The 72,089-nt window shown below is 34.3% G+C and overlaps 4 protein-coding genes across 4 annotated transcripts in view; all 4 read left to right on the forward strand.

Moving 5' to 3' along the window:
• The window catches only part of rnf213b (ring finger protein 213b), a 27,769-nt gene extending 27,371 nt beyond the window's left edge, over window positions 1–398 (forward strand). Inside the window, 1 exon segment of the mRNA XM_073827913.1 lies at window positions 1–398. This exon segment is cut by the window's left edge and continues 93 nt beyond it. Within this exon segment, the coding sequence (XP_073684014.1) occupies window positions 1–43 (43 nt within the window). The 3' untranslated portion in view covers window positions 44–398.
• A 1,042-nt stretch (window positions 399–1,440) lies between these two features.
• On the forward strand, window positions 1,441–38,021 carry cep131 (centrosomal protein 131). Its single transcript, XM_073827787.1, has 27 exons — window positions 1,441–1,559; window positions 2,316–2,510; window positions 3,090–3,184; window positions 6,954–7,065; window positions 7,281–7,408; window positions 8,777–8,881; window positions 9,027–9,212; window positions 9,326–9,443; window positions 9,676–9,792; window positions 11,118–11,271; window positions 12,200–12,297; window positions 12,387–12,566; window positions 13,032–13,223; window positions 13,313–13,450; window positions 14,077–14,202; window positions 14,333–14,449; window positions 14,784–14,813; window positions 17,090–17,192; window positions 18,365–18,566; window positions 21,666–21,773; window positions 26,037–26,154; window positions 29,049–29,123; window positions 29,846–29,988; window positions 30,471–30,648; window positions 33,050–33,246; window positions 33,367–33,427; window positions 33,522–38,021. Exons 2-27 carry the CDS (start codon window positions 2,322–2,324, stop codon window positions 33,591–33,593), a joined length of 3,342 nt encoding a protein of 1,113 aa, XP_073683888.1. The 5' UTR covers window positions 1,441–1,559; window positions 2,316–2,321; the 3' UTR covers window positions 33,594–38,021.
• Window positions 38,022–40,240: 2,219 nt separating this feature from the next.
• On the forward strand, window positions 40,241–56,941 carry st6galnac (ST6 (alpha-N-acetyl-neuraminyl-2,3-beta-galactosyl-1,3)-N-acetylgalactosaminide alpha-2,6-sialyltransferase). Its single transcript, XM_073827815.1, has 10 exons — window positions 40,241–40,364; window positions 43,546–43,918; window positions 48,374–48,620; window positions 49,252–49,417; window positions 50,372–50,546; window positions 50,758–50,896; window positions 51,181–51,284; window positions 51,486–51,569; window positions 52,485–52,584; window positions 55,755–56,941. Exons 2-10 carry the CDS (start codon window positions 43,767–43,769, stop codon window positions 55,923–55,925), a joined length of 1,338 nt encoding a protein of 445 aa, XP_073683916.1. The 5' UTR covers window positions 40,241–40,364; window positions 43,546–43,766; the 3' UTR covers window positions 55,926–56,941.
• Window positions 56,942–70,640: 13,699 nt separating this feature from the next.
• The window catches only part of aatkb (apoptosis-associated tyrosine kinase b), a 72,736-nt gene continuing 71,287 nt past the window's right edge, over window positions 70,641–72,089 (forward strand). Inside the window, exon 1 of the mRNA XM_073827780.1 lies at window positions 70,641–71,143. Coding sequence (XP_073683881.1) covers window positions 71,062–71,143 — 82 coding nt within the window. The 5' untranslated portion in view covers window positions 70,641–71,061. The remainder of the gene's footprint in view (window positions 71,144–72,089) is intronic.

Below are 72,089 nucleotides of genomic sequence, written 5' to 3' on the forward strand. Positions count from 1 at the left end.
AGCAGCAGAAATCTGGAAGCTTGCAGTGGCGTTCAGACACTGAAAAGATCTTTTGAATGAGCCAAACAAATGAATAATACAAATGTGAAAACATCTAGACTGCTTTGATTTTTTTGTCAGATGTTGCTGCCTTTGTCATGTCTGTTGTATAGGACAGATTTATGACTCATTCCAAAACTCTAAATCTTTGTTGTCTTTATATTGTTGATTAAAATAATCTATGTTTACTCTTTAGAACTTTGAATATTGTTGAGCATTTTATTGTTTAGAGATTTGTATACATACTTCTGGGAACAAAAATTAATTGAACAATACTGTATTGCTGTAACACATTTGTCTTATGTAATATGTTCCATGCTAATAAGGGCCAAATAAAGTTCTATTATTAATCAACAGTGCGTTTACATTGTGACAAATTTGTTTTGTATACAAAATACACTACCAGTCAAAAGTTTTTGAACAGTAAGATTTTAATGTTTTTTTAACAGTCTGCATTTATTTGATCCAAATTACAGCAAAAACAGTAAGATTTAGAAATATTTTTACTATTTAAAATAATTGTTTTCTATTTTAATATATTTTAAAATGTAATTTATTCCTGTGATTTCAAAGCTTATTTTTTTATCATTACTCCAGCCACATGATCCTTCAGAAATCATTCTAATATTCTGATTTGCTGCTCAAAAAAAACATTATTATTATTATGTTAAAAACAGCTGAGTAGAATTTTTCTTAGGTTTCTTTGATGAATAGAAAGCTCAGAACAGCAGCATATATCTGAAATTAACATTATACATGTCTTTATCGTCACTTTTAATCAATTTAAAGCATTCTTGCTAAATAAAAGTATTAATTTCTATAATTTATTTTCCAAAAAAAATGATACTGACTCCAAGCTTTTGAAATATTGAAAAGCTATAAATGCTGATCTTTGACTTTTTCTATTCATTAAAGAATCCTGAAAAAAATTAAATACTGATAATAATAATAATAATAAAAATGTTTCTGAATAACAAATTAGCATATTAGAATGACCTCTGAAGAATCATGTGATATTGAAGACAAAACGTTATTTTAAATAGTAAAATATTTCCAGTGTTAATTTTTTGCTGTCCTTTGGATTAACTAAATCGAGTAAATTAAAATGTTTGCCCAATTTAATAGTTATAATTATTTGTTTACTAAGTATGTCACCTTTAACGAACTCCTTACACAAGAAGTCATCTTAAATTATTTATCAGAGTAGCTCAAATTGACGCCACATCTGCCGCCGGTGCAGCACGCCTACCAACCTTGCCTTTTCACCACGCCTCTTTCAGCCATCACTCTGAACGACACACCCAAACAGCCAATCAGATCACTAGAACGCTCTGCGTTCCACTAATCAAAATTCCCAATGGGCGGAGTTCCTGTATGTTTTCTCGTTGCCAATGAGAAGATGTTGCCCTGTGGAGTTGGAGACAGATGAGAAATCACTGTCAAACGCTCCGAACGGGAATAACGACGCTCTTATTTGGATAAAGACAGTTTCTTCATCTGATGTGCACAATTTAGAGAAGGTAAGCAACGAATTGACAGTTTAATCCTGCTGTATTCATCGTGCTTGTCATGAGAAGTCAGCAAGAAGTGGTGCAAGAGAGACAGTTTCGCCATAGCTGAACCAACTCAATGCAATCCTGTGGTAGTAACTGTTCAGCTAAACATATTTGTTTATATTTTTGCATGTTTCTCAAAGGTATATTGTGTGTTGACCTTCATCAGGTTTGTGCTGAGGCCTTTGGTTTTGAATGTTTTTGTTTTGGTACTGTGGATTATCATGACCTAGAATGTTATATTATGATTCATTTATATCTTTCATATGTAGATTATTTTCAGTATACATTAAGAATAATGTAAACTATTAAGGTAACCCAGATAGTGTTTGTATATATGTTGTATGATAGATGCTTTGAATATGTTACCATAGAAACACACCTGTGGATGACTTTACATGTGCCTTTCAACAGCATCATTTACAGTACAGTAAATACTGACCTGCTATTATTATTAATGTTTTCCACCTGCTTCTGATCCATAGGATCAGTCGCTCATGGAAAACCTTGAAATATAATGGAAATACTGGAACAGTGAATTTTCCAGGTCTAAAAAACTGATGGAAATGTTAATAGTTATGCTGAGCTGTAAAATATTTCAGCAGGGTAGATATGGTGTTTATAAAAATGTATTACAATACTTATTTAGTAATGTCTAGAGATTCTTTCATTCATAGAAATCTATCTATCAGTCTTGACTGAATCTTCTTCTATGTCCATCAGTTTAAGATGCATACAACTCGCAGTCCATCCGCATCCATCCAGACAGGGGCAGTTGGAGACGTTCTGGACCTCAGTCTGTCCGGCTCTCAGCTCACAATGGGCCGCAGACCCAGCAGCGCTTCACCTGGAAAACACTTCTCTCGATCCATATCTGTATCCGTGGCAAGTGACGGCCGGGGGAAGCGAAACACTTTGGTGAGTCTGGCTAGAAGATGTAATGATCAACAAGATAGTAGTTGGTCCCTTGTATAACAGCATTGAATAAACAATGAAAGTTATGCTTTATTAGTGCACAACAGAGATAACCATGCAAATTAAAGCATAAAAATGACCTGTCTAAGCCACCATTTTCACTTGGACGCTTGAATTTGTCTTAAAGGTGACTTGCATGTTGTTGTCTTCGCTTTTTGAGATTTGGACAAATGCAAATCAGGATATTTTGTTATGCTAGCCTAATGTTTTTCTTTGTTTAAAGTAATTTATATTATGTAATTATTCTGTTATTATAAATTATTTACGCACCGTTTTTCGTGGAACACGAAAAGTGTAGTTTATGAAGCACTATATTTCAAGTCGTTTGAACCATATAATAAAATTTTAAAAATATACCATTTATTGTGAAGTTTGGACACTAATAACATTAAATATCATTGGTTGTCTCTTAACCAGATGTCATAAATCCACACTTATGTGAGAGCTGCTCCATTTCAAACCTGTTTTTTGTCTTCAGCAGGCAAAGTGTTATAACTGTTTTGCACTCTCTGTTGTTGGCAGACTGATGCTGGATTGGGAAGCTCACGAGCAATTAAGAATCTGCGTCGGTCCAACAGCACCACACAGGTGAACCAGCAGGCCAACACAAGCCCCAGGTACAGAACCATCTGTCATTCCCTTGCATGCCATTTTGAAAGTTTGTCTGTTCTCCTGCTGATGCTTGCGAATCGGTGAAACTTGTGAAAAACACATCCAGATGACCAAAAAAATCTAAATACATTTAATAAAATTAGTTTTAAGATATGTTTAGGATCTCTTGTGACATAATAATAAATTCAGTTATATTTATATTAAAATTGAATGCTTATACACTACTAGTCAAAAGTTTTTGAACAGTAAGGTTTTTTTTTTAAATGAAGTCTCTTTTGCTCGCCAAGCCTGCATTTGTTTGATCCAAAGTACAGCCAAAACAGTACAATTTCAAAATATTATTACTATATAAAAGAAGTGTTTTTTTATTTGAATATATTTTAAAATGTAATTTATTCCTGTGATCAAATCTACATTTTCAGCATCATTACTCCAGTCTTCAGTGTCACAAGATTCTTCATAAATATTATTATTATTTTTATGTATTCCAAACAGTTCCTTTGATGAATAGAAAGACCCAAAGATCAGCATTTATCTAAAATAAAAAGCTTTTGTAACATTATACACTACCATTCAAAAACTTAGAGTCAGTGTATGTTTAGGGAAAGAAATATAGAAATTAATACTGTTTCAACATAATAATAGTAATAATAAATAATGTTTTTTTTGAGCAGCAAATCAGAATGTTAGAATGACTTCTGATGGATCATGTGACTGGAGTAATGATGCCCAAAAGTTTGCTTTGAAATCACAGGATTAAATTACATTTTAAAATATATATTCAAATAAAAAACAGTTATTTTAAATGTACTTTTAAAATGTACTGTTTTTGCTGTACTTTATATCAAATAAATGCAGGCTTGGTGAGCAGAAGCGACTTAAAAAACATTTAAAAAAGTACTGTTCAAAAACTTTTGACTGGTAGTGTATGTAAATAATGGTTAACAATAATATATTTAGTTGTATGGAATTTGTACTTCATATTGTGTACTTTTTGTAGTTCAAAAAGTATTGTATTGCAATATTTATTTACTATAATACAGTTTTAAAATACTGTATTGCATTGGTGAGAAATCGAAGTCAAAATAAATTAAAAGAAGCACAATACATGCTATATATTATTATTATTATTGTTGTTATTATTATTTGTGTTATGGTAAAACAATGAGGGCTTTTTGCAATACAATTAAAAAAATCATTACAATAAAATATTGTCCCATTGGAAAAATCAAATCAAATAAATCTTGTTTCTAAATGGTACTAAAAATGGTCTTCATGTAAAATATAAATTCTAATTTCTTTCTTTTGATTTTGGGATGAAATAAATATGTTTTTGTGAGATTCATCCATCAGCATGTGCCAGCTGTCCTATTCAGCCCATGAGAATGGACTATCCCCAAGGGATGGGAGTGAAAGATTGGCTGACAACTTATTCAACATGTATGATTTTTTTAAAGTAATGATGGCATGTTTGTGCACGTACATGTCTGGTGCACATGCCTGCATGCACTCACTTCACCCAAGCTGTGGTATGTCTGGGTGATCACCTCTTAAAAACGTAGAGGTTGGGGGTTTATATACCCTTAAAGCAGCAACAGCTGGGGGTTGAGTGATTTTGGGTTTCCCCAGACAATAGCTATTGTGGCCTGGCGGCTGCAGCACAAGGCAAGCAAGAGGGGGCTGGGTTCAGCTTTGTCAAGAGGGGAGCCGGGGTCTCCGGTTTCACTCGAATGAGGACGCATTGAAAGGAGAAGTGTGCACGCTGAAATTCTTTTGTCCGGCAGCTGCCAGCCCTGCCCTCCCGGCCAACTGCATCCTGGGATGCCACAAGGGGGTTTAAATGAAAGAACGACCTAATACCCCTCCCCCTTTCCCTCTGGTGCTTAATAACTGTCATTCTGTGACCTCTCTTCCCGTCTGAATCGCTTAAAAAGAGGAAACGTGGAGGAATGTAGTTTCTTGAATTGCTTTTCATTGGACCAGCTGATGCTAGGCGCCCATTACACCCCCCAAACACTCACATATGCATAGTGAAGTTGCTAGCACAGATGCCTGTGGGTCAGACATAGGGGTGAGCATCGTGTTTAACATTTTATGCAATTTAAATGTAAAGGGATGCGATTGCCATATGCCTATGGACATCTGCCCCTTTAAAATCAGCCTCTGCTGAAGCATTCCTCTGCTGTGAGCCCAGTGCAGCTGTTGTCACCTCTGAAAGGAAACTTTTTTTTTTTATATATATGCTCATCTGATACATTTAGCCTAAATAGTCTGTTTGTTTTTACTGGAAGTAGATCTCAGGTCTAGCACTGGATTTGCCTCTATTTTAGTTTTAAAGAAGGGAAACACAGACTAGATATTCCTGATATTTCTAAAACGCTTCTTGGAAAAACGTCCCACAAGTATTTACTTGTTACTGGTTACTAGTTGTGCTATGGACACTATTTTTCCAGGTTTTACTTTTTTGTATACAAAAGTTTGAGATGAGTAGTTCTTTTTTTCCATTTGAGTTTTTTTTTTTTTTTTTTTTTAGCAATACAGTAATGAGTATTTAAGGAAAATCTGTTTAATTGTAATGAAAATGTTGTCCCATTGCAAAAATAAAATCAAATATGAAATAAAATTAAATAAAATAAATTACATGTTTTGGTTAACTATTGTTCAAAAGTTTGAGAGTAGTAAGATTTTTCTTTTATAAAAGAAATTAATACTTTTTTGTAATTTTGTAAAATACTTTATTAATACTTTTTTATTTTTTATTTTTTATTTTTGTTTTTTTGCAGTACAGTAATGAGAATTTAAGAGGAAATCCCATTGCAAAAATAGTTGCAAAAAAAGAGATAGTTTGAAGTTTGAGATGAGTAAGGTTTTTCCTTTTCTTTTCTTTTTTTTTTAAAGAAATTAATACTTAAAATGGTTTAAAATTAAAATAGGATTTTTGTATATATATTTTAATAAGAATAAATTAAAAGAAGTACAATAAATACAATATATTTTTATAACAAAGCGTTTTTTTGCAATGCAGTAATGAGAATTTGAGGAAAATCTGTTTAATTGTAATGAAAATATTGTCCCATTGCAAAAATATAATAAAATATGAAATAAAATATTTTTTGTATACTACTGTTTACAAGTTTGAGACGAGTAAGATTTTTCTTTTTTAAAGGAAATTAATACTTAAAATGCTTTTAAATTAAAATAGTGTTTTGTATATATATTTTAATCAGAATAAATTAAAAGTACAATAAATAAATATTTTTATAACAGTGAGATTTTTTTTGCAATACAGTAATGAGAATTTGAGAGGAAATTCTGTTTAACTGCAATGAAAATATTGTCCCATTGCTAAAATAAAATAAAATAATCTTGGTCTAATAAAAATTGTATTTTTGTAAAGTAAAAATCAGTTGAAAATAAATTAATATTTTATTCAACAAGGATGCATTAAATTGATCAAAAGTGACATTTTGTAATGTTACACAAAATATATTTTCAAATACACTGTAAAAATCTCAAAATACATATATTAAAATATATATATAAATATACTACACATATATTATATTATATCAACATTGCTAGTAAGAAGAAATATTACTTTTGGACCAAATCGACACGTTGAAATGATATCTGAGGGATCATGTGACAAGCTTTTGAATGGTAGCTTAGGTATTATTGGTGGAGTGTTGTGTTTATATGTGTGTTTAGTGTGTAATACCTGACCTTTCTGTCTTTCCTTCCTTCCTGTTGTTCTCTCTTTGCATTGGATTGCAGTGAAGGCCACACAGAAGACTTCCTGGCTCTGTTCAACAGCAGCACTGATGGACGTAGAAAACTGGCCAGCCTCTCCAAGACATCCAAAGACCGTACTACTTGGAACATCCTGGTAATGTCCAACTCATCTTCGACCGTTGTTAGATTTAATTATACTTGGAAATTCTATGTAGGACACCATGGTAACTTTCTGTAAGGGTACTTTGCCCGTTTTATTGTTATGCTGTGAAAATAACTTAAACTCATAAGCTCCGGAGGCCCTAAATAGTAGCAAGAGGTCATTGGGGTTTTGCTTGCTATTGGTTTAAACTGATGTCTTGCTTTCAGGACGACCAGCCACGAGCATTTCTTGTACCGAGCAGCTCTCACAGTACCTGCAGTATGGATTCTCCTACAGGCCTAAAGAAGAGGGAGGCTGGCGTCTCTCTGGCTGCCAACTTCACTGCCAACAACAGGTGGGAAGCCATTTTCTCCTACGGCTTAGGCACTACTGTGTCCTAATGGGTAGCTTTCAAACTCTCTTGTTGCCATGACTACAGTTTCATAGACAACGGATTCACTTTTACGGCTTTTTTGTCCTTGTCAATCAAAGCATTAATATGCCGTAGGGAGAAGAGCACTAGATTCCTTTCAATTTTATGGTTTTAAAATATACAGCACCAGTCAAACATTTAGAGACGCTTGACTAAAGTTATGTGTCTTGTGCATTTAAGAAAGTTAAAAGTTCATGCTTGATTTCTTAAATTTTTTTTCTAAATTGTGAGTTTCTTTTGTTATGTTTTTACAAAGAAAATTATTATTTTGTTCAGCTAGAATGCATTAAATTGATTAAGTTACAGTAAATAGTCTTTTTTTCTTAAATTCCAATTTATTTATAATTTTTTTCAAAATTATTATTTTTTTTCCATTTCTGGATTTTGTTCTTTGGTTAAATGTAAAAATAATAATCAAAAAGTACATCTGATAAATTTAAATCATGAAACGTATATAATTTAACAATTTATTAAAAGTTTTTTTTTTTTTTTTTTTTTTTTCCCAATTTCATATTTCTGGATTCAGGTAATTTTTATGTTTTTGTAGACTCTGTTTTAATGGTTAAATTAAAAAAAAAAAATTAATCAAAAGCATGAAATTAATTTAAATTATTTTTCTCAAAATTAGTTTTTTTTCCGTTTTAATTTTTCTGTTTTCAGTTCATTTAATTTTTTTCTAGACTCTGTTTTAATGGTTAAATTAAAAAAATATTAATCAAAAAGCACATCTAATTAATTGAAATCATGAAACACACAATTTAACAGCAATTTATTACAAGTTTTATTAAAATAATTTTTTTTACTTTATTTTTTCATTTTCATTTTTTTGGATTCAGTTAATTTTTACATTTTTCCATTAATCAAAAAACATGTATAATTATTTAAAATCAAGAAACGTACACAATTTTGCATACAAAATTAAAATTTTCTTTAAATTCAATTATATATATCTTACCAAATTCTGTGTTTTCCATTCTTTTTCTGGACTCCATTTGAATGTTTTATTAATTTTTATTAATCAAAAATGTCTCTAATTAATTGATTTTATTAAAAATTATTATTATTACTATTTATTTATTAAATTTTTTTTTTCAGAAATACTTTGTATTTATATTTTTGTGGTAAATATTCCTTAAAAAAAATAATGTTTTAATAAATCGGTTTTATTAGTAGTAGTAGTACTGTCATTATATTAAGTAATATATTTGTCACAGTTTCTTTAAGTTAAACCAAACTTTTGTTTTGACGGATGCTGTGAAGACCTTTAAGTTTCTTTGCTTTGACTTTTAGGAGCAATAAAGCAGCTGTGGGCAACTCTGTGACCCCCATCCTCCATAATAACCACTCAGAGAAACCCCTCACTCCCAAGAGCTCCAATCAGAAACCCTCCTTCAAGTAGGTTCATTATGACGTTGTATGATAATGATTGCACTTCTGTGTGAGCTAATCTTAGAAATAAGTCCTCTAAATATGACTCTCTTTTGCTGAGTATGCTGTTTCCAGGCCTACACACTTATTTCCCCTTTCTTTGTATTAACAGTAACATAATCAAAGCCACCGTGAATGATGATGTGACTCTGGACGTGAGCTGTTCTCTTACTAAGTCTCAGAAGAACTTCTCCTCTGCATCATCAAGCTCCAACAACAACGCTCCTCGTAGCCCCAGAAGCCCCCGAAGCCCAGGTCAGCCACGCAGGCGAGAGGTGACCGAGGAGGAGGCAGAAAGGTCAGCAGTGTTTTCCTGCCCCCAGTTGTTTCCACTCTAGTTGTGATCATCTCCATGTAAATGTTTAGTTGACCTCTGAGACATTTTAAACTGTTTATAAATGGCCTTTACAGGTATATTCAGCAGGTGAACCATGCTGCTATTACCATCCAGCGTTGGTATCGTCGTCATGTGAATAAAAAGAGAGCCAATGAAAATACAATCAAACACCTCCTCACATCCAAAAAGAAGGTAATGTATTTCCATCAAGGAGGCCTATAAAACCTTGACTTAAATTCATAAATGTTGAAAAATGTTTTTAAAGAGAATACATGACTACTTGTAAATGTAGAAAGATAATTTTTGCTTCCAGTAGAGGCTATATCAGACATTGTTCAAACGAATGGTTAAGCTTTGTGGTATCTAGCCTATTTTAAAGGTATTGCTCCTATTTCTAGTGGTTGATTTGGTGTATTTTCCATAGGAGAGAGAGCAAAGAGCAGAGGAGGAGAAAACTGCTGAATCACTGAAGAAGAAAGAAGATGATCGAAAACGCATCAGGGAGGAAAAAGCTCGCCTGGCTCGACTTACCGCCATACAGGTACAGCAATCCTCAGAAATTATATACATGAATTATATATATATATATATATGGGGGTCAGTAATGTTAGGTTTTTCAAGAGAATCCTGGGTATTAAGAATTGTATGGCTTAATATAATGTAAATTATGTCTCTTACTGAAATATGTAGTGGAAAACCAATGAAAGATTTGCGTTATTTAAAAAAATATCATTTTATACATATTTTGTATAAAAATACATACTATGGGGCGCTATTATTTCTGTTACATTAAATAGTTGCACTACCTGTTGCTATTTTTTCCGCAACATAATTTTGAAAATAAAATACTGTTACGATGCCACATTGTGTGGGTTTTGGTTGTAATTTTCAGTCGAAGGGCAACTAGAGAAGCGATGTAAGTCTTCTACTTTTCTACCGATAAGAAGAGGAGAAAAGAATGGGAAGATGACTGTGGATGAATAAAACTCCCTAAAGACCTGCGTATTTGCTCTCTCAACTTTAGCCCTGATGCCTTTAAAGCTTTTAGTACATCACAGCTCCTGAAAGAGCATACAAACGGCAGAGACAAGAAATGCTAGATGCCATTCTGGCAGGATGTAAACATGGCAATGCTTGTCATGATGCCACAGCCACTACAGGAGTTTCAAAGCATGGATTTCACTTGCTATCTGAGGGCGTTTAGACTCTTTGTGTGGAAAAATGATGGTACAGCATTTGGTTTAAGCCAAATTTGTTTGGTAAAAAATAGCAACAGGTAATGTGCCAGTAACTTACCGAGTGCAACCATATCACGTCAACTAAATAATGCCTCCCCCGTAGTCCAAAATATGTATAAAATGATGTGGAATTTTTTTAAATAACCAAAATCTTTTATTGGTTTTTCACTACTTATTTCAGTAAGAGACATCATTTACATAATATTAAGCCATTCAAGTCTTAATACCCAGGGTTCCCTTTAAGAAAGGGTGCATTAAATTGACAGTAAATTACATTTAGAATGTTACAAAACATTTCAGTTTTTATTCCTCAAAGAATCCTAAAAAAAAATCCACAAAAGTGTTAAAATAACTCTTTTCAACATTTATAATAATTTTGTTGATCTTATGAGCACTATATTCAAAATATTAGAGGAATAAATTAAATTAATTCACAATATTACTGTTTTTGATCAAATGAATGCAGCCTTGGTAAGCATAAAAAACATTAGAGAACAAAAAACTTTGAAAAAGTCTTACTGACCCCAAAGTTTTAAATGGTAGTGTAATTTGCACTGCTTTTATAGTTTGTGTTTGCTAAGACATTGTTTTATGATATATTGGTGTATTATTTGTGCATCCAAAACAGGAACTTCAGCAGAAAAGAGCCCAGCGTGCTGCAGAGGTACAGCAGATTGCAGAGGTGGAGTTAGAGGCACTAAGACAAGCTGGGAAAGTGGGGCGTAAAAAACTCACCAAGAGTTCACCCACTTCTCCCACTGACATCAAGGCTAAGAACACAGGTGTGCACTACTCTGTCTGATCAAACTCAACTTCCTGTATCTAGTTCTGTATTTTTTTTTTTTACACTCTGCAGGTGAATATCATGAAAACATATTGTGTTCACATTTCTCTCTTCGGTCATAGAAAATCAATCTTGAGTAGTCACAAGTAGGGCTGTCACTTAATGATTTTATTTTGGTAATTGAGTAATCAGTTGATTATTCTGTCGATTAATCGAGTAATCGGATGATTTTTAGGGTAATGGAAATAGACCTAAGCATACAATAGACTTTAAAATGACTTATACATATGTGACCCTGGACCACAAAACCAGTCTTAAGTCGCTGGGGTATATTTGTAGCAATAGCCAAAAATACATTGCATGGGTCAAAATTTTTTTTTTTCTTTTATGCCAAAAATCATTAAGAAATTAAGTAAAGTTCATGTTCCATGAAGATTTTTTGTAAAATTCCTACTGTAAACATATCAAAATGTAATTTTTGATTTGTAATATGAATTGTTAAGAACCTAATTTGGAGAACTTTAAAGGTGATTTTCTCAGTCTTTTTGATTTTTTTGCATCCTCAGATTTCTGATTTCAAATAGATGTATCTCGGCCAAATATTGTCCTATCCTAACAAACCATACATCAATAGAAAGCTTATTTATTGAGCTTTCATATGATGTATAAATCTCAGTTTTGTCAAATTTAACCTTATGACTGGTTTTGTGGTCCAGGGTCACATATATACTATATAATAATACTATATAATACATATATAATAGCAATAAGGCAATAATAATGGGTTCAAATAAAATATCAAAAGTGTTTTGCCCGTAAATTGACACAGGCAAAATTCAATCAAAGATTTTTTTGTAATCGACTACTAGAATTTAATTGAGGAATCGTGAAAGCCTTGTTTACAAGGTTTGGTGTGTATTCTTTAGATTCTATTATGAACGTGGTGCCTGATCTGGATGATGTGACGAATCTGAGGGCTGCATCACCTGCTGGTTCTGTATGCAGAGGATCTCAGTGTTCTCAGGTATCCTCTCGCAAGAAACTGGTCCCGATTCCATCAGTTGTAAAGGAAAAAAAAAACACTTTGCTTATCACATCCCTTCATTCTCTCAGGAGATCCTCCAGAGGTCTGTGAGCATGGAGGACCAGCGGCAGGGGGCGCCATCAAGCAGGACTCAGTCAAAAACCACACTGAATGACTTGCTGGACACACTAAAGCTCTTAGAAGAGGAGCCAGAGAGACTGTCAGAGCCTAAGAGCTACAGGAAGGACAAGTATTCGTGGATTGACGAGGTGAGTTGACACTTTCTAATCTTAGTCTATATGCTTCTATAAATACACTACCGTTTCATATGCTCACTAAAGCTGCATTTATTTGATCAAAAATACATTGAATATTGTATATTGTAAAACAGTAATATTGTCAAATATTACAATGTAAAATAACTATTTCCTATTTTAATATATTTTAAAATGTAATGTATTCCTGTGATGGCAAAGCTGAATTTTTAGCAGCTGTTACTTCAGTCTTCAGTGTCACATGATCTTTCAGAAATCATTCTAACATGCTGATTTGGTGCGCATTGCTTATTATTATCACTGTTGGGTATTTTTGTGGAAACTGTGATACATTTTCTGTTGGGATTCTTTAATGAATAGAATAAAATTATTACTGTTTTTTTCCCCTGCTTTTCAATGTTAGAGTATATGCCTTTTTTTTTAATGGTTGGCTAACCTCATGCATTTTTTTTTTTCCAGGATGGAGACTCCAACTCCCTGACAACGGATAATGTGGAACGGCACAGGCAGCTGAGTCAGACTCCAGCCCTACCAGATGGGGGTGCTCTGCTTTCTGAAGCAAAACTACAGAGCATTATGAGCTTTCTAGATGAGATGGAGAAATCAGAGCAGGAGAGACCACGCTCAGTCACCTCTGGATCACATAGAGAGGTATGTTAGCATATATGAACTGAGCATATGAAGTTATGTTTTATGCTGTATCAGCACTGAATTTTATATTCTTCTGTATGTGAGTGTAGGTGGTGTTGTCAGAGGAAGATCTAGCAGTTGTGGAACAAGCCTCAGCCACAGCTGCTGAGGTCACTGGCTCTATGATGAGACTTAAACTGGAGCTGGATGAGAAAAAACGCACAGTCAATATGCTACAGACCGCACTGGTAAAACACACACACACACACACACACACACACACACACACACACACACACACACACACACACACACACATATTTGTGACCATGGACCACAAAACAAAACCAGTCTTAAGTAGCATGTGTATATTTGTAGCAATAGCCAAAAATACATTGTATGGGTCGAAATGATCAATTTTGTTTTGATGCCAAAAATCATTAGGATATTAAGTAAAGATAAAGTTCAATGAAGATATTTTGTAAATGTCCTACTGTATTCCTACTGCATTGCTAAGAGCTTAATTTGGACAACTTTAAAGGTGATTTTTCTCAGTATTTAGATTTTTTTGCACCCTCAGATTCCAGATTTTCAAATAGGTGTATCTCAGCCAATTATTGTCCTATCCTAATAAACCATACATCAGTGGAAAGAGTATTTATTCAGCTTTCAGATGTATACATTTCTTTTTTTTTTTTTTTTAAAAAAGACTGGTTTTGTGGTCCAGGGTCACATTTGCATGTGTTATCATCTGTATGGTTCAATACACTGCACAGCTTCCAATGATGTTACATACGTTTATGTTTAATATGCAACAGATGATCTATGATTCAAGTTATCTGAGACTAATATGAAGGTGAATGTGTGTCTGTAGGCCCAGCAGAGGGAGCTGACGATCCGGCATGTGAAGGAGACTGAGAAAGAGCTAAATCATACATTCCAGTTACAGAAGCAGCAGTATGAAGCTACAATACAGAGACACTTGACATTTATAGACCAGGTATTAATCTCTGCAAGACACCAGACATCAGCAGACAACCTATATAGACCAGTGCTTCCTGTAGATTGCAGTAAAATATTAATATAATTATTAATATAATATAATCTATTAATGTGCCTTTCTTTCTCAGCTGATTGACGATAAAAAGGCCCTGAGTGAGCGCTGCGAGGAAGTAGTGGGAGAACTAAAGCAGGTGGATCAGAAATACACTAAGAAGATCGCTCAGATGCAGGAGCAGCATGAGATGGTGAGTTCAGTGCCTCTAAGCAGAGTTTTTGCATCAACTTTGGCCACAAGGGGCGATTGAGCTTTAAATGTCTACTCAAGTGAGTTTAGACTATGTAACGCATCATTGTTGCACTCATGTGTTGTTTCTGCAGCTATCATTTTCACTGGTTTGTGGTTCTCTCTGCTGCTGTCAATAGCTGTATCTGTGCACATCTTAATTATGTGCATATGAACTTGTGCACACTATCGAGTGCATGTTTGCTTGCTGTGTTTCTTTGCCACTGCTAACTATTTCTCTCTTTCTGCATTTGTTGTGTGTTTCTTTCTTTATCTTTCCTTCCGTCTGTCTGTAGGTGTGGCAAATTCTGGGTCCCATGTGTGAGGTAACTCTTGTTTTTCAATCTAACCTCTCATCAGTCCCTTGTTCTGTCATTTCCATTCTTTTATTCAACTCTTATCTAACAGACTTGCAGACTTTTCGTTTTGCTTGGAGCCATTAACCTTGCATACTTTTTTAACCTCAAGGAAGTAGGTCTTGAGACCTTGCTTCTTTTTCTGCATTCCACAGACTGTGATTGTTCAAATGAAGTGTGCTATAATGGTTGTCAGGTACATTTTACTTGCTGAACATTCCATTAGTGTATTTTGGAGTTAAGCCCACATTACATTGATTTATTCATGCATTTAAAGGGATAGTTTACCCAAAAAAAGTCTGATGATGTGTCTGAAGCTGGACAAAAATTGCAGGTCATCCTCTCTGTCGAAATCTTCAGACATGTTTACAAAGACTGTTTTATGTACAGCGTGCACCTTATTCTGCTTGTAAAGAAACAAGTTCTATGTCAGAACGCCGGCTCCTGCATCAGCAGCGCCACACGCATGCAGCAGAGACTGACACGGATGAGAAGAAATTGTTGAATAAAATCGTAATTTTGGTTTTCTCTGTGCACAAGAAGTATTCTTGTAGCTTCATAACATTATAGTTGAACCACTGATGTTATATGGACTATCGATGTCCTAGATTTCTGGGCCAGTCAGTTTATGCAACCAGTCACATTATTAAAATAATTTCATGACTTTCTTGTAAGACTAGTCTAAGCAGGTATTTAATTTCATTTTCGATGCAAGTTGCAACAGTGAAAGAGAATTTCCCCATAGTTATCGCTTGAGTTCTCATGCAATAAATGAATATACTGTGTTATCAAACTTACCCTATCAAATACTCACTGTGGACCAAAAAAGGAGAAATTTTAAATAATAAAAGCTAATGATTTTGAGTAAATGACAACAGAATTTCCACTTTTATGTAATATATTTCTTTACAGTGACCCAGTAGCCATAGTGGCCTGTTTTCTCCTTCTGTTTAACCCTCCTTCCATCTTACCACGCTGTTTTAGTGCCACGTAAAAAAAAAAAAATTATAAGGCATAGTGTTTTTTGAGAACAAAGTCCAATGTTTCAAGAATTAAATCGTAGCAATTAAAGTTATAATGTTTTGAGAGTATAGACTGCGCATGCAAATGGCCTGGATTGGGAGCAACGGGAGAAGTTGCCAGGCCAGCGGCATTTATTTGAATATATGTGGGATTATTAGCAGAAATCATACCATGTGTTATACACGCAGAGACAGTATGCTTGGAAATAATATTTAACTTCTTCAATTGCATTCATTAGGTGTATTTATAGTGCGCCAGCTACCCAATAATAGCAATAAGCTTTGTGCTTTTGGTACTTTTAATGCAAAACAAAGATCAGCTTCCAAAATCTGTCAGTTTTATAGCGAAATACAAACAATGTGTCTTGCAATAATGTGTTTTTCACACTCTTTAATGTGTCGGGACAGATCGCTGTATTTGTGTGAATCAGTCATCTTTTCGATTACAATGAGACATTCGTTTTAATTAAATTATTCTGTTTTCTTTGGAAAATTCCACTACCTACTCTGTAAAAATGTTCTCACATCTATTCACAAGCGGTTTTATTCACAATATAATACAGTAAATGATTGAAAATAATATTTAACGTCTTCCATTCATTATTTGTAGCGTGCCAGCCACCCAGTAATCGCAATAATTTTGTGCTTTGTTGCTTTTAATATAACACAGCTTTAAAAATTCTGTTAGATTTTTCATGAAATACAAATTATAAATGTGTTTTTTCTCTTTATTTCAAGTTTATAGCACAATATAAACGTGAGGGAATGAAAAAACAGTATAACCTAATGTAATTTAGTGAATGTCGAATTCCGTGATCTGTCACGTCATATTAAAGAGCGTGAAAAACACATTATTATAATAGACATATTGTTTGTATTTCGCTATAAAACTTAACTGACACATTTTGAAAACTGAGACATTGGAATATTTCCCAGTTCTCCCAATCTGGGCAATTTGCATGTGAAAATATACTCTCAAAATTTTATAACTTTAATCTCATAATTGCTACAAATTAATTCTCATAATTTTGAATTTATTCTCAAAACACTTTGACTTTATTCTCATAATTTTGACTTTATTCTCGAAATATTATGACTTTCTACTCAAAATATTTCAACTTTATTCTCGGAATATTGCAACTTTAATCTTGTAATCTTAGATTTTTATTTTTTTAAACATGCCACTAAAACGCTGTTGTACCGTCTCTCTCTTTTTCCACATAGGAGATTAAGAAGCTGAAGGAGTTAATGAGTGCCACAGAAAAGATCCGCCGGGAGAAATGGATTGATGAGAAGACCAAAAAGATTAAAGAGATCACTGTAAAAGGTCAGCAGAGTTCAACAACAAGTGCCTGTTCACACCAGTGCCACATTTCTTTGATTGGAATCAGATCACCGCACCCTTCAACCATATCATTTACAGCCCAGTTTGTGTGTTTCTTTAAACCCAGCTTTCAAAATGTATCACACTTTTATGATTTACATCGATGGCATTAGGAAAAACTTAAATGGCTTATAGATGCCACACCTGGGGAAAAAATGTTGCATGTTCTCAATGTTTTATTGTTACAGTAAATTGTGCAACCTTGTTTACAAAAAGATCAAACTGCCATTTGGTGGCTTACTGTATTAACAAATATTTGTTCTGGAATTTCCAAACTAGTCAAACTGCATATCACTCGCATTAGGCCGTGTTCACACTTGGCGTCCTTTTCCAAACTGCCAGCGTAAACCGGAGTAAACCGTCTTTTCAAAACAGCCCTGAGCGCTTTTTTAAACGCCACCGCCGGCGTCTTTTTCTGCAGCTCAGAGCGTCTTTTTAAGTTGAAAAAAGTTGAACTTTTTTGAAGAAAACGCCCTACGTCAAGCGCTTTTTTGACAGCTGACCAATGACAAGCGAGTAGCGGGACCTATCGTTTCCATAACAACAAAAACAACAAGAAAAAAAACGGAGAAGTTGCCGGTAGATCAACTTATCGTACTAGTATCGGAGCACAGGGAGTTGTATGATATGAGTAAACAACTCTATCATAATATACATCACAAAGAGGCTCTTTCTCGACATTTCTTCACCACACAGCACTAGCTACTGTTGCAGCTGTTGTTATAGCAACAAAAGACGCTTTCGGCTGCTTTTTGTAACAGAACGCTGCAAGCTTTTTTTTTTTTACTAAAAAAACGCCCTGGTCAACTTTCTCTTGTCAAAAAAGACGCCAAGTGTGAACGCGGCCTTACACCTGTTTTGTTTGATCATATTCCAAAAAAGCAAAAAGCCGAAAGCCAAATTTTCTTTCAGCTTTAGGCTAAAGTGCCTCTGCACATCACTCCCAAAACGTCAGTGAATAAACTTGCGTTACTTTGTAATCTGAGTTACTTTTTGCGTTATGTAAAAAGTGACTCAGATATTTGCTTGTCAATTAAAAAGTAATTATTTCAATGCTATTACAAACATTTATGTTAGTTTTGAGTGCATAACAGTCTCTTTCTGTATGCTTTCAGGCCTGGAGCCAGAGATTCAGAAGCTCATCTCCAAACACAAGCAGGAGCTGAAGAAGCTCAGAGTTCTCCACGAGGCAGAGCTGCTTCAGGCAGACGAAAGGGCTGCTCAACGTTACGTCAGGCAGACCGAGGAATTACGACAGCAGTTGGAGAGAGAAAGAGATGAACAGTGCCAGAGAGAGAGAGAACTGGCCAAGCAGAGGTACGCACACCAGTACATACTCACATGTGTCCAGTGCACAGAATCATCTGCTCACAGAATGCACATCTGTTCATCAGAGATCAAACCGGTGACAGAGATGGGCAGCCAAGACTATGTGTTCACAGATGTTAGAAAACACAAACATATTCAAACTCTGAAAAAAGAAAGGCAGACTGGAAACGAACGACAGAGGAAACTGACTAGACATGACCTCAAAGCTAAATACTGCTTTTGACGGACACATATATTTACTTGGTTATCACAATAAGGACTAAAGAGTCTGCTGTTTATAAAGAGTCTAAGGACTCTTTTCTTATTATTATGTGTGTGTGTGACCCTGGACCACAAAACCAGTCATGAGTAGCACAGGTATGTTTGTAGCAATTGTTAAAAATACATTGTATGGACCAAATGATCAATTTTAATTTTATGTCAAAAAACATTGTGATATTAAGTAAAGATCTTGTTCCATGAAGATATTTTATACATTTCCTACCGTAAATATATCAAAACTTAATTTCTGATTAGTAGTATGCATTGCTAAGAACTTAATTTGGACACCTTTAAAGGTGATTTTCCTCAATGTTTTGGTTTTTTTGCACCCTCAGATTTCTGATATTCAAATAGTTGTGTCTCGGCCAAATATTTTCCTATCCTAACAAAGCTTTCAGCTTTCAGATGATTGTTTTTTTTTTTTTAATCATTTATTAAAGACTAACCCTGTTGTACTTTAAACTTGGTGTTTTATGTTGAAAGATGAAGTTGAAGTACAGTAGGACATACTGTATTAAAGGCCTCATCCTTTTTTTTAATTTTTTTATTAACCAAACCTTTTTTATAATTGTGAACCATGATATGCTACAAAGATTTTGTCAGATACTCTTCATGCATCTATTTCCTGACAAAAACATAATAAAAACACATAAAACACCATATGTGACCCTGGACCACAAAACCAGTCTTAAGTCGCTGGGGTATATTTGTAGCAATAGCCAAAAATACATTGCATGGGTCAAAATTTTAGATTTTTCTTTTATGCCAAAAATCATTAGGAAATTAAGTAAAGATCATGTTCCATGAAGATTTTTTGTAAAATTCCTACTGTAAATATATCAAAATGTAATTTTTGATTTGTAAAATGCATTGTTAAGAACCTAATTCGGAGAACTTTAAAGGTGATTTTCTCAGTATTTTGATTTTTTTGCACCCTCAGATTCCTGATTTTCAAATAGATGTATCTCGGTCAAATATTGTTCTATCCTAACAAACTATGCATCAATAGAAAGCTTATTTATTGAGCTTCCATATGATGTATAAATCTCAGTTTTGTAAAATTTTATCTTATGACTGGTTTTGTGGTCCAGGGTCACATATAAAAAAGGAAAATACACAATAAAAGCACTATAAACATGGTTTATAAATCTGAAACCACATGATTGCTTTTCAGAATGAATTTTTTACAACTGTTCAAAGGTTTGCTTATAAGGGCTGCATTTATTTTTTTAAATACTATTTATTAAAAACTAATATTGCGAAATGTTATTTCAATTGTTTTACTATTTTATTTTAAAAATGCAATTTATTTCGGTGATGGAAAACAGTTTTCAGCAGCCATTACCCCAGTCTTCAGTGTCAACATGATCTTTCAGAAATCATTCTGATCTTTCGAAAGAACAGCATTTATTTTGAAATAGTAATCTTTCATAACATTACACATGTCTAGACAGCATCCTTCCTGTAACGATTTCTTTAAAAAAATAAATAATATTTTTGATCCCAAACCTTTGAACGGCCAGTTCAAGTAGTTTTTTTTACTGAGAATTTTCCATACTTTGTGTCCAGCCTGAATTTATGCCCAGATTTCAAAATAGGCACACGTCACACACTATTTTTCCAACTATTTTTGAAACAATTTTCCATTTTTGTGTGTATATTATTGAACTTGCACATATAGAGGCACATATGTGACCCTGGACCACAAAACCAGTCATAAGGTTAAATTTTACAAAACTGAGATGTATACATCATATGAAAGCTCAATAAATAAGCTTTCTGTTGATATATGGTTTGCTAGGATAGGACAATATTTGGCCGAGATACATCTATTTGAAAACCTGGAATCTGAGGGTGCAATAAAATCAAAATACTGAGAAAATCACCTTTAAAGTTGTCCAAATTAAGTTCTTAACAATGCATATTACTAATCAAAAATTACATTTTGATATATTTATAGTAGGAATTTTACAAAAAATTGCATGGAACATGATCTTTACTTAATTTCCTAATGATTTTTGGCATAAAAGAAAAATCAATAATTTTGACCCATACAATGTATTTTTGGCTATTGCTACAAATATACCCCAGCGACTTAAGACTGGTTTTGTGGTCCAGGGTCACATACAGGAATAGAGGCTTTTGTATAACCGCCAGTCTAATCAAGTAAGCTTAAATGTGTTTGGCTTTTATTAGGAGGCTTATGGTAAGGCATCCCATGAATTTTTCCATTCTGCCCAGAAAAGTAGACTCACTATCTAATTGATTTCTATAAGTATTATGGATTATTCACATGGTATAATTAAATCAGCATGAGTATGTGTGTTCAGTAGGTTATGTGTGTATAAGAGAAAGGGAGGCAGATGAGAAAGAATGACTGTGTTTTGAGTGTGTGGAAAAAAATGTAGCATAAACTCTGGAATTTGAACATGCCTTCTGCATTGTTCATTAACACACTCCCAAAATGAGTTCTGATTACATATTTTCATGGTGTGGTTGTGTCGTATTTATGGCTGAATGATAATTTCAGGCCGTAAACACAAGGTAAACATTCCCAAAAATCCACTCTTGCCAAGATCAGTAGAAAATGTACACAAACGCACCTCTTAAATAAACCTGAGCTTCTCCAGGTGTTGATTGCTCATTGTTTATTGTGGGTATTATGTGAATAAGGGTTTTGCATGAGTGGCACAACTAAATTCATCCTTCTAATCCTTGTATATAAAACAAGAATGAAGTCTTAATTTCCCACGCATTGAATTTTAATAACACATTTATTGAAAGTCTATGTACAACTGACAAAATAAATGTGCGTTTGTGTCTTAGGTTTGAGAAACAGCTGCAGGAAGAGGAGAATGCGCTGCAGCAGCAGAGGAGACGTCTGTATAAAGAAGTGTCAGAGGAGAAAGAGCGAATCACACAGCTGGCAGCCAGGTCAGGTTCAAAGGTTGTTTAAGGTCAAATTGCTGAACCATTGGGGGCCAAATGTTTCTAGCCATCACTGTAATATTCTGATTTAATGCTCAAAACATTTCTTACTATAACTATGTTGAAAACAGCTGAGTAGATTTTTTTTTCAGGAGTAGAACGTTCAGAAGAACAGCATTTGTCTGAAAAAAATAAAAAATAAAAAAATAAAAATATATATATATATTAGTGGTGGGCCGTTATCGGCGTTAACGTGCTGTGTTAACGTGAGACTCTTATCGCGCGATAAAAAAAATATCGCCGTTAATCTATTCTCAAAGTTGGGTTGGGAGCTGGGTCTAAACTACGCAAGATATGATGACTTTCACCTTGATATTTTAGCACGGATGACGTATAGCTGGTCGAATTGCACTGTAGGAGGCGAGAACGAGTCTCAACTTCTGTGAAATGACCACATCAAATAAGACGTGCAAACATGGATGCAGTTATGAAGCCGCTTCAGGGCAGGTGCGTGCGTTGCTAGACCCTTTTTACTGGGGCACGCGTGTCCCAGTGAAAATCTGCTGTGCCCCAGTAAAATCTCAAGTTTGAGTTATAATTTACTTTGATAATCCCGAAATAAAGACATTAAACTATATGCAACAACTGAATTGATGCTTCTAAAAGCAACGCAGTTTAATCAAAGCACGGAGAAATCCATGCCCGTGCGCGTCTGTGTATTTACCGGCAACGTTGGTACTTGGTTACACAAGTTTGTATAGGTAATTATGTTGTAAATGCAATTGTCAAGCAGTTTGTGATGCATTTTGGAAACAGGGGATGAGCGCCTGATCTAATGCGCCACCTGGCCCGTTCTCGAAGACTCACTTTTAATCATTATTTGGGTAGCACACATATTCTGAAAATGCCTTCAGCAGAATTCAAATTAGCCATTTTAATCTAGATTAATCTAGATTAATTCCAAGATTTAATCTAGATTAAAAAAATTAATCTATGCCCACCCCTAATATAAATATATATATATATATATATATATTTATACTACAGGGCCGTTGAATGCTTGAATCTGATTGGCTGACGAACGTTCTAGAGGTGTGCATTATATTCAGGGAAACGCACGGCGAACGTAGTTCCAGGCAGCTTTAGACCGCAGTGCATGTCTATATCACTTCGCCATACGATTTCAGTTATTTCAAAGGTCCTTACAGCCCAAAACAGCAAAATAACTAAAACCCACAATGACACTGGCCAAACTTATAAATACAGTAAACATCAGGATAAAAACGACAGATTATTTCCATGTTTTTTCCACAATATATTACGTTTTATTATGTACGGAAAGCACAAACTCTATTTCTCTCGCCCTCTTCTCACTCACCTCACAGACGCACACACATAACAGTACAGTTTGCACTCGCGTTAGCATTCGCGCTAATGTTGTTAGCGCTGCTCTACTTAAAAACGACATGACAGCTCTCACACGCAAGGTAACAACGGCGTGGTCTTGAAGAAAATGAGCTTTAACTGTTAGAGACGATGCTGCCAGTCACCCTTGAGAGACACAGAGGTGAGAGGGGTAAAGTCATACACTTAGTTTCTCTCCCTCACTCTTTCCGTCTGTCTGCTTGTCTTTCGGTCTGTCTAAACTTCATTATTAACGGCATTATTTTGCTATTAACAGCCCGAGCGTCGTTAGTTCTAAAATGACGTTTTGGAACTAGCAACGAAGCTGTTGAATGAGCTGCGTAAGAAATTAATCCTACTCACAATAGCATTTTAAGGATAAAAACCGGACGAATGTCTTGAAATATATCACTTGATCGATGTCTTGAGGTGTGGTAACTGTAGTATAAGCGGAATAATTGACTTCGGGCCGTAGAATTCTACGAAAATAATGCACACCCGAGGTGTAACGGCCACTCCGCTTCGCGTCGTGACCGCATCACCACCTCTGGTGTGCATTATTTTCTAAGAATTCTACGGCCCGTCGTCAATTATTCCTTACATATACTGACTCAAATCTTTTGAATGGTATAGTGTATAAAAAAAGCTTTTTGTTTCAGATAAATGCTGAACTTTGGATCTTTCTATTCATCAAAGAATCCTGAAAACAATTTACTCAACAGTTTTAAATATTGATAATAATTATAATAATAAAAAAAAATATGTTTCTTGAACAGCAAATCAGCATATTACAATGATTTCTGAAGGATCATGTGACTGAAGACTGGAGTAATGATGCTGAAAATGTAGCTTTGATCACAGTTATAAATTACGTTTTTAAATATATTCAAATAGAAAGCAGTTATTTTAAATAGTAAAAATATTTCACAATATTACTGCTTTTGCTGTATTCTGGATCAAAAAATAAGTGCAGGCCTGGTGAGCAGAAGACATTCAGAAGACTGGTAGTATATCTAAAAAATGTTTGTAGAAAACATTATGGCAAACATCACAGTTATTCAGATTTAGTTTAAAGTAAAAGGAAAGGACGTGACTTATGGCCAAGTATGGTGACCCATACTTGGAATTTGTGCCCTGCATTTAACCCATCCAGTTATTACTACTACAATAACTAAACATACTTACACTGTTTTTAATTTGTCCTGCTACTGGTGTCTCTATTAAATGCATGTTTCCTCAGTTTTACCTGTTAATTATAGCCATTCAACATTACAGTATAATTGAAAGCTGTTATTACATATTTTAGGTGATTTTAAAACAATCTTTACCTAACCTATAAATTGTATATGCATAAATTCTACAGATTAACCTTTATTCAAGCTACAAAAGGTAATCAGCAACTAGAGCAGTAGAGTGATTATCTTTTTCTTTTGTTCTTTGATTTACATCAATGACAGACTTTAGCAGGTTTCACTTTAAAAGCAGCGCAGCCTCTTTAAAACCTGATGCACATGACGCATATCTGACAAACATCTGATTATCTTCATTTAAGACTACATTTTAACCTATATGTGACCCTGGACAACAAAACCAGTCTTAAGTCGCTGGGGTATATTTGTAGCAATAGCCAAAAATACATTGTATGGGTCAAAATTATTTATTTTTCTTTTATGTCAAAAATCATTAGGAAATTAAGTAAAGATCATGTTCCATGAAGATTTTTTGTAAAATTCCTACTGTAAACATATCAAAATGTAATTTTTGATTTGTAATATGCATTAAGAACCTAATTTGGACAACTTTAAAGGTGATTTTCTCAGTCTTTTTGATTTTTTTGCATCCTCAGATTTCTCATTTCAAATAGATGTATCTCAGCCAAATATTGTCCTATCCTAACAAACCATACATCAATAGAAAGCTTATTTATTGAGCTTTCATATGATGTATAAATCTCAGTTTTGTCAAATTTCACCTTATGACTGGTTTTGTGGTCCAGGGTCACATATAAGACTACGTTTACGAGGTAACTCACCAAAACCATGCATTTTGAAGGATAAAGAAGGGAAATGTTATTCTTCCCAAATGAAGCAGCAATATCTTCACAGGTAAAAGTTATTAGAATCTCAGGAACAAGCTGGCCATCACACTGCTCTGACCTTATCAGCCCGTTTGTATTCCATTATTGGATTCGCTTTTGACGTTGATGACCGAACAGCTAATCATGATGATCTTATGTTCGGAAAAGATTATTTTATTCTAAATGGCTACATTGCATTGTTAAATTTCCTTACATATACATATATAATTTTAGGCCCTGGCTACGGCAGTTAAGTGCATGTTCTTTTTGCAGTGAGTGTACAAAAGAGAGGGACTAGACGAAAGTTAAAGGAGTAAAAAAAATTACAGATAATGTACTCACCCCCTTGTCATCAAGATGTTCATGTCTTTCTTTCTTCAGTCGTAAAGAAATTGTTTTTTGAGGAAAACGTTTCAGGATTTCTCTCCATATAATTGACTTCTATGGTGCCCCCAAGTTTGAACTTCCAAAATGCAGTTTAAATGCAGCTTCAAAGGGCTCTAAATGATCCCAGCCGAGGAAGAAGATAGTTTTGCTAGAGAAGACCCTTCTTTCCTCGGCTGTGATCATTTAGAGCCCTCTGAAGCTGCATTTTGGAAGTTCAAACTCGGGGGCTCCATAGAAGTCCATTATATGGAGAGAAATCCTGAAATGTTTTCTTCAAAAAACATATGACATGAACATCTTAGATGACAAGGGGGTGAGTACATTATTTATAAGTTTTGGTCTGAAAGTGAACTACTCCTTTAAGTTATAACTAAATGGGAATATGTTTGTGTGTCAAATAGGCAGCATGCTGAGCTGGAGGACTTAAGGAAGCAGTTGGAAGGCAACAGCTCTTTGGCATCAAGAGCGCTGAGAGAAGAGCTGGAGAAAAGCAGAGAAGACCAGGAGAGACGACACCAGGTAAAGATCTGCACTTCTTCTCATACACAAACAGATGTATTAAAACATTTTTCTCACCCTCTTTCACTTTAACATAAAAGGATATGTGTAGCAAATAACTTTTATAGCATTCACTTTTATTGTATAGAATAAAGCTTGTATTTTTTTTAGTGTGTCTTCCACACAAAAAAGGAAGTTATCCACGTTTGGTGACACATGAGGTTGTTAACTACGCATTTGAGGCTTTGTGAATCACTTTTAATTGTTACACATCAAATCACATGCTTTTGTTGTATAACTAATACTTTATGTGAGTAATGCCCAGTTAAACAGCATTAAAACGTGATGCAGTCATTCGGTCTGAATCAGCAAACAACTGGAAGCCAGCAGTAAATGTGTGTCAACTTTCAGTTTTAGTGATACCAACCGGTTTTTACGTTTCAGGAAATGTCTTCTGAATATTTGTTATACTATGCAACACTTATCTCCTTCCTCCATTCTCCTATATGCATCATCCCTTTTCTAAACCTAGCCTTAAAGGGATAGTTCGAGCATTTAAGACATGAAGTTGTATTCAGTCCTTATCAGCACTATAGTGTATACACACTGACCCACACTGCGTTCACCTCCCTGGTCAGAGTTCTGGCCGCTGGAAGTTTTTCAAGAAAGTAGTCACGGTTAGTTTCCGGGGCCTCAAAACTGTGCGTTTTTACGTGAAAAAAATATATGCGTTTCAAAGCTTGATTAATTTACATCACAAAAAACACTCCTGACAAAAATCATACCTCAGTTTTAATCGGCACTATATTCTTTCCGTTTCCATCAATCCGCGCTGCTGTCAGTTCGCACGTTCCGATCAGCTGTTGATAGCGCGACTCGCTGACAACATGTCTGACTACGAAACTTCTGATGATGAAACCAATTTTAGCACAATGTCAGACGGAACAGACGATATATATATATTTTTATATCAGACCTCGTTTCACGTGATTTCCACAGGAGTCTAAACATCAGATTGTTTACTGTACAGTTTAGACATGGGATCTCCAGTCCTCGTGAGCTACTGTCTTGCTGGTTTTAGTCTTTCTCTGATGCAACACACCTGACTCAAATCAACGTGTACTTAGCAGGCTTGTACAGAATGTCTCATTTGAGAAAGGTGTCCTGTCATAGGAAAACATCGAGCTGCAGGAATGTAGCTCACGATGACCGGAGTTGGAGATACCTGGTTTTTGACCTACCTGTATGTAGGATACAGGATAACACGATGATACCGACACACGTTCCGCATAGTTACAGACAATAACAAATATAGCAAAGCATCATATTTTGTTGTGTTTTAAAGATTCAATTAAATTCATTAGTTATGACATTTGCCGATTTTCTCACCACATAGACAGTCGATTATTGTCGATGCTATCACTGCCCCGGTTAGAATATTCTCAGTGTAACGTTAGCCTAAAAACCGACGTTAGCTTCAAAATAAACCTGTCGTATGCGACATAAAGTTAGTAAATAGAGCTTACCCGTGGTACTGGTACAGCAGAACTCTTTAAAATCCGTTTTTTTTATTTTTCCTCCTTGGTTGGGGATGTAATCGTCTTCGCTGAAGTGAGCATTGCACACACGAAAATCCTTGATACTGGATATTTTAGCTCCCGCAGAGTAGCCGATGGCAACCAGCCAAAGCTGTCTCATAACTATATCAGAAACAGGAAAACGATGGAATCTGAACGGCGATCCCTGCACGTTCTTGTGGTCACAACCTGGGAATTTACAAGTTCGCACCATTGTTAATTTTCTACTTTTTACGTCGTTGTCATTCGAGTGTGTAATGGAACAGCTGATCGGAACGTGCGAACTGACAGCAGCGCGGATTGATGGAAACGGAAAGAAAATAGTGCCGATTAAAACTGAGGTATGATTTTTGTCAGGAGTGTTTTTTGTGATGTAAATTAATCAAGCTTTGAAACGCATATATTTTTTTCACGTAAAAACGCACAGTTTTGAGGCCCCGGAAACTAACCGTGACTACTTTCTTGAAAAACTTCCAGCGGCCAGAACTCTGACCAGGGAGGTGAACGCAGTGTGGGTCAGTGTGTATACACTATAGTGCTGATAAGGATTGCATACAACTTCATGTCTTAAATGCTCGAACTATCCCTTTAAAGTCCCCCTGAAATCAAAATTAAAGTTTTTTGGCTTTTAGTAGGAATATATTAGCCTTAAGGTTATCTATAAGTTAGTGTGCTTCAAAACAAAGACAAAATTCACGTTTACAAGATATGAGCATTCAAAACTTACAGTCTCGTCACTTCCGCTAATATGAATCAAGGATTTTGATGATATCACCGTGCACTTCAGTTTCTCATCAAACGTTCTGTCCAATCAAATGCTCTCTAGAGTCCGTATTGTCCCGCCCCCTACACAGAGACGCAATACACGGAGCAGATCATATGCGCTCATATGTGCGATCGGCATGTATTAAACTACACAGCCTCAGCATGATTATGATCACTAATTCGTTTTAACAAGAGTTTCATATTGAATCTGTGGGGTAATTTATTAGTCTGTGGCTGTCATAAGCTTATAAATGCGGCTTTACCGAGCTCAACGGCTGTGGCCCGAGCAGATATTAATGGAACGCTATTGGCTATTCAAAATTAGTGGGCGGGGCTTGGTGATATGTTTTTGTTTCAGTTAAAAGTACGTCACCACATAGAATAACGCTGCGTGTTTCAAGGCACTTCAGTGGACCTTTAAGGCTTTCAGGCACAGAACACAAATTACCTGTTTGTTTAGAAATGTGAACATATGTTTGCAGAGGTTGAAAGCACCTTTGTTGTGGTGATATTGAATAATATCCTATTCTTTTGGTTCTGTTTAATTGCGTTTTTGTCTGTATTTCTCATTAGGTTGAAATAAAGGCCCTGAAGGAAAGACTTGAGATTGAGAAACAGACATGGGAAGAAAATTACATGAAAAAAGAGGTATGTGTTTTTGACCTCACATATATTATCTTGTATATTTTATCTTATTCTGTGCATATTTTGCATGTTTACAGTGAGAAAATGCATATTTGAGAAGTATCTGTTTCCACAGAAATATTAGGCTGCACAACTGTTTTCAATATGTTCTTGAGCACCGATTCATCATATTAGAATGATTGGTGATGATAAAGGATCATGTGACAATGAAGACTGGAGTAATGGCTGCTAAAAATTCAGCTTTGCATCGCAAAAATAAATTACATTTTAAAATATATGAAAATAGAAAAGGTTTTTTTTTAAATTGTAATAATATTTTACAATATTATCATTTGTACTGTATTTTTGATCAAATAAATGCAATCTTGGTGAGCATAAAAGACTTTCAAAACTAAATAATAAAATAAAACACTCCAAACTTTTGAATGGTAGGTTATTGTTATATTTTATTGCTCTAACCTAGTCAGAATTTCTTAGCAAATGCTTTCCAAATGTAAATGACCTCCATTATAATCCATCTTATGTCAACAAAAGTTGAAGGTATTAACAAAGTACTTGGCTGTGTTGTAATTTCTCAGGCTTAGTGTGTTTACACACCCCTAGTTCAAACAAATGCTGTCAAATATCTCTGTATTAACAAGGCCACAGATGGTTTACAACTGCAAATTAACGTGAGGTTAAAAAGTCTCCGTGTTGATCTAAGAACACTGTGTTTCCTTTCACAGGAAGCATGGCTGCTAACCAGAGAAAGGGAGCTTAAAGAGGAAGTGCGTCGTGGGAGAGACAAAGAGATCGAGCTGGCCATTCATAGACTAGAGGAGGAGACCAGAGGGGCAAGAGAGGAGTGCGAGAGAGCTGCCGACAACCGGTGTGTTTCCTCTTCCTGTTTGTGTGAGCCTAAATGTCACTGGAGATCTGGATAGCACAGGATGTTACAGTTCAACCCACATGCATTTCAGTAGAAGTAAATGTGCATCTGTTTAATTAGCAAAGATTGTAAGTTTTCCTGCTGACTAATTTGCTTGTAAACCAGTACAAAAGCAATTATTTATTGTAATAATTAGCATATTAGAATGATTTCTGAAGGATGATTGGAAGACAGGATGACACTGAAGACTGGCATTTTATTCAAATTTCACTTTTGCATCCTGCTTGCTCCCTCCAATTCAAATTATCATCATAGATTGATAGTTTCAGCAGGTTTTGAATAAAACTAAATACTTGTGGGTCTAGACAATTTGCACTTTCCCATTTACATTTAAGCCCATCCTTTTAACATATGACAGAAGAGCTGTGGTTTTTTTCCAAACTGAATGTAAATTTGTATGGTATGTATACTTGTGTGTCCAGGATAAAGCGCGTGAGGGAGAAATACGAGGCCGAGCTCAGAGACCTTGAGCGTTCGGAGAGAACAGCCCTGCAGAAACAGCAGGAGATTAGAGAGAAACACAATGAGATGGAGGCAGAGCTCCTCCGGCTGCAGTCGCTTTTACGACAACGCGAGCAGGAGATAAGCGACCTCACCCAGGTAACAGTCAATATGGTGACACTGCTTTGCTAGTCCACACTCATTAACGCATATAGGTTACTTATAAATCGACAGACTCTTTGTTGAGATGGTAACCAAAGGGATTCAGTTTTCAAGTAACTATTCTGGGTCTCTAATGATTGTATTATTAATAAGTGGTCTTAAATGAACAAACAGTAATTAGAATTTATTTAGACTAATTTAAGTCTAACACCAAATAACACCAAAACAAAGCATCACTTTGAGTCAGTGAGTTAGTCATTCAGGACAAAAGCTAGGCATCGCGTGATATGCTGAATGACTTTGGACCCTTTCTGTTTAACGTCACACCTGAGTGTCACTGCCACTGTGTGAAACGACTGAAAATAGATTGTGGTCTAACCGATTGTTGTTATATAAGATGTCAAGCCTCATAGAGTTAGCACGTGACACACCAGGCCAGTTGCTTCACTCGCATAGATACAGGGGTGAATGTCATACTCTACCAGTCAAAAGTTTTTGCACAGTAAGATTTTTTTATGTCTTTTTAAAGAAGTCTCTTCTGCTCACCAGGCCTGCCTTTATTTGATTCTAAGTACAGTAAAAACAGTCAAATTTTAAAATATTTTTACCATTTAAAATAACTGTTTTCTATTTGAATATATTTAAAAAAGTAATTTATTCCTGTGATCAAAGCTAAATTTTCAGCATCATTACTCCAGTCTTCAGTGTCACATGATCATTCAGAAATCATTCTAATATGCTGGTTTGCTGTTCAAGAAACTGTTTTTTTTTATTATTATTATTATTATTATTATTATTATTATTATTATTATTATTATTATCAATATTTAAAACCATTAAGTACATTTTTTCAGCATTTTTTGATAAAGATAAAGAAATTAATATTTTTGTTTAGCAAGGATGCTGTAAGTCGATCAAAAGTGATGATAAAGATATTTATAATGTTACAAAAGATTTCTATTTCAGATAAATGCTGTTCTCCTGAACTTTCTATTCATCAAAGACACCTGAAAAAATCTACTTGGCTGTTTTCAACATAATAATAATAATTGTTTTTTGAGCAGCAAATCAGAATATTAGAATTATTTCTGACGGATCATGTCACTGGAGTAATGATGCTAAAAATTCAGCTTTGAAATCACAGGAATAAATCCATTTTTTAATATATTCAAATGTAAAACAGTTATTTTAAATATTAAAAATATTTCAAAATTTCACAGTTTCTGCTGTGCTTTGGATCACATAAATGCAGGCTCTATTAGCAGAAGAGTCTTCTAAAAAAACATAAAAAATCTTGCTGTTCAAAAACTTTTGACTGGTAGTGTAAAATTAATTAAATTTATCCCTAAAATTATAATAATTTCATATAATAAATAAAGCCTATTTCACCCAAAAATCAAAATTTGCTTGAAATATACTCTCCCTTAGTTCATCCAAGATGTGGATGAGTTTATTTCTTTATCACAACAGAACAGAAGTTTAGCATAACATTACATTACACTTGCTCACCAGTGAGTCCTCTGCAGTGAATGAGTGCTATAAGAATGTCCAAACAACTGATAAAAACATCACAAATCCAATCCATCAATGAATGTTTTATGAAGTGAAAAGCTGCATGTTTGTGATAAATGAATCCATCATTAAGACATTTTAAACTTTAAACCGTTGCGAGTCTATAATCCATAATAATGCTGCCTTCAGTGAAAAAGTTGTCTTGTATGAATCAGGAGAGAAATATGCACTGATCGTGCAGCTTTTATAAGCCAAAACTGTTCTAAAAATAGGTTATGTTATAGGTAAAAATAGTGTTATTATGGATTATGATTTTTTTTTAATTATAATGGATTATGAAATTTTTTTTGAAGCAAAGTTAAAAGTTTCTTACAAAAATGCAGCTTTTCACTTTGTAAGACATTTACAGATTGACTGGAGTCGGGTGGATTACTTGTCAGTTATTGTGATGTTTTTATCAGTCGTTTGGACTTTTTTTTTTTTTTTTTTTGACGGCACCCATTCTCTGCTACAATTGCTGGTAACACTTTAGAATAGTGAACACTTATTCACTATTAACTACGACTTTTCCCTCAATAAATTCCTAATTTTCTACTTCTTATTAGTTAGTAAGGTAGTTGTTAAGTTTAGGTATTGGGTAGAATTAGAGATGTAGAATAAGGCATTAATATGTGCTTAATTAGTACTAATAAATGGATAATATTCTAGTAATATGCATGCTAATAAGCAACCAGTTAAGAGACTGTAAAATAAAGTGTTACCCATTTGCTTTATAAGATTTGCTCTCCTAAGAATCACTTATTTTGTTTTGTTTGTTTTTCATGGTTTTCACTCAGCTTCCTTCCTCATGCTTTGTTTTGCACTCTTTTTATGTTGTGGCTCACAGGCCCGTGACAAGTTATCAGATGAGCGCCGTAGTCTAGCAGAAGTGATCAGACAGGAGTTTGCAGAACGGCTGGTCGAGACGGAGGAAGAGAATAGGAGGATGAAAATGGAGGTCTCTGAGGCCAAGGCACGACTGCGCTTAGAAGTAGAAAAAGTGACCAGAGAGAAAGAAGAGGAACTTGCAGAAGTGCATCAAAGGTCAGAGGCGAAGAGTATTTTTCTATTAGTTCCTTGTTTGGAAGATGAAATGTTCCCTATATGCTTGGTTTAAGTTTTTGGTCTCATACACAATGAAAATACTCTCTCTTTCTATTATAGAGTGAAGTCAGCTATTTTGAAGAAGGAAGAGACTGTTAATAACCTGCGGAAGCAGCATGAGGTAAATAGTAACACATCTGATTCAGTGTATTTGCCTGTTGCCTGTGTATGTTTTGATTTACAACTATTTTCTTTGCTTCTCCTTTGTCTTTCAGGCTGCAGTGAAGAGAGCAGATCATCTTGAGTCTTTGTTGGAACAGCAGAGAAAACTGCTGTTAGGGAAATGATTGACAAGGGTATTGATCCCCAAGAGATCCCCCACAGCCCTTTCCTTCTGTCATACCGTCCATCTTCCTGCACAAAGAAACTTTCTTTTAGTTTTTTAGTTTTCGGTTTTATTTGTTTTGATGGATTCTGGATGAACGTTTTGGTTCCACCAGACTTCTCATCCAGAAAGGCAGCCGTTGGCATTCCCATGGGAACAAGGCAAGAAATAAGAGAGGAATTTAATCTTCTCCAGGATTCCTGGAGAGGCTTTTGTGGGTCTCTCTTGCACGGATATGACCAAATTACAGACTCCTTTCAGCCACCGGTTTGACACAGCCAAATGAATTTAAGCATAGAAAAAAACACACACACACACAATTTCCTCACTGAAGTTTAGATCTAGTTTGTTGTTGAAACTTATAAAACCTTGCCTCATAAACTTGTGGACATTTCACCCCAGAATCAAAATATATAAGTAAGAAATGTCTTTTGTCTAAGCAAAACTAAACAGTTTCTGTGTTAAATATATTATTTAAGTTGTAAAGTATTTATACTTTTTTTTTTTTTTGTTTACTTTTAATTTATGGTTGTATAATACTCACTTTAGTCATGGAAATCTAATGAAAATCACAATTGAGATTAATAGGAGTTACAAAGCCCTCAAATGTAAAACAGTGTCATGAAAATTTACACAATGCAAAATGGTCCTAAAGTAAGCTTTATTTTCTTTATGCAAAATAGCATTTTTTACATTTGATATTTTGATTAAGGGGTTAAATCTGCATGCTTTAGTGAGTTCACCCAAGAAGTGGAAAGCCCCTTTTACTGGGCACAAAGGCATTCACAGTAAAATGTTCCAGATGTTTCTGTAACTGCATACCCGTCTCTCTCCAGCACTGGAATAAGGAAAATGGGTGGAGATTACAGTGGACAGGCAAAGGCTATGAAATCGAGTAGACAAGTTAACCCTTTACATTAAAGAGGAGAAGCTTAACCCCCCCACCAACACAAACATCCCCACTCCCCTTGCCTTTTGTGCATTGCATACAGATGCCTTTTGTCCTAATGCCCCTCTGAGCTATCTCTAAATTACAGGAGATGTCCCAAAAGCCCTTAGGACACCTAAACATGCTCACACAGAGCTCTCGGTGAGGCCCAGTTCTAGTGTAGACATCAGAGAAATGATGGCAGCACAGTTAGACGATAGAGATTTTAGAAGGTATGTTGACAGCAGAGCAGTAGATGGTGAAGAGAAGTATGGAGTGTCTCTTTAGATTGATAGGGACTTGACAGTAGGTTGCACAGCTCTCACAGTAATAAGATGTCATAAACTGAGGTGAGAGACCTGGTTGAGGTTCAGTTGAGATGGATGTAGAAAGTTGGGTAGATAAAAATATCAGATGGATAGTAAATTAAAAGGATGACAGTGTTTATGGTTAGGAAAAGTAGAGCTGGGTTTAACAAAACGTGGTACACAGATTTGCCAAGTTGGAGGTTTCTGAATCAACATACACGGTTGTCGCGGTCATTGAAGTTTCAGGAAATTTTAAAATCGAGTGGAAATGAAATAGTAAATATATACATAGAAATAATAAATATATACTATAGGTAAAAGTGGCTAAAAATTGTTTTCACTAACTGAAATAAAAATGAAATCTAAATATTAAATGGAAAACCTAAATTTTAAAAATCTAAACGAAAATTAGAAATAAAATTGAAATAAGTTGGATATAAAGCATTAAAACTACTAAAATGATTAGTAATTAGTATTAGTATATTTTAATATTATTAGTTTAATTTAATATTAGAATACTTTATTTCTAGCAATTGAGTTTTTATCTCACAATTCTGATTTTGTTTCTCGCAGTTGCAAGTTTTTATCTTGCAATTCTGACTTTATTTCTCGCAATTGAGTTTTTATCTCACAATTCTGAATTTATTTCTGGCTATTGAAAGTTTTTATCTTGCAATTCTGACTTATTTCTCACCATTGAGAGTTTTTATCTCATAATTCTGACTTTATTTCCCGCAATTGAGTTTCTATCTCGCAATTTGGACTTTAATTCTCGCAATTGAGTTTATATCTGGAATTGAAGCACTACAATTACTAAAGCTAAACTAAATAAATTAAAAAATAAATTGAATAACAAAAGTGACACTACTAAAACTTAAAATGAAAATGAAAATTGAAAATATATAAAAAATAATTAATTTTAATTAGTACAAATATTAATAATTCAAGATTCAAAGATTCAATTAAAAATATTAATAAATACTATAATAGTATATAATTGTTACTAAAATAACATTAAATAGCAGCCATAGAAATGTCTGATTTGTGAGCAAATTAATGTTATTATTATTAATATTATCATCAGTCATAATTCGGATATATAGTCGTAAAAGTCGCAATTCTAAGAAATAAAGTCACAATTCTGAGAAATAAAGTTGCAATTTTGAGAAATAAATTCTTAATTCTGAGAAATAAAGTTGCAAATCTGAGAAAAAAGTTTTTCACTTAACTCACAATTGAGTTTATATCATACAATTATGACTATATTTCTCAGAATTAAGTGATATAAACTTGCAGTAGTGAGAAAAAAAGTTACAATTGCAAGATATAAACTCACAATTGCGAGAAATAATTTCGCAATTCTGACTTTATCTCACAATTCTGACTTTATTTCTCACAAATGTGAGTTTATACCATGCAATTCTGAAAAAAAAGTCAGAATTTTAAAATAACAAGTTGCAATAAACTTTTTTTTTTTCGTTTTAATATTCAGTGGCGGATATGGGCTTCCATAGAATTGCTCCAATTCACACATTGGTCTGAATGATTAATTAATGGCTTATTACTCTGAATATAAATGATTAAAAAAAATCCCAATCCAAGAATCCCAAACGACTGGAAAGATCATTGAAAAACCATGGGAATTCACTAGGAGGTGAAAACTCAGAATATCCTGCAACAGTTGCCAATTGGATTTTAGGGTTTACTCTTTTCACATTAAATTTAGGTGTAGTCCATTGTTTGGAAATTACTTTTACTTCACATGATTGTTGTTCTAGCATTAACACCAAGATGTTAATGAGGAAACCTCCTTCTTGGTAAAATGACTGTGAGCCTGGGGAGATGTAGCATGACTGGTATTCGCTCTGTGGTTTCAAGCACAACTAAAAGCCCTCCAATCTCTCATTCTCTCTCTTCTCAGTATAGCAAGAGAGCGGCCTACCCAAGAGAGCAACAGAGACAAATGCAATTCAGCAGGAGTTGGGGTGGCAGGGTGGGGGAGGTGCTTCAAAACTCACAAGTCTCCATTGTTTCCTGTTATGAAATCCCTACATTGATTTTTGACACAACTTTTAGATTATTAGCAGACTTTTTTAAAGCTTTCAAGTGAACAATAATAACACAGGCCAGAAAAGCAGTGAATGTTAACACTGTTATCTTGGGAAGGTTTGAGCCAGATGTTTAATCTGATTAGGCAACTTCAGTTCTTGTATCCAAAGCGAATTTCCTCTTTATCTACAAAAAAAAAATACTCTTTTGTTAGGGAAGTTGATTTCTGTGCCAAACTAAATTGTGCTTAACTACGTGAGCAAGCCGTAACCAACTTCCCAATGTAAAACTCCTTCCTTGTACCATTTTTTGATGGATTTTGTATATCAGATTCTTCCTGATGTGTGAGCTGTTTGCTGAACGCAGCCACATTAGAAAAGGTCAGAATGAAAAGTGCCTCATTCCTGTTCTCTAATGAGAGGATCAGGTGTCTCATTTCAGGACAGAGAGGGATCGCCAGACTGAGCTCAAACTGTCCTCGCTGGAGACCAATTGCAGTATCCAGCAGACTCGAGCGTAAAGAGATTTCTCTGAGGCATAATTTCATGAGTCACCTGTTGACATCACACTTTAATGTGTGTGTGTGTGTGTATCCAAGGTCAGTTGGATGCATTTTATCAGAACCCCAGTGTGAGGTTCAAGCCGTTAAAACATTCTGAGAATGTTTCAGATGCGTTTCGTGAAGGTTAGAAGTCCATTTTGGCAGCAGATGCAGGTCCTTGGCTGTCTTTCTGCCTTCGGATGGCAGCGTGGTTGGCATGGCCGGTGTTTTTCAGTCCCGCTTGTGCCAATGAACCATTCTTTTGTGAGCGTAGTGTTTAATAGCCAAGCGCCGGACGCCATTTTACTGGCCTTTTGTAACTGTGGTCTGAGAAACACTACTTTTATTATCTTAATTAATGTCTGAGATCATTTTACCCTTCCCTCTTCGAGTTTTGTTTTTGCATGTCAAAAGTTTTTAAGTAATTTAAATGTGCCCTTTAACACGTAGCTCTTAATTTGATTCTTTTACCCACATTCTGTATTTTGGTCGAGTTTAATAGCTATGTTTTCAAGAAATAAAAAATAATAATCTTGTCAGTACGAAAATAAATCTTTAAATGAGTTTGTTGATGACTTCTTTTTTTTTTTTTTTTTCTTTCTCCCCCTCTTGCAATACCCAATAATTATAATCACTCCCATTCTCCAAAGTCCACTCCCTGAAATGACATTCAGATCTGGTGCATTTTGTTTGGCTTTTAGTCCCTATTCTATTCAAGTTGTTCCACTATCACTGGTGGAATGAATTTCCAAGTTTCATCTGAAGTGCAATCCATTGCAATCTTATTTTGGAGCACTTATCTAACTAGATTACCACATTAATTTTGCACTTTAAAATCCTTTTTCTACTGTTTTCTATTTGGATAGATGACTAAAGATTAATGATTGCAATATTTTTCCTATCTATAATGTGCAGTTTCAAGATTCCCATCAGCATCAGGAATATTTATACTTAGAAAAATAAATTTGTTACACCACAAGTCCATTTTAAAATGATCGAACGGTAAATGGTAAATAACTAAAATAAAATAAAATAATTATATAAAATAAAAAATATATATTTATTTATTGGCAACCATCTACACAACCTAAAATATGCATTTTATATATTTAAATATTTATATTTATATTTAAATAATATATAAATATACTGTAATATAATATAACAAGAAAAATACTTAGAAAATAATAAATAATAAATTTGATAAAGTCCAATTTAAAATGATCAAACAGTAGAAGGCAAATGGAAAATAAAATATATAAAAAATTTGGCAAAAAAATGTGTTTTCCCTTTTATAAATATGTTTATATATATATATATATATATATAGATAGATAGATAGATAGATAGATAGATAGATAGATTGATTATACATATAAATATACTTACATAAAATATAATGTAATATATAAAAGAAAAGAAAATAACAAGAAAAATACTTAACTATACTAAAAATAAATATAAAATTAAATAAAAATATATATAAAATATGCATATAATTTAATATAATGTAACATTAAAAAAGAAAATAACAAGTCCATTTTAAAATGATCAAATAGTAATGGTAAATAAAATAAAATAAAATATAAAATACAATAACAAAATAAAATTATTTATTTATTTATTTATTTATTGGCAACCATATACATTAGCATTCAAGTTTGTAAAGTCATTAAAATACTTTTATGCTCATCAAGGCTGTTTATTTGACCAAAAATACAGTAAACAAGTTAAAATTAAGTATTTTTACAAATGAAATTTACTTATTTTCATTTGAATATATTTTAAAATGTAATTTATTCCTGTGATGCAAAGTTGAATTTTCAGCATCATTACTCAATTCTTCAGTGTCACATGATCCTTCAGAAGCATTCTAATATGTTGATTTACAGTTTAAGAAATATTTCACATCATAATCAATGTTATAAACAGTTGCACTTCTTAACATTTTGTAGAAACGTTTCTGGGATTAAAAGAAAGTTTAAAAGAACAGCATTTGCTTAAAACAGAAATAATTTATACCCTTAGAAAGGTTTTTCTGCCACTTTTAATCAATTTAATGCATCCTTTTGAATTAAAGTATTTAAAAAAAAAAAAAAGAAAAAGGCGTGTTATCATGTTGCAGGCATGTTATCTCACCTAAACCACTTCCACTTCCTCACTAAAACTGTACTTTTTTTTGCTCCCCAGTTCGAATTGCTTCTGTTTTCTCATTCGCAAGCTACTTTGGATACAGGTGTCTGTCCAATAAATAACAAATCCTAATCTGTGAGTCATATCCATCTTTCTTCTGACCCACATCTCTGACTAGTTTGTCTCTCACTTTCTGCAGCTAACCACAAGTTGCATGCAGCCTATCTACTTCTCAACAAGTCTAAGTCCCCATGTGACTGTTTAGCCCCCCTGACCACGGCCAGGAAGAGGAGGGGCCATTCTGTGGAAAAGTGTGAAGATAACTGCTTTATCACAGCTGCCTTATTTACATACTAGGCAAACTATCAGGCTCTTTGAACCCAGAGTGTCTTTAGCATGTCGCTGCATGTCATTTTGGGCACTGTGAGTACGTGTGCATCCTTAACGGCTGTCGTTTTTTGCCTGAATGCATACATTTGCACATTCCAGAATCTGGCTTTAAATGTCAGCTGACTATTGTTTATCACTGTCGTTGCTCCGGTCTGTTATCACCCAGCCCTGAGTTGTAAGTAACCATCTCTCTGTTCTCGTATTTTATGTCTTCCTTTGGGGGGAGGGAGCAAGGGAGTTGACCAATTGCTAGCAGCTGTTACTCATTTCACAATAGGGCCGCCTCTCCAGCCCAGTGTGTGTGACTGTGAGCTGTGTTGATCAAACCGAGGCTCACTGCTGCTCGACTTCACTCCTCATCGCTTGACAGGAGTTTCCCTTCAGGTACGAGACTTTTTTTTTTTTGACTAGTTCTTTTCTGTCAGTTCTCATTGAGTTTTAAGGGCTGCTGCAAGTTGGCTGTTTCATTTGGGGGCAGTTACTTTGTCTGAATTGATGTGAAGCTGGTTCTTTTTGTTTTGTTTAACTTTCTTATATTTCTTGAGATTTGATTGTACTTCTGAGGAGAAACTCTGAGCAGTTTCATAGAAGAGATGAACTTTGGTTTATGGTTTAAGTTTCAGACATTACTCAGAGTTTGTGAAAGTTACTGGAACATTTCCACGTACTGTAACAGTGTTTCACACAAATAGCATTCTTGTCATTCCACAAATGACAGAAAAAGATTAGCAGGAATTCTGAAGACAAAAAAGTCATAATGTAAGCCTTTGTGCCTCTGAATTTAGCTTTTTTCTACGGTATTCGAGGCGGTTAAGAATGAAATGTAATTACACAACTATTAGAGCATTTTTCCGTTCCATAATCAGATTTTTCCCTGGTAACTGTGCCTTTTAAATCTTCAGGGTATGCTATTGACTCATGAATGCTGAATGGCATACCTAAGGCCATTTTGAAGGATTGTCAACTTGTATTTCCAGTTCTGCTTAAATGGCTTTCAAATAGTGGTTAATGTCACTAATGTCAAATATTGTTTGTTTATCAAACCTTCAGACCTGATTTTTTTTTCTCCACTGAGTAATATACACTGCTTTTCAAAAGTTTCAGTACGTTTTTAATGTTTTTTCAAAGAAGTTTGTATTTGATCAAAAACAGAAAAAATGCAATTTTGTGAAATATTATTGCAGTCAACAAAACAGTTTTCTGTTTTTAATATAACTTATTTCTGCTAAGCAAAGATGAATTTTCAGCATCGTTACACCAGTCTTCATTGTCATGTAATCCTTCAGAAATCATTTTAATATGCTGATTTATTATCAATGTTGGAAACCGATGTGCTGCTTAATATTTTTTTGGACCTGTGATACTTTTTTAGGATTATTTGATGAATAAAAAGTAAAAAAAAAATAGAAATAGAAATTTTGTTACAATATACACACTCATATTCAAAAATTTAGGGTCGTTTTTTTAATAAAGCTGCTGAAAATTCAGCGTTGCATCACCAAAATAAATAAAAATAAATAATAAAATAAAATAACAGGAAAAATACTTAATATTAATTAATAACAATAATAATTCATTAATTTGTTACACCACAAGTCCATTTTAAAATAATCAAATGGTAGAAGGCAAATGGTAAATAATAAAATAAAACATTATAATAAAATACAATAACAAAAAATAATAATCATTTTAATATGCTGATTTATTATCAGTGTTGGAAACAGTTGCACTGCTTAATATTTTTTGGGACCTGTGGTACTTTTTCAGGATTCTTTGATAAATAAAAAGAACAGTGTAATATATACTACTATTCAAAAGTTTGGGGTATTTAAAAAAAAAAAAAAAAAAAAAAAAAAGATGCTGAAAATTCAGCGCTGCATCACAGAAAATTAAAATAAATAATAAAATAACATGAAAAATACTTAGAAAAATTAATTTGTTACACCACAAGTCTATTTTAAAATGATCAAACGGTAGAAGGCAAACGCCAAATAAAAGAAAACAACTAAAATAAAAATAAATAAAATAAAACATTTTTCATGATTCTTTGATAAATAAAAAGGTAAAAAGAACAGTGTTTATTCAAAATAGAAATTTTGTGATACAACTACAATTCAAGTTTTTTGTTGTTGTTTTTAAGAAAGCTGATGAAATTTCATCATAGAAATAATTGTATTTTAAATTTGATTAAAATAGGAAACTAATATTAGAAATTGCAATAATATTTCACAATTTGACTGTATTTTTGATCAAATAAATACAACGTTGATGAGCATAAGAGACATTAAAAAAACAATAAAAATTTTACTGATCCCAGACTTTTAACTGGCAGTATATGTATATACAGTACCCTTTTGATATTTGCTCTTTTCCAAAAAAAAAAAATCCACTACAATGGACACCTGGACTGAACAAAAACTTAAAATTCCTTACATTTTAGCCACACTAATGAACTGAATGATAGTTTTACAGTCACTTTGAAGACAAAGTCATATTAATACTGTGAATAATAAACAATAATGTTCATAAAACTGTATTTTAGCTTTGAAATGCCTGCACAAAACTGCATCATGAGGTTCCTGCTGATATGATACTTTGAATATCATTACTTGATATGATTACAATTATAATAGATGCAAGTTGATGCCACTCTAAATATAAATTAGCATATAAAAAGCCAAAAAGAAGCTCCTCCTGTTGTCTAGTCGGTTCTTTTGTGTTGCCTATAGCTTATTCAGATGAGAAGCTGGAGGTCATGTATTGATTGTGATTGGTTGATCAAGGAGTAATCAGTGACAAGATAGTAATCATATTACATGAAGCCAAAAACGTTATTGGTTTAAACACAAAAAAACAAAAACATGTGATGTCCATTTCAATGGGCGCAGGATCTGAAGGGGTTAATGTGATTCTGCTTTCGCGAGGGGCAAAGCCTGACCGTGAACTCTGGGAAAAGTGGGAGTCAGATGTTTTAAAATGTTTCATTTTATGTGCCAAATAGGCATGCTTCTTGCGTAAGTCTTTTGGTGTGCATTTATAAATGCACAGTAAATGCATTTTGATTTAAGAATGTTTAGATATTCGTACTGAAAAGCAAGACTGTGGAAGAAAATCCTTTTTACAATGAAATGATCTGAGAAGCTAGGTGATTCCGGACACATAAGCACAAGATGTGGTCATGGGGAAATATTTCCTGAGGGAGCAATGCTGTTTCCTAGAAGAACCACTACTCGGGGTAGAGTTCCTAACAAGCAATTTAACCACAGTATCTCAGGCTTTCCCTCGCCCTCTCCTTTATGCGGCCACATTTTCTGTCTGTATGGTAAGTTCATGCTTACTTCTTCTTTCTTTCGCCCATTCCCTCCTGTTCCTCCCTTTGTCAAATCCTGCAGTCTTTTTGACACTATTAATTAGCATCTGAAACGGTCTTTGAGCAAAGGTGCACTTTGAAACCAGGATCACATCTTCCTGGTTTTCCAGGCCCTTTAATTAAAACAGGATTACTATGTAGAAACCACCATGTGGAGTTTCACTCTTGTTTTTTTTTTTCTTCCTCCTTTCGCAGAAGTCCTGGTGGTGCCGGCAGACTCCCACGTCTGATAGCTGGAGCTCAGAACGAACGAATTAACTGGCAGCGACCCTGCAAACCTTTCCCTTTGAGGAGCTTTTAAACCCAAGTTTCATAAAAACACTGCTCCAACCCTTCCTCAGGAGAACGCTCATGTGCTTACAAGGTGAACAGACGTTCTTGGGAACGCAGATTTGCAACACGAGGAAAATAGCACGATGACAGGCCGGCTGCCTTCTAGGCTTCTGCTGTGGTTCATTGGATTGTTGGGCATCGCGTTGTTTACGTTATTCGTGGCTTGCATGACTACGCAGATTCAGGTGCCATGGCAAGGGATAAGCCTCCAAAGCTTCCACAATAAACATTTCAGGTAAAGTGAGAACTTTTTCAATCTTATGTGAACACCTTTGGATGGATGTTACAGATTCTTGATTGAACCAGATGCCAGTTAAGAATCTTTAACATCCATGGAAGTTATTTTGAAAAGGTTATTTATATTGATGATACTTCAATGGCATTGAAAACCCATTTTGGAATCTTTATTTTAAAGAGGTTCTTAAACTTTTACATGCACTTTGCTTTTAAGCTGAATTAGGTGTTAAAACATCGGAATTAATTAATAATAATATTTCTCAAAATGTGTTTGGAAATAATGTGCATGGATGCGAGATGCAGAATCAGTCATATCAGTAGGCTTATAAAAAGTGTTTGGATTTATGAGGAGTGTGACACCTCACGTTGAGATCATATGACTGCACAAGTCCAACTAGTTTATTACTATTGTTACTAGACAAGACAAGTCCAAGACTGCTGCTGTATTGAACATAAATATATATTGAGTGCATCTTTAATTGTGTTTAATGTTTACTTAGGACTGTTAAAAAAAAGTGTAATTAAATATTAATTAAGTAATGATATTTTGTATATTTATTGATTAGATTAGATTTTTTATTTGGAAAGGATGCATAATTCTTTTATTCAGCAAAGATACATTAAGGTGATCAAAAGTATGGAAGGCCGTTTCCGCCACTAAATAAAAATTTGAAACGATTATTCCGACTTTATCTCACAATTCTGACTTTTTTCTCAGAATTGAGTGATACAAATTTGTAATTCTGACTTTTTTTCTTAGAATTGCAAGATATAAACTTGCAATTGTGAGTTAGAAAGTCAGTATTGCATGATAAAAAGTTGTAATTCAGATTTTTTTTTTCTCAGAATTGCATGATATAAACTAACAATTGCAAGAAATATCCATAATTGCGAGATTATTTCTATTGTTACTAGACAAGTCCGAGACTGCTGCTGTTTTGAACAAAAAAAAATATATTGAGTGCATCTTTAATTGTATTTAATGTTTACTTAGGACAAAAAAAGTGTAATTAAATATTAATTAAGTAATGATATTTTTGTATATTTATTGAATACACTGCTGTTCAAAAGTTTAGGGTCAGGTTTTTTTTTTTGGAAAGGATGCATAATTCTTTTATTCAGCAAAGATACATTAAGTTGATTTTTTTTTTCTTAGAATTGTGAGATACAAACTTGCAGTTGTGAGTTATGAAGTCAGAATTGCATGATACAAAGTTGTAATTCAGGTTTTTTCTTCTCAGAATTGCGTGATATAAACTAACAATTGCAAGAAATATCCAGAATTGCGAGATAAAACTACTTTATTACTGCTGCTGTATTAAACAAAAAATATATATTGAGTGCATCTTTAATTGTATTTAATGTTTACTTAGGACTAAAAAAAAGTAAGTTAAAAAGTGTAATTAAATATTAATTAAGTAATGATATTTTTGTATATTTATTGAATACACTGCTGTTCAAAAGTTTAGGGTCAGGTTTTATTTTATTTATTTTTTTTGTAAAGGATGCATAATTCTTTTGTTCAGCAAAAATACATTAAGTTGATAAAGTATGGAAGGCCGTTTCTGCCACTGAATAAAGATTTTAAAAGGTTATTGCGACTTTATCTCACAATTCTGATTTTTTTTCTTCTCAGAATTGCATGATACAAATTTTTAATTCTGACTTTTTTCTTAGAATTGTAAGATGTACACTTGCAATTGCGAGTTATAAAGTCAGAATTGCATGATTTTTTTCTCAGAATTGCGTGATATAAACTATAAATTGATATAAATTGCAAGAAATAGAATTGCGAGATAAAACTCACAAATGCGAGTTTGTATCTCACAATTCTGACTTTGTTCTCACAAATGCGAGTTTATATCTCACAATTCTGACTTTTTTCTTGCAAATAAGTTTATCTCTCGCAATTCTGACTATTTTACTCAATTGAGTTTATATCTCGCAATTATGACTTTTTTTCGCAAATGCAAATTTGTATTTCGTAATTCTGAATCTTGCAAATGTGAGTTTGTATCTCGCAATTCTGACTTTTTTACTCACAGTTGACTTTATCTCCCAATTCTGACTTTGTTCTCACAAATGCGAGTTTATATCTTACAATTCAGACTTTTTTCTCACAATTCTGACACTTCTCACAATTTTGAGTATATATCTCACAATTTTGACTTTTTTCTTGCAATTGGGAGTTTATATTTTACAATTCCAACTTTTTTTCTTACAATTTTGTTTATAGCTCTCAGTTTTGACATTTTACTTGCAATTGTGAGTTTAGATCTCGCAATTCAGTTTTTTTTTCTCGCAATTATGAATTTGTATCTGACAATTCTGACTTTTTTTCTCGCAGTTATGAGTTTGTATCTTGCAATTCTGACTTTTTTTTTCTCGCAATTGAGTTTATATCGCAATTCTTTTTTTTTTTTTTTTTTTTTTTTGGCATTTTTGCCTTTATTATAATAGGACAGATCAGACATGACAGGAAGCGAAGTGGGAGAGAGATGGGGGGCGTGATCGGGAAAGGTCCTCGAGTCGGGATTCGAACACAGGACGCCCGGCGCGCAACGGCGCTGTATGTCGACGCGCTGCCCACAAGGCTTATATCGCAATTCTGACTTTTTTTGCACAACTTTCTCAGAATTATGAGATATAAACTTGCAAATTGCAAGTTAAAAAGTCAAATTTTGAGGGGGGAAAAAGACTGATGTTTATATCTCGATATTGTGACTTTTTTCCTCAGAATTGCGAGTTTATATCCTACAATTCTGACTTAATAACTCTTGTGTGTGAATTGTGGGATAATAAACTCACTATTCTGAGGGAAAAAAGTCACAAGAGTGAGATATAAACTTATAATTCTGAGAAAAAAAGTCAAAATTGCAAGTTTATATCTCTCAATTCTGATAAAAAAAAGTCAGAACTGCAAGATGTAAACTCACAATTGCAAGAAAAAAGTCATTGTAAGATAAAAAAAAAAGTATTTATAGATCGATAGATAGCGTCACAAGCTAAGAAAGTGATTTCATGTTTAGTTGCTCTCACTGCCCCTTTTTCCATAGTGGGGGAGGATTTCAATTTCAACTTGTTTGCACAGCGCTTTCCACAATATCCTACATATTGTTCCGAAACAGCTTTGCAAAGAATAGAGGCTTATAAATGTCCCAATGAGCAGTTAAAAGTGTTAGTTAGGCGGAAATGAGTTGAAAAATCACTTTTCAGTTATCTGCTTTATTCTCCAGTAAGGGACAGAAATGAACAACATGAGATCTACAGCTTCAGTTCTGCTCTTTTAGTTCAGTCAGCCGTAGAATCACTCAGCTTTGGCTTTACTCCTGTGAAGTGTATTCTTTAGAGAAGTGCACAATCATTGCTCTGAAAGTAGGGTCTGTTTTGTGAAAAGCCCAGATGCTTTTAAAAGGGCAAAGCTCTAATTTTAACACAAGCATGGTTGGAAAAAACCCCACAAAACCAGGAAATGGCAGATGAAATATTAGCTGGCATTAAAACTTGTTACCCTGTGAGTAGTAGTTAAGGGTTTATTCAAACTATCCTTTGAAAACCTGTTGTACTGGTAACTATAATTATACTTCATGTTTGAGAATAATGAATTGATAATGAGCTGTTGTGAGATTTTGTAATGTGATTTTGCAACGTATTAGTTAAGTGTTAGCATTGTTTCTAATCTCTAATCTCTGTTTACACAAAGGTCACTAAGGAACAGTTTACCCAAAAATGAAAGTTTGCTAAAAATATTCTCACCCTCAGGCCATAGAAGATGTATATGAGTTTCTGCTCACCAATGAGTCCTCTGCAGTGAATGGGTGCCGTCAGAATGAGAGTCCAAACAGCTGATAAAAACATAAAAAGTATTTTGTACTGGAGTTTTTATCAGCTGTTCAAATTCTCCTTTTGACGGCACCCATTCACTGCAGAGGACCCATTGATGCAAGTGATGCAATGCTAAAAGTATCCAAATCTGTTCAGATGAATACACAAACTCATTTACATCTTAGATGTCCCAAGGGTGAGTAATTTTTATATTTTTGGGTGAACTATTTCTTTATTTCTGAATTTTAAAGTATGACGCTAGTAATCAGTTTCTCAACACATTTGCATAATTTCACATTATGCACAGTGAAGCAATAATGCAATAATACCTCTGCTTTATATGTAGTTTTGATTTCCCTTTCTCTCACAGTCATTTGCTTTTTATTGTCGTGAACAATGAGGCACTTGCCCCAGTTATGAAGTCAACAGACATGGGTCACATGCCTGTTTTCATCAAAATGTGTTTGCTGATGTATCAGATATCAAGTTTTCTATGGCAAACAGTGAAATATTGATGCACGATTCAGTGGTTTCCCTATTCCTAATGGCTTCTTTAATTGAGCTGGTGGTCTTTGGTTTCATTCTCACTGTTAAAACATTGCTAATTTTTTTATTCTCTTCCCTGCAGGTTATTTTCCAACAAGAATGACACCAGCTCTTCAGAATATCAACCGTCTGCTGAGAATGAGTCTGACACTTCTGAAGAATCTAAGCAGAATTCATTGCAGAAATCAGATCTTCGAGATTCATCAGAGTCAGGAAACAACACAAAGTCTGATCAATCAAGGTCAAACCCCTTAAAACCAGTGGTAAAGCCCACTGAGCCAGACTTTTTTGGTGACCAGTATGCCAAAGATGACATTCCTTCACAAACAGTGAGTGTTTTTTTGGCCTAATGTTGTGTTCTGTCATGTCTGTGTTGGTATCGTGAGTGAGTGCAATATCCAGAAGCCACCTGCGTGAATTCAGTTTCATTCAAGTGTTTGTACAAATGCAGTGGTCATTCAAATGCAATGGTCATTCAAATTTAGCAAAAAGCCAGCTGAAGTCCGGGGGGAAAAGCAAAGCATGTAGTATGCTTTTAGGTTAGTCAGTCACAATAGAACGGAAGCGCTGAAAAATATAAAATGAAATGATCCAAATTAAAACTGTTTCCGATGAATACCATCTGCTCTATAATACAAAAAATACATAGCCCACTTCAGAAGATTTTTTTTTTTTTAGCAAAAATGCATTCAATTGATCAAGTGATAGTAAAGAGATATAATAAAGATCTATATGTTGAACAAATGTTCCAAGTCAGCATATTAGAATGATTTCTGAAGGATCATGTGACACTGAAGACTGGAGTAATGATGCTGAAAATTCCTAAAATACATTACATGCATATAAAATTTTTATTTTTTTGCTTTTAACTGCAAGCCGTTGTTGTTAAAGTGTAAAAATGTATTTTCAACTGTCCTCAAACATACTAACTTCTCTCTGTCTGTTTGTTTTTTATTGCAGAACTGTCCCAAAAACATTAGGAAGCTTGTGCCTCAGACTCAATTTGCTGAGAAGTTTCTGCAGGATATTCCTGTGCTTCAATGGGCAAAGCATTTCACTCCAGAAGAGTACCAGCGGTTGAGTCACTACAGTGGAGCACACGGTTGGGGAAGTGTTACTCCCGAAGGTGTGTTGTTTTTTGGTATCTGCTTGAAGCCACTAATCTTCTAAAACTTCAGATTTACCTGCTCAGAGTAGATATAGCTATTAGTGTGCCATTACTTTTGGACTTTGCACCCAAAAATAAATAAAAATAATATCTTGTAATAATCCAATGAGATTTTTGTTTGCACAAGGTGTCTGATAACAGCCAGTGCTCCTCACAGAGATCTGATCTCATCAACATCCAGTCTGTTTGGAATCACATGAAGAAACAGAACAAACTGAGACAGAATAAATCCAGAATGTCTCTAAGATGCTTTAAGAAACAATCTCACAAACTATGTACAAGTGCAACTAGGCCAAAACCTGCTTTAAACGCAAAGGATTGTCACACCAAATGTTGATTTAATTTAGTTCATAGAAGTTAATTGAAGTTAAACATCTATTTATTACATTATTTTTGACAGCATCCTCATTTTACAGCATTTTTACACGAGTGCCTTAAACTTTTAACAGTACTGTGACTTTGCAGGTAGGTTTTTTGAAGCCTCTTGGATTAAGTCTGTCTCAGTTTGTTCTGTTTCTTCATGTCATTCCCGGCAAACTGGATGATGATGATGAGATCAGATCTCTGTGTGGAGCACTGGCTGTTGTCAGACTCCTTGTGCAAACAAAAAGCTTGCTGTATTATTGAATTTTTGGAAATGTAAACTGATAGTTCCTACTGACACACTACAGCAAAAAAGAAAAAAGCTGACTTAAAATCATTTTTTGCTGGTGAAAATACTACTTTTCTAATAATTTTGGCCACCACTGTATTTAATTAAGTACTGGATATATTGAATGTGTAATTATTTTGTAGTTTTACTTTTATTTATGTTATCTAATTGTTGTAGGAAATAAAGTTATTAAACGTAATACATGTAGGAAGAAACTATATATTTTTTTTTTGTGGTTTTGTGTCTGTTGTTGTCCACAGTGTTGAACAGCTCACTGGCAATCTTAAATACATCTGCAAATCGGCTAATGTTTGATGACTGGGAGAAGAGAGCAAAGAGATCAGCGTGTATTCGCTGTGCCGTGGTTGGAAACGGTGGAATACTGAATGGTTCAAGGAAAGGCAAAGAGATCGATGAACATGACTATGTCTTCAGGTGAGGAGGTTGATCATTAAGAGATATTAACATTTATAATGTTGCTGCTTCTCAAAGTGAGGTAATTGCATGTGTTTTGCAAGTTTTATACAAGTCTTTCACTCATTTGTATGATTTTTATAAAGGAAGGTGTTTTCCTTTAAATCAGTGTTACACTTCTCTCTTTCTTAAATTATCAAATGAATTCTCACCTTTGGTCTCCTATCTCTAGGGTGAATGGTGCAGCTCTTAAAGGGTTTGAACAGGATGTGGGATCCCGGACTTCATTCTACACTTTCTCAACCAACACCATGCGAAACTCCATGCGTAGCTATGCTCAAATGGGCTACAGAGGTCCACCCATATCCAAGGTAACCATTGTTGTCTGGATAGTACACTCCCAAGCAAAGATAAGACACAGTAACTCCACTTTGTTTGTCAAAATTATTATGTTGAGCGAAATTGAGACTATGATCTGTGCTCAGATTTTAAAGCAATTCAGTTATCCCACTGCAGTTTACATTATGAATTTCATTACAGTGCCTGTAAATGGAACCCATGATCTTGGCTCTGAAGTCAAACAACCTTTTGTTTAGGGGAGTGTTTTGATGTTGAGTTGTGACTGTGTTTGCTGCTAACTATTTTTCTATTATAGGAGACCAGGTACATATTCCTACCAGACCATGACAGAGACTATATTCTTATGAAGGCGGCTTCTACACACACAGTTATTGAAACAGGCCCTGAGCGTAGCAAAAAGTAAATATCATAAAAACATTATGTAAACCAACACGTCCAAAGTTCCTTTTGTGTATCCTTGATCGCTACAACAGATAAAGTTAATCTCACAAAATTCAACTTTCGTTGTTTTCATTATTGTAGATCAAAGATACTTTCATAGGACAATACATTACGTACACAATTAAGACTCAATTTAATCGTAATCTATATCTCTTTCAGACCCCCTACATACTTCGGTGAAGACGTGACTGTAGAAAAATTCAAAATCTACCACCCAGACTTTATCCGCTACCTCAGAAACAGGTAAGCTTTGCAAACACAGACTGGCATAATGTAAACTCAGCCAGTCATTATTGCAAAATTAAAACCAGACAGAGAGATCAAGAAATGCAAACTAACTGCATATTATCCCGCTTACAATGACACCGGAAATTAACGAGGGCTTGTGGCAAAATGCCACCAAAATGAAAAAAAAGGCCCTATAAATTTTAGACAAAGGGGCAAAAATTAAACAATGTATTATGTCTGTCATGATTAAAATGAAAGAAAAGTGTCTATTCAGATTCGCTTACACTGCATCAGATTGCTTTTACACACTGTTTTGTGTGGCTTTGAGACATACAATGCAGGATCTTTTCAGTTTTTTATTTTTAATAAATTTGCACAAATGTTAAAAACCTATTTTTTGCTTTGCCATTATGGAGTAGGGAGTGTTGATTGATGTGGGGAAAAAAGTAATTTAAAGTAGTTCAACATAAGGCAGCAACATAACAAAATGTGAAAAAAATGAAGAGGTATGAATAATTTTGCAAGGCACTGTATAACCAATCAAACGCATTTCTGATGAACTTAGGAATGCATTGGCCAATCAAAGGTGCTTGGATTAGCACAGACGCTCAGGAATTCCCTCATCATAAACAACAAAGTGCTGATATGATGTAAAAAAAGATTAATTTGAACTAATTTTAATAATAAGAGGAGTTTTTGCATAACTTGCACTAGACTAGTCTAACGTCATGGACGGACTGTGACAAGAAGTTTCCACAGAGTAATATGAGACACATAAAGCACATAGAACATAGTTCTGCGGCCATTATAGACAAATAACTTGACCATAGACCATCCAGAAGTGTGTGGATCATTTAAATCTAGTGTCTATATATATATATGTATATATGTACATGTCAAAATGTAATACTTCCCTGTTTCTCTTTAAAGGTTCCTGCATTCGCACCTTCTGAAAACAGGCGCAAGAAGAATTTACAGGCCGTCCACAGGAGCAGTAATGCTCCTAGCTGCTATTCATACATGTGACCAGGTTTGCTTGTTTTGTTTTTAAATTTAGATTTAAATTATATCAAACAGGTTTCTTAAGAATGTTCCCCACTGTAAAATGTGGCAGCTCCCATATCGTTTTCCATTCATTTAAAAAAGTGTGTCACAATTAATAATAACATAATGATCATGTTGTACAGGTACATAGTGTGTCTAAAATTGTATGCAAACATTGACAGTAGCTTGACAAGGTCCTAATGACACTTGTTTAACATATGTTAGGTGTGTAGTCTAAACAGACAGGTGACCTAGAAGGACCTTGACGGATGTATTGCTGTTATAAAACCAACCAACTTGTCGAAAAAAACATTCAAAATGTACCTATACATAAAATTCACTGCTGTTTTCAATTGAAATAACTTTTGTTCCTTCTCATGCAAATTATGATTAGAGAGGCAGATGATCTATTTAAGACTTGTATAGCTTAATATAACATAAATGATGTCTCTCACTGAAATATATTTCAGTGCAAAAAATGCTTTTCTTACTTAGATTTCTTGACTTGTTTCCAGCCAAAATATCTAAAAATTCTTAAATCAAGAACCATTTTCTAGACAAGTAAAAATTATTTTCTTGTTTTCAGTAAAAACTAGTCAAAATTAAGTGCACCATTGGCAGATTATTTTGCTTGTTTCAAGCAAAAACGAATTTAATTTTGACTTGTTTTTACTGAAAACAAGAAAATATTTTTTACTTGTCTAGAAAATCTTTCTTGATTTAAGAATTTTTAGATATTTTGGCTGGAAACAAGACAAAAAATCTAAGTAAGAAAAGCATTTTTTGCAGTGTATATATAGTAGAAAACCCATGAAAGATTTACATGATTTAAAAAATCCTCATCGATTTATACATATTTTGGACTATGGGGGATTATTTCAAGAAACTCCTTTGATGGCCTGCGACGTCATGACAAGCGTCTGCATGTTTACATCCTGCCTGGATGGTATCTAGCATTTCTTGTCTCTGCTGTTTGTAAGCTTTTTCAGTAGCTGTGGTCTACTAAAAGCCTCAAAGGCATTTATGCTTAAGTGGAGAGAACAAAGACGCTGGTCTTTAGGAAGTGTTTTTTCATCCACAGCCATCTTCCCATTCTTTTCTCCTCTTTTTATCACTAGAAAAGCATTGAAGACTTACATCACTTCTCTTATTGCCCTATCGACTGAAAATTACGACCAAAAGTCGCACAATGTGGCATCGTATCAGTATTTTATTCTCAGAGTTGTGTAAAAATAGCAACAGGAAGTGCCAGTAGCTCATCTAATGCAACCATTTCATGTCATGGAAGTCCAAAAAATGTATAAAACGATGTGGATTTTTTTAAATAACGTAAATCTTTCATGGATTTTCTACTGCATATTTCAGTAAGAGACATCATTTTCGCTATATTAAGCCATACAAGACTTAAAGCAGAAGTTCACTTTCAAAATGAAAATTTACAGATAATTTACTCACCCCCTTGTCATCCAAGATGTTCATGGCTTTCTTTCTTCAGTCGTAAAGAAATAATGTTTTTTGAGAAAAACATTTCAGGATTTCTCACCATATAGTGGACTTCTATGGGGCCCCCGAGTTTGAACTTGCAAAATGCAGTTTAAATGCAGCTTCAAAGGGCTCTAAATGACCCCAGCTGTGGAAGAAGGGTCTTATCTAGCGAAACAAGCGGTTATTTTCTAAAAAAAAAAATTAAAACCTCAAACGCTCGTCTTGTCTAGCTCTGCATGAACTCTGTGTGTTCCGGTGCGTGAAAGTTGGGGTATGTTAAACTCCCATATCATTTTCTTCTCCAACTTCAAAATCGCCCTACATCGCTGTTTTACCTTTTTTTGTAAAGGCCGTTTGATCTTCTTTGCACGTTCACTTTGTAAACACTGGGTTGTACTTCTGCAGCAATGTAGGGTGATTTTGAAGTTGGGGACTATCTTGAACTGGAATACACAGAGTTCACGCAAAGCTAAAGAAGACAAGCGTTTGAGGTTAAAACGTTTATAAATTTCTTGTTTTAGTAAATAACCTATCGTTTTGCTAGATAAGACCCTTCTTCCTTGGCTAGGATTGGTTAGAGGCCTTTGAAGCTGCATTTTAACTGAATTTTGGAAGTTCAATCTCGGGGGCACCATAGAAGTCCACTATATGTGTGTAAAGTTTTCCTCAAAAAACATAATTTCGTTATGATTGATAAAGAAAGACATGAAAATCTTGGATGACAAGGGGGTGAGTAAATTATCTGTAATTTTTTGTTTTGGAAGTGACCTTCTCCTTTAATACTCCTTAAATCCAGGTTCCCTTTAAAGGGGCTATATGCAACTTTTTCCCCAAAATAAACGTAACAATAGCCTTTTTATTTGACCATTTATGACTCAAACATCTCCTGATGAGCATACTGACACCTTGTCAGCTCACAGTGGGTGCACCTATAAGCCTGTATCCTATTTCTCCTATTTTCTGTCGGGTCGGATTTTTTTCACGCGCTGTCTGCAGATGTGACGTCAAGCGCGTACATGTTAAACGTTTCAGATCACTCTGCCACCACCGCTAGTCAGCAATTAGCCTATTATTGCAAACAAACTTAGTTTCTCAAACAATATATGTATTTGACTGTTCTTACCTCTGTAAACATAATGTTGACTTCTTTGCAGCGGATGACTTGTGAAGTTTGCACGTACGAGCGCGCGCTGCGAGAGCGAGCAGAAAGGAAGAGCAGTTCCGTTTTTTGGCCACAGGTGTCAGTCGCAAGTTTAAATTTCAGAAAATTGCATATAGCCCCTTTAACAAAGTCTTATTTTCATGTGGCTCCTTGCACAATACTATGTTAGAACCTCAAAACAGTTTTACCATAGTGCATGATTTGTTTAAAATACATTTGCCAAATATAACCAGCTCTACATGTATGGTTTTTCTCTGACTTGGTAAACTTGCTCAGTAGCGCACCTGGTATAGATGTATGAAATACAAGTCATAATAAAAGAGCTCAAAGACTTGTAGAAGTAAGCTAAAATTACATGTTTGCTTCAGCAAGTGTGTTTTTACTCAGTTGCTTTTGTGAGATTACGTTTTAGTGTAGGTAGTACATTACTTTTTAAACACAATGGAGCATTAACCTTTGTCTGCCAAGAAAAGTTAGTAATATGCTGTTTTGTTTTATTTTATTAACAGGTTGATGCATACGGGTTTATGACCCCTGACTACACTTTGTATTCAGACCACTACTACGATAAAAGTCGACATCCAGTGCGTTTCTATGCCAATCATGACATGCGAATGGAAATGAGGTTGTGGCAAGAACTGCATAAAGCCGGATTGATGAATCTCTTCATGCGCCAATAAGAACTAATGGATGGATGCCACACATTTTATAGGGTGTTTTTAAATTGTAAAAACTAAAAAAAAACATCTGGGATGGGTGTGCAGGATAAACCTGTTATTCGCCCTTCTGCATTAGACTTTTGAAGGAAAAGTTTATGTTGTTGTTCAACAGCAAACTACATACAGGAGTTACGTAGTGAATACTTTGGATTGATTGTCTTTTGAGTCAATTCATGAGAGAGAAATTGCTGACGAATGTGTGATAGGGAAAGGCCTTGTGAACATGTATAGAGTTCAGGAATAACTGAATAACTCTTGTGTTCTTGGCCACTATTTGTTCACACATATTGAGTCATTTCAGACCAAGTCCGGGAAGGATGAATCACGTCAAGTCTTGATTTGAGCCATGTATAAAGACTCTGTAATACGTGCCTTAAGACTTCTCAAACGATGGACTGATGATGCTTCAGAAACAGTGAGAGTTTAAAAGCTTCAGAGAATCACACAAAGTGGAAAATCATCAACCAAAGAGAATATTTTTTAAATGATTTTATTTTATATTTTTAATAAGGTGAATGAATATAAATGTTTATAGATGATTCATTTAAAATGCACTTGTTGCCATGCATCATGTGTAAATCAAGAAGGGTTTTCTGTTTGTTGTATGTTTACAGCTTAACTTTACTTTGAAGCTTTAAAGTGCAATAACTTATGTGCGTTCTCAAGGTGTTTAAATCGAAATGTGAATTTCTTTTGTGATTTATTTGATACTGCTATTGTCTGTTAGGTTATGTGTTGCTATCTCTTGACTGTATTTAACACATTTTTACCAAATAATTTAACTGCTATGCTCACTCTGGGCAAATTAACTGGTTAAGAGATTTACCACACTCCTGGTTAGAGTTCAAAAATCACTCCAGTTTGATAAAACAGTTAAGGATTTTTCAAAACAGAAGCTAAAAATCGTAAGATGCTCATACAGCACGGTGTATTTTTAAGATCAGAATAAATCTTTTAAAATGTTGTTTGATTATAAATGATATGCCTCCATTTTGTTTTCAGAATGCTGTGGATATGGCCTTATTTATAGTGTGGAAATAAATTGCATATAGTTTTATAAAGAACTTTGGTTAGTCAAATGAGTTACCTTTAGGATTAGATTGATATCTCTGCCCAGCAGCAGCATGGTTTTACTTTTCATTGTCTCCATTGTATGTATGTTTCTGTATATCTAAGGGGAGAGCTGACATAAAGTAATGTCAATATGCGTACAGGAGCTAAATATTTGCACAAGCTTAACCAGTGTACAGTTAATGGGCTTAATTATATGGTCACTTCCTTAAGAAATATTGTTTTTTCATCTCATCCATAGGCACAAAGATAAACAGTATTAGGACACAATGTGCAATAGTACCCCTAAACCACCTGTCAGAAGGCCATAAAATGTCATCAAGATTTTAATATATAGCTTTAGGGCAAACATAAATATACATATGTGCTCTTAAAGGATTAGTTCACTTTCTGAATAAAAAATTCCTGATAATGTCTTTCTTTCTTCAGTCGAAAAGAAATTACCGGTAAGGTTTTTGAGGAAAACATTCCATATAGTGGACTTAAAACCCAACCGGTTTGAACTCCAAATTGCAGTTTCAATGGAGCTTCAAAGTGCTCTACACGATCTCAGGTGAGGAATAAGGGTTTTATCTAGTGAAACGATTTGTCATTTCCTAAAAAAAAAAATTCTATACTTTTAACCACAGATGCCCATCTTGTCTTCACTTCACGCATTGCGTAATTGCATTGGAAAGTCACAGCCAATTAGTTCTTTGTCTATGTACTTCAGTTCAAAAAGGTCCATCTCATTTTCTCCAACTTCAAAATCATCCTACGTTGTTGTTTTACTTTTTTTTTATAAAGGGCATTTGACTTTTTTAACTTTCTTTGCACATTCGTGTTGTAAACCCTGGGTCGACTCGGCACATTATCCTACGTCACGCGTGACCTTTTCAACATGATTATGTTAGTCCAAGACAAGCATTTGTGGTTAAAAAGTATATACATATTTATTTATTTATTTTTAAATGACAGATCGTTTTGCTATGACCCTTATTCCTCGGCTGAGTTTGTGTAGAGCCCTTTGAAGTTCTTAGAACCAGTTTTATTAACCCTTGTGCGTTCAAAAGAAAAACTTACACATAGGTGCAAAATGGACAAAAATATCCATGTCCAAAAACTGTCATAAATATATGATTTAATAATATTTTTTTCCACTTTCACTGATGTCGATTTTTTAACCAGCATCTGTTCTATAATAATTGTAACCCTTTAAATGCTGGTTTGTTTGCATAATGCCACAGTTGTTGTTTTTTTATGAAAAAATGAAAAATAGTAGTAGATCGTTAACTAACATGAACTAACCATGAGCAATACATTTGTTACTGTATTTACTAACCTTTATTAACGTTAGTTAACGGAAATATAGTTGTTCATTGTTTGTTCATACTGCATTAACTAATGTTAACAAGATTTTAATAATGTATTAGTAAATGTTGAAATTAACATTAACAAAGATTAATAAATGCTGTATAAGTGCAGTTCATTATTAGTTCATGTTAACTAATGTGGTTAACTAATGTTAACTAATGAGCCATATTGTAAAGTGTTACCGATTCTTGGGTGTGTCAGTGAAGAACAACAACATTAATTTTGAGGCATTTATATGTTTATGTAGTGATAGATTGATTTATTTTTTATGTATGTCAAATTTGAAAAAAAAAAAAAAGACACAATCTAGTAAAAAATGGTTGCTTATTAGCAAATATTGCATCATTTTATAGTCAAATGTCCCTGGGTTTTGTCCTTAAGGTCCTGAGTGTGAGCATTTTTTGTACGGAGGGTAAAATTAATTTTTTTTAAAGGAAATGAAGGTGAAATATAAAAATTTCAATAAAAATAAACACCTGAGCCAAAATTTATGCAGTTGGCATTAACACAGGCACACTATAACAAAAAACTAATTTGAAATGCACAAAAATGTCCATAAGGTCGCACAAGGGTTAATGTGAAGAACATTTGAATAATCTAAAGAACCTTTTTCCACTATGAAGAAGCTTTTGAGCGATTTAAAGTTTCCATGGGTGTGAAAGGTTCTTCGTGGAAGCATAAATGAGTTAAACAAATAGTAGCCTATGTCAACAGGTCGTACATTTGTAGTTTATAGCAGATTATTATATAGAATGAAAATGTATAGGCCTAAAAAGATATTAACAATAATTATAATTATTTGAAGTAGTAGCAATTCAAGGATAAAAAAAACCCCATAAACGACCATTTGTCAACATCGTCACATTTTGTCTTCAGTAGATTACAGTCTGCTTCATCTCAGTGTTCAAGAATCGATGAATCATGTGTTTTTAATATCAATAAAAGAGGAAAATACGTTTTAACGAGACAAACCATATTCTAACTCCTGTTGCACAAACTCAGATCAGTTTGCAGTTCGTGCCCTCTCCTGCCATCTAGTGTTGAATGCTCACAGTTGCAGCCATATTTGTTACACAAATAATGTGTGCACACCTCAATTTAGTGTTCTGTCTTTGTAATTAATGGTTGAATTATAAGACTTGAGCACGGAGGAACTGAATCTGGTTTGTTTACCTCTGAGTTCTAGACGTCCATCTCTATCTATGTCTGCTGACTCCATAATGGCCTGTGTGTCTTCACCTGACAGGGGCGCCTGGGGCACAGAACATGGACAAAACACCGGAGAGAGATGTTGTTCAGCTAGAGATGAGGCCTGGATGCACAAATAGACTGACTATGTAAAGGTGGGCTGTGAATGCTTATGAAATTACAGTCATGTGATGAATTTCACACTGATAAATGACAGCGTGTGGGTGAGGTGTTTCTCTGCTGCTTTCTTATCTATTTACACTCGCTGTTCACAGTTGTCTTTATTCAGAGACTGAAAGTCCTTTGTAATAGACTTATCCTGCACCTTTGAGAATTTAAACTCTGTCATGAACTGCAGAAACCTACTGTAGTTCTCTGGTAAAAGGAAGTCTTCATTTCATAGCCCGAAGACATGACTGTAAAATATTTCTCATGATTTTTGTAAGCGTTACGTCAGAATTCGATGCTGCAGTTACAAGGACATGCATGAGTCAAATAAGAAAGCAAAATGTTGCAATTACACCATTTGACACCATTAATACCATCCAGATGCAATCGAAATTATTCAACCCCCCAGAGACTGCATTGCTTTACAAATACAAGCTTTTCTGAAGATCCAGAAATAACATCTACAACAGTTTACTAGCATATTAAAAGTGATCATATCAGTATATAAAGTACTGTTTTTGAGTTCTAGGATTTTTAATAACAGCTATGTCATAATTATTCAACCCCTATTCAATATTGCCATTTTAAGTTGCTTATTTTTATCGTAGGGAACAAAATTGTCTTAAAAAACAATTAAGCCTTTAGAAAGTCTGTTTAAAAGCAGAATTGGCTTGGGGTGTTACACATACATACATTTAGCACATGCATGTGTCGAAGTTGAGTAGCAAATATAGTAAAGTCAACAGAGCTCTCACAAAAGCTTTAGAGAAGAAATAGTTTTATTATATTAGAAAGTCTAAGGCTACATGAAGATTTCTAAGACATTAAAAGTTCAAAGAGACACAGCTGGCAGCCTTATTCCGTAGTTTAAAGTGTGTTGTACCAGAAAACCTTTGAGAGTGTTGAACAAAAAAAAGCACATTATCATAAAATGTTTGATCAGAGCAACTGAGAAAAACCTGCAATGTACAGCTGAAGACTTGCAAGATGTCCTGACAAAAGGAGGAAAAACATTTCAATGTATAGTATAAGATGAACACAAGACAAGCATGGCTTTCATGTTGAGGCATCTTGCCGAATCCCACTCTTGACCAAAAAGAACAAAAAGGCCAACTTGGAGTTCTGGACGAATGTTTTATAGAGTAATGTGACCAAACTGTAACTTTTTGGACCCATGGATCAGCGGTATGTCTGGTGCAAAAAAAGGCAAAACTTATAAGCAGAAGAACACTATCTCCATCATCAAACTTGGAGGTGGGCCAGTCCTGTTATGGTGTTGTTTTACTGTAGTAGGAAGTGGAAAACATGACCATATGAAGGATATCATGGATTCTTTAAAGCATCAGGCCATTTTGGTAAGAATTGTGATGCCTTTGGTGCAAAGACTGAAGCTGATGATCAATGGACTTTCCTGCACGACAATCACCGCAAAGTATACATCCACATCTACTTATGCTTGGTTCAGGGATCAGTCATAGAATCTTCTTGAGTGGCCTATTCAGTCTCCAGATTTTGAATTCTGATTTTGAAGAAAGCAGTGGCAAAGTAAAAACCAAAGATTATAAGTGATCTGAAAGCTTTTTCAGGCAAGGAATGGGGCAAGATTGCAGTAGAGGAGTGACAAAAGCTTCTAAACACTTTCAAGCAGTGATTTTTGGTGGTTTTAAAGAATAAAAGATTCTGCAGCAAATTTTGCTTTTGGGGGTTGAATAATTTTGAACATGAACATTTATAGCCAATTTGATTTTCTTTCATTATTCATCAACTTATGATTTCAGAATTACTCAAATGTGCATTAATAAACTTTCTCAAGGTCAAGGGGGTTGAATAATTTCGATTGCAACTGTATACTTTTTGACATTTTTGCATTTATTATTGGGTCAGACCTAAAAATTTATTATGTAATTCAGAAACTGGAAGTGTATTCAATTCTACAATCTCAATAAATATGGATACAATTTTTATTTTCATTAAGGCACTGTCCACTAAATAGCATACTTATAATGCAGTGAGTTCTCGCATTGCTGCCTCACCTGGAATTTGATCAATGTCTTTCTCACTCAGATTCACCATCATGCCATGAGCAACTTCAACTGCAGTCCAAACCCATCTGCTGTTATGTCATCTGGAAGTCATTTGGAAGTTTCAGTAGGTTGGTATCAGAATAAATGTAGAGCAACATTTTAGCTCCAGTAACCCGCTCTACATGCTTGTGTAAGCATAAAGCCTTATGTAATAATGACTGAGGCGGATATGTTATCATGTCTAAATGAGTGTTTGCAGGACGGATGTTTTATTAATTGCAATGATCATTAACTCTCACCATTTGAATAATGAAGGAAATTAAGTCTTGTTTACGGCTCTTCTGAGAGGCAGCATCTTACTTTCCCAAAGGCACGATTTTGCAATATGACTCATGTGAATAAAGCAAAAGTGTGACCTTAAAAGACCTGGCTGGAGACCTGACAGAAACAGCTCTGTCGTTCTTGTTTTACCAATAACTTGTGAATTTCTGCAATTACAGACTGTACTTTGATTATCTGCCAACGTTTATTTTCTCTCTGTATCTTCTAGGAATTGTTCACCCAGAAATGAAATTTTGCTGAAAATTTACTCGACCTTAGACCATCCAAAATCTAGAGTTTGTCTCATCAGAGCATTCATCTTAAATAAAGAGCTTTTGTAACATTATATATTATACTTATATAATGGGATTATAGAAAGAATACTTTTATGTAGCAAGGATGCTTTGAATGGATCAAAAGTGATGATAAAGACATTTATAATGTTACAAAAGATTGCTATTTTAAATAAACTCTGTTCTTCTGGACTTTCTATTCACCAAAGAAACCTAAAAAAAAATTCTACTTAGCTGTTTTCAACATAATAATGATAATAAATGTTTTTTGAGCAGCAAATCAGAATATTAGAATGATATCTGAAGGATCATGTGACTGGAGAAATCATGCTAAAAATTCAGCTTTGAAATCACAGGAATAATTTACATTTTAAAATGTATTCAAATAGAAAACAGTTATTTTAAATATTAAAAATAATTCAACATTTTAGTTTAGACTTCTTTAAAAAACAAACAGTTCACAAATTTTACAGTTCAGATACTTTTGACTGGTAGTGTAGCATTACATCACTTGCTCACTAATAGATCCTCTGCAGTGAATGGGTGCCGTCAGAATGAGAGTTCAAACAGCTGATAAAAACATAGAAAGTAAACTTTGCTTCTTGTGAAGCAAAGCATTTTCTTTTTAATAAATCCATCATTAAGCTGTACTTCAAATTGCTGCTTCCAGCTAAAACATGAGTCCTCGATCTACTTTCTCCACTATCTAGTCTGAATCAGGAGAAACATATGCAGAGATCAAGCCTGTTTAACCCATTCAAAAAATATGTTGGTGGATTTTGATTTGGGAGTAGGCTCTATTATAAATTGTGGACTCACTTGGCTAGAAGCAACAGTTTTAAAGTTAAAATGTCACAGTGATGGATTTGTTTCTTACAAACCCCCAGCTTTTTACTTTTCAGGAAGCTTTTTGGACTCTCATTCTGATTCTCACTGTAGAAGATCCAGTATTCAGCAAGTGACGTAATGTTACTTTTCACAAAAAACAAACTCATTTGCATCTTGGATGGCCTGAGGGTGAGTACATTTTCAGCAATTTTTCATGTTTTTTGTGAACTATTCGCCAGCAGCACTTCTCTATTTTTGGCCTGAGGTTAATACAACAGCAGCTGTTGTTTGTACTGGAAATGTGCCTAAATTAAGCAATAAATTATTTCACTGGCTATTTATAGACAGGTATAAAGAATGAGAAATCTTATTCTTGTCATATTCGTGGTGTTATGCAATGTGAGTTACATAATAGATCTATAAGCAGTATATATTAGGCCTCTCTTGTTTTTTTCCTCACATTCAGAAGTTGAATTCCTCCAGTCTATTAGTAGATCACGAAAGTCTGTGCAAACACAAATCAAGCTGATTTAGTGGCTGTTTTGCTCTCTAATGTTTCGCCCCCAACTCTAGTCTTCAAAAAAATGACAGCTCTGATAACTGTTCACACACATACACCTTGATGCGCATTAGGTTGTGCTCCTGTGTATAATCACTTTACTGTGTGTCCAGCTTTTGGTTGGCTGTTGCAGTCGGTTAAGGAAGAAGCATGTAATCGAGTTAGATGGCTGTTTGCCACACAGCCAAGTGGATCAGAACAGAAGAGGGAAGATGACAAATGGGGGAAAAGGCTAAAGAACACTCGGGGGGCTTTCTGGTTTAAATTAAGCATCCTAAGACACGGCAATTTATTATGTAAGCCGTTATGACTCACAACACGAAGATGCATGCTGAAAGAAATGGAATTTCTACTTTTAGAAATGTATTTATGCCTCACATTGCATTTATCATAGCTGTCACAACATGCAATTTAATCACACGTCATGTCGTACCATTAAAAAAAAAAAGAGAGACTTGCGCGTGTGTTTTTTAAGTGCATATACTGATTGGCCTCCTCCCTGAGAAATGTTCTCTCTCTATAATCTGCTGAAGCTCTCAGATCAAACTCAGCTTTGCTCAGATGGTCGTGAGCACACCAGAGATTCTCAGAGATGCTTTTAAACCTCTTGAGCAACTCATCATTTATTTCTGACAGCTCCAGCAGAGCAGACTTTTAAAAGCTTTGTAGTCATTACACCTATTGAGAGCCTTTTCATTGAAAATTTCTCCACATCTTTGCCTTTGTATAGAAAATATTGCATGCAGTGTTGCAATTTTGCAATAATGGTGTCTGTAATTGGCTATTCTTGTTCCTCTTTGCTTTAAAATGTGGCATAATGCTCTAATCAAGCGTAATGGACTTGACTGTGAGAGACAATTAGTCAACTGCAGTCAGAGGAACTTTCTATAACAATCAAGTGTCTACACTGGCAATCATTATAATCAGTGATGCTGTCTACACTGAATGTGACAAATCCCTAACAGTAAACTGATGCCTCGTTCAGCCTTTAGATATTATGGCGCGACGCCACAACTGTCTCCTCCGGTGTAGACATAAATCCTTTCCTTAATGCTTGCTTTTACAGTAATAACAGCACAAAATAAATAAAAACACTTTTACTGAAGACTATTCTGTTTGATCACCACAGGCACCTGAAATTTGAGACATTTTTTCAATAAATATTGGGATTTCAGTCTGTTTGTACACATTTAGGACTATGAGTGTTGAATTTTGTCCAATCATTTTGTTGTACTTTATGGTTGAGATCTTGGATCAAATCATAAGATTTGTTAATGACTTTGACATTATAAGAAATTTGTGCTCAACAAGGTTGCATTTAATTGATTACAAATATAGTGAAAACAGTAACATTTACAAGAAATCATCGATGCTTAATATTCTTGTGGAAATTGTACCTTTCTGTAGAGTTTCTTTGATAAAAAAGATAAAAATCCCTTATCTGAACTGTTAAATTGAAGTGTATATCAGAGTAGAATAGTAATTACTGTTCCATAGAAACGCCGAAGTATTTCTTAATGCTATTAAATGTGGAATTCCGTTTCCTCCACTGAATAAAAAATAAAAAGCTAATTGCGACTTTTTGTCTCACAATTGAACTGAAAGATATAAACTGAAAAATCAGACTTTTTTTCCACAGAATTGTGATATAAACTCGCAATTGTGAGTTATAAAGTAAGAATTGCGAAACTAACTCGCTATTCTGAGAAATAAACTTGCAGTTGCAAGATATAAACTTACACGGCTGACTTTGTATTTAGAATTGCGTGTTTAAATTTGGCAATTTTGACTTTATAATTAACACTTTTTACTTTATATATCACAATTCTGAGAAACAAAAAAGTCAGAAGTGTGATATAAACTCATAATTCCAAGAAAAAGTTGAGTTTCTATCTTGCAATTCTGACTTTATTTCTTGTGAATGTGAGTTTCTATCACAATTCTGAGAAAAAAAGTCAGAATTGCGAGATAAAAACTTATAACTGCAAGAAAAAAAGTCTGAATTGCAAGATAAAAACTCACAATTGCGAGAAATAAAGTCAGAATTAGAAGATATAAACTCACAAATCAGACTTTTTTTCTCAGAATTGTGATATAAACTCGCAAATTGTGAGTTATTAAGTCAGAATTGCGAAACAAACTCGCTATTCTGAGAAATAAACTTGCAATTGCGATATATAAACTCGCAAGTCTGACTTTATTTCTCATAATTGGATTATTGCAATTGTGAGTTTATATCTTGCAATTCTGACTTTATCCCAAATGTGAGTTTATATCACGCAATTCTGACTATCACAATTATGAGTTCATATCTTGGAATTCCAAATTTGTCGCAATTATGAGTTTATATCATGCAATTCTGCGAATAATGTGAGTTTATATCATGCAGCTATCATACTCATTAGCTTTGTAAGACTATAAATGGTATGCACATTTCACAAATGAGCATGAAATGAGCATGGCAACCGTCTGCTTAATGCAGTTCCATGGCACAGTTATGGTATCCAATTGAAATACCATGGTACTTTCATAAAACACCAAAATGGAGTCGAGATATTTTTTCACAGCTTGGTTTGCTAATAATTTCCATGAAGGACACCGTATGTATAAGCTCATGTGGGTGTTATTGATGTGTGTTGTGTGAATAAAAGTTGTGTGTTAAGCTTTGTGTTAAGGTCGAGCCCTTCAGCTTATGTGGACTGTTCAGAGGAGGCTAATGTTGTGTTTAATTGTTTGAGCTCAAGTCTAATTATTTGATGTTAACATTATTCTGGGATTATGTCTCCCTGGTGGAAACTTAACTTCTGAAGGCATTTGTTGTTGGTTGAGGCTGTTTAGTCTACTCTGGATATTTAAGACTGCTGGACTCTCAGATCAATTAAGAAACATCTGTTCTTTTGCCCCTTGTGTGGCATTATTTACAGCTGATTCTAAACAGCTGATTCTAATGCAGCTAAAATGTTCATGCTCATGATTATAATCAGCGTAGTAGTCTAATGCTTTTGTGTGTTTTATGGGATACCTGATAAATCTCTTGTGAACGAACTAATCTCACCCTTCCTCTTGCCTTCACTCTTGGTCTCTCCCACTTATACACTGTTAATATCTCAGTCAATGTGACTAGCCAGTAACCAATCTAATTTAGAAGAGAGGTCTCCTGTCTAAGCACTCTTTAAAAGGTTATGTTTCAGCGCCAATGCACTCATAGCCAGAATCATTATTTAGATAACAAGTAAATGCACATATTATGCCTTTATGCACCACCAGCTGTATCAGTTTGTCATGTGCTTTAACAATTTTCTAAATGCCCAAATGATTGAAAATGTTTTTTTTTAATAAAATAATAATAATAATAATAATAATAATAATAATAATAATAATAATATAAATTATCTACCACAAGATACAAATTTGTGTTTGCGACTTTTTATTAGGGGTCGAATGATATTTGTATTTCAGGGCAGATACTAATACCGATTATTGCAGATCAAGTAGACCAATAACCAATATTTTAAACCGATTTATATGTTTGGTGTAAAAATAAAAATTATTGTCAAAATGAAGAATAACAAGGCCCCTGACAAAAAAAACTTTCTTTAAATGCTTTTAAATTATTTTATTGGCAAATCAGTTTTAAAAATTACTGATACCGATAACTGTAAAAATGCTTAATATAAGGACCAATACTGATACCGATTGATACAGATCAAGTAGAACTATAATATTATTTTTTTTATATATAGATATTTTGAACTGATGTGTATGTCTAATATAAAAATGTATGTCAAATCGAAGAATAACAAGGCCTCTGACAAAAACTTTCGTTAAATGCTTTTAAATTGTTTTATCCACAAATCGGTTTTGAAAATGACTGGTACCGATAATAATAAAAATGGTTAATTTTAGGACAGTTACTGATACCAATTATTACAGATCAAGTAGACCGATAACCGATATTTTGAATCCATGTATATGTCTGGTGTAAAAAAAAAAATTTATGTCAAAATGAAGAATAACAAGACCTCTGACAAAAATGTTCTGTAAATGCTTGTAAGTAATTGTTTTTGGCAAATTGGTTTTAAAAATGTCCCATACCGATAATCATAAAAATGCTTAATTTCAGTACCAATACTGATACTGATTATTACAGATCAAGTTGACAGATAACCAATACTTTGAACCGATGTATAGGTCTGGTGTAAAAATTAAAAATATTGTAAAAATTAAGAATAGCAAGTCCACTGACAAAAACTTTCTTTAAATGCTTTTAAATGATTTTATAAATGAAGAATTTCAGGGCAGATACTGATACCGATTATTACAGATCAAGTAGACTGATAACTGATATTTTGAAGCGATGTATATGTCTGGTGTAAAAATAAAAATTAATGTCAAAATGAAGAATAACAAAACCCCTGACAAAAACTTTCTTTAAATGCTTTTAAATTATTTTATTGGCAAATTGGTTTTGAAAATTACAGATACCGATAACCATAAAAATTATTACTTTTAGGACAGATACTGATAGCGATTATTACAGATCAAGTAGACGATAACCAATATTTTGAATCGACTAATATGTCTGGTGTAAAAATGAAAAAAAAAAGTCAAAATGACGAATAACAAGGCTTATGCCAAAAACCTTCTATAAATGCTTTTATGTTATCTGCAAATCAATTTTGAAAATGACCGATAATGATAATCATAAAAATGCTTAATATCGGTGCCGATAATTGGTTGACCCCTTCTTTTTATCTTACAGTTCTGACTTTTTATAAACACGCAATTGCAAAAGAGTGAGAATTGCAAGATAAAAATTCTATATTGTAAAATAAAAAGTTCATATTTGTATATGGATTTGTATTTGAAAGTGGTTAATCACAATTATTCACTTTGACAGCACGAGAAGATTGATCACGCTGTGGCATTTATTGTTGGTGCAGGTTTGAATTTGGTATGGGTCATGTCCCGATTCCATTCCTTCTCTCGCTCTTGCTCCATTTTTATGTTTCTTCTTTTATTGTCCTCGACATAAAAAAGGCAAAAAAGCATGAGGGAAAAAGCATAGCAAGTCATGTTTTTTTCTGTTTTTCACCTGCAGGCATGTGAACAGAGGCAGAATTCAGCAGTGCATATAAAAAAGTGGGAGAGAGAGAAAAAAAGGTGCTTTTAACATTCATCTCAGCACTGTATGAACACACTCGCTATCCACAGCATTTCCATGGCAACCCTGACAGAGTGACATGTTGTCTCAGACAAACAGAATGCTTGACATTATGACTCTAGCCTCTGAACCAGCTTCCTGTTAGGACAACCAAACACAGTGTAAGGGCAGATGCGTTCAAGTGTCTTCAGATTTGGAAACAGGACAGTCTTTGAAGGTGAATGCTGTTGAAGTGCATCGACTTTGATGATACTATATCTTTTATCCTGTGCTATACTTACCAAAAAACTCTGTGCCTTTGTTGTTTTGAAGATCTATTGTGCTTTTCCAAGAGTAAAACCTATCTTACATTCTTTCTTATTTTTTGACATTTTAAATTTTTTATATATTTTCAAATGTAATGTATTCCTGTGATGGCAAAGCTGAATTTTCATGAGCCATTACTCCAGTCTTCAGTGTCATGATTCTACAGAAAACATTCTATGAGAGTTTCTTGTTAATATTATTATTATTATTATCATTATCTCTTTTTAACTATAGGACTAATATATACGTTATTTTAATTTCATTTTATTTTTGATTTTATAAAATTGATTTATTGATTTTATAAAATCGTTTTATTTTAATAAAAATATATAATTGTATTTTTTTATTAATAAGAAACATATTTGATTTGACTTCATTTTAATAGCTATATATATAATTATTATTATTATTATTATTATATTTTTTTTTTTTTGTAGCAATTACACAAATTTTCCTCTGTGTAGACTTCCACACAGTTGGACCAAACATATTGTTTTTAAAAAGTGAATATGTTATTTTAATTAAAAAAATATATTTTAATAAATAAAATGTATTTATTTTATTTTATTTTAATAATTTATATATATATATATATATATATATATATATATATATATATATATATATATACAAATAAATAATAAATACAAATATTTAATAAATAATTACAGTTGTTGTTAAATTTTAATCAGAATAAGTAATTCTTCTTCCAAGTCATATTGTTAATTATTTAACTGCAGTTTGGCAGCGTAAAAACTTGGCGCATTAGCTGTATTACCTGTAAACTGTTTTAAACATTTATTGGTTATTGTACATCAGCTTCAAATATAGTTCATCCAGTCACATCTCAGAGTCAAAAATATAAATCTTATCCACCCTTTTTTTTTTCTACGTAAGAGTGGGCATGGCCATTTGTAAATTTTATGGGTTTGGCTTCCAGTCTCATCCACATCCAGCTGTTTTTTAGCTGCACACAGCAGCAAAGTTTGGCTGCTTGGCATTGCAAATTGATGTGCCTTACCATATTATTTTAATGTATTATCCTAATTATGAACACACTAGTTTTTGCAAACAGTTTTACCTTTTACTGCATGTGTATTCTTCTCGTTATTTCCCTATAGCGGCTAATGAACCGGAAGTCTTGCCCACATAAGTTTACTTCCACGTTGAAGAAAAAGGTGTATAATATGCAATTATGCAAGAATTCCCCATGACTCTCATCAGCATAAAAGTGATTACTCATAAAACAGTTCCGTAATTTGTAACGTACCATAAAAGAAGGATTTTGTCTCTAGTCAGTTAGCGTCAGTCACCATTGCGCTTGTGGCGCAATCTCCTCCCCCTCAGCAGATTCCAGCAGAATCAGTCAGTCTGTGATTCTGTGGAGGAATCGCGGTGAGCAAGATGGCGCTGTGTCTTTCAGCACTGAACAGCTCCCTTCGGGCTTTTTAACAGTTTAATTTGGGCTTAAGACAGTCAATTAAAACGAAAGCCTGAATTTGCCTCGGTTTCTCTCCCTCAGTCGGAACACAAGGAATGCTCCACAGGACGCGCGATTTGTTTGGTGCAGAGAAGCAGCAGAACCCACCGCAGAGACCCTCTCTACGAGAATGACCAGAGAAGATTCAAATGAACATGGCAGTGGCTTGCGGTGAGACCCATCTATAAGATAATGGACTGCATAACCAGTGGATTTGTCTGGCTATTCCCGTGTTTTGACTCTATAACATGGAGGAGCGACGAAATGACATGTTTGAAGAGAAAATAAACTCTTTTATTTAACATCAGAGACATCGTTGCTGGACTTCACGTTATCTTCAGCATGTCAGGCACTGTAACACTGCTAGTCATGTCTGCGTCGTTTTTCAACCCTAGTTTTGCGCTGAGCTCTCATTTTGACTCAGGTAGGTTTTATTTTTATACATGAATGCATCTATATTTACCTTTTGATGCACGTAGTATGATGTCACATCACATTTCTCAGTAAAATCCGCTTCTGTGTTGATGCGCAAAATGCTCCTCTCAGCAGCATATGAATGAGATCTATTAGAAGCGTTTTGAATGATTTCTCATGGCAGTTGTACAGGGAAATACTCGTAAACTGATCATTTTCCTGTTTTTTAACGATCTGTATAAGATTGCATTCTGATTTCAGATCATAAGCCATAAGTGAAGGCAAACAAAATGACTCGATTTGCTTCTCCACACGTCCATTGACTGGCATGCCAAAGGTGAGAGGTGGAGGTGTAAGATTGGTTGATTGATGCACAGGTAGCAATTTCTGATTGGACAAGCAGGACCCTGTCAACCTCCAGGGAGGTTTGTGTAGCTATGTGTGTGTAGTGAGCAGCTAATTAAGAATATAATGACTGGTGAATGGGGAAAAGTATAACCTGTGGGTCAAGGCAAGGTCAATTAATGGAATTAATGGGTAATTTAAAGGGATAATTCACCCAAAAATGAGAATTCTGTCATTAATTACTCACTCTCATGTTGTTCCAAACCTGTAAGACCTTTGTTCTTCTTCGGAACATTTTCATTTTAGATGAAATCTGAGAGCTTTCTGACACTGCGTAGACAGCTAGGGTCCTACCACGTTCAAGGTCCAGAAAGGTACCAAGAACATCGACAAAATAGTCCATAAGACATCAGTGGTTCAACCATAATTTTATGAAGCTATGAGAATACTTTATGTGCAAAAAAAAAATAAAAATTAAAAACAACTTTATTCAACAATTTTTCTCTTCTGCAAGAGAGTACCACAATGCATATGTGTGTTTTCTCTGAACATAAATCTTAATTTGTGTGCTGAAGATGAACAAAGGTCTTACAGGTTTGGAACAACATGAT

The sequence above is a fragment of the Garra rufa genome, chromosome 22 (genome assembly GCF_049309525.1).
Source record: "Garra rufa chromosome 22, GarRuf1.0, whole genome shotgun sequence".
Classification (NCBI taxonomy): Eukaryota; Metazoa; Chordata; class Actinopteri; order Cypriniformes; family Cyprinidae; genus Garra; species Garra rufa.

Bases quoted from the DNA above. Each gene is read 5' to 3' on its own strand.
- cep131 (XM_073827787.1), top strand. From the start codon at position 2,322: ATGCATACAACTCGCAGTCCATCCGCATCCATCCAGACAGGGGCAGTT. The intron at 29,124-29,845 runs GTATGTGTTTTT...TTCCTTTCACAG, and splicing joins AAAATTACATGAAAAAAGAG to GAAGCATGGCTGCTAACCAG. The intron at 29,989-30,470 runs GTGTGTTTCCTC...TTGTGTGTCCAG, and splicing joins GAGAGAGCTGCCGACAACCG to GATAAAGCGCGTGAGGGAGA.
- st6galnac (XM_073827815.1), top strand. From the start codon at position 43,767: ATGACAGGCCGGCTGCCTTCTAGGCTTCTGCTGTGGTTCATTGGATTG. The intron at 48,621-49,251 runs GTGAGTGTTTTT...TTTTTATTGCAG, and splicing joins ATGACATTCCTTCACAAACA to AACTGTCCCAAAAACATTAG. The intron at 51,570-52,484 runs GTAAGCTTTGCA...TTCTCTTTAAAG, and splicing joins ATCCGCTACCTCAGAAACAG to GTTCCTGCATTCGCACCTTC.